This window comes from Alexandromys fortis, unplaced genomic scaffold (genome assembly GCF_014885135.2).
Source record: "Alexandromys fortis isolate MF-2015 unplaced genomic scaffold, M_Fortis_MF-2015_v1.1 scaffold_150, whole genome shotgun sequence".
NCBI lineage: Eukaryota > Metazoa > Chordata > Mammalia > Rodentia > Cricetidae > Alexandromys > Alexandromys fortis.
Genome location: NW_026068027.1, coordinates 3,361,502 through 3,431,286, shown reverse-complemented (window position 1 = coordinate 3,431,286; position 69,785 = coordinate 3,361,502). Strand labels below are relative to the sequence as shown.

Here is a 69,785-nt window from a genome sequence, read left to right as displayed (position 1 = left end):
CCAGGCTTCTACATGTGCATACATACACATGTGCCCCTCCCCCAAGCTTCTACATGTGCATCCATACACACGTGCCCCTCCCCCAAGCTTCTACATGTGCACACATACACACATGACCCCCCATCTCCCTGCCACACAAATGGAGGAATGATCTATTTTACTTTCAGTACGTGGTTAGTCATCCCTATTGCCTTTAGGCCTCTGGTAAAGCGGAATGTCATGGTAGACGTGTGTAAAAGAAAACTGCTCACCTCACAGTGGCCAAGAAACAAAGAAGTGGGTGGGTGGGGGGGCTATGTCTCCACTAGTGCCTTCAAAGTACATTGCTCTGTGCTGGCTAGTTTTATGTCAGTTTGACACACTGGGAACCTCAACTGAGAAAATGCCTTCTTAAGATCCAAGTATAAGGCATTTTCTTAATTAGTGATTGGTTGAGAAGGGCCCAGCCTATGGTGGGTGGTAGCATGCCTGGGCTGATGGTCCTGGGTTCTATAAAAAATCAGGGTGAGGAAGTCATGAGAAACAAGTCAATAAGCAGCACCCCTGCATCAGCTCCTGTCTCCAGGGTCCTGCCTGCTTAAGTTCCTGTCCTGACTTCCTTTGCTGAGAACTACAATGTGGAGACACAAGCTGAATAAACCCTTTCCTGCCCAAGTTGCATTGGTCATGGCATCTCATCACAGCAATAGTGACCCCGACTAAAACAATCTCCAAAGGCAGAACTTTCTCCAAGGAGAGTCCCCTTCTTGAAGATCCTGCTGTGCCCCAATAGTATCACAGATCTGTAAATATTTGGGTCTTTGGGGAACACCTCAGATCCAGAGTCTAACAGAAAGGTTCAAGAAAGTAGTCTAGGAAGCAGAGAAGTCTTCCAGGAAGAAGAAGAACTCATTCAGAGTCCTAGGTTCAGAGAAATCGGAGTGGTCCCTGGGGAAAACATAGTGAGCTTCAGGACTTGACCTTGGGTGTAAGGAGGAGGAGGCTTGGTAGCAAGAAATGAGGCCAGGAAGGCGCAGAAGTAAGATAGGCGAGCTGCTTTGAGAATAGTAATGAGACTGTGTCCTTGAAAGACTGTCACAGCTGTGCCCACCCATGAATAACTGGTGGCCGCCTTCCTTGATGGAAGTGTGTCACCTCCTAGAGCCCCAGCTCAGGACTAATGGTCTGGGAGGTCCTTCTGTCTATGTGTTGCTTTCATTGGTTAATGAATAAAGAAACTGCCTTGGCCTGTTGATAGGGCAGAACTTAAATAGGCAGGGGTTGGGGGGTAGGGTAATGGAACTGAATGCTGGGAGGAAGAAAGGTGGAGTCAGGTCGATGCTATGGAACCACCGCCAGAGTCAGACATGCCAAATCTTTGCTGGTAAGCCACTGCTATGTGGCCATACACAGATTAATGGAGATGGGTTAAATTAAGATGTAAGAATTAGCCAATAAGAAGTTAGAGCTAATGAGCCAAGTAGTGATTTAATTAGTACAGTTTCTGTGTGGTTGTTTTGGTTCTGGGCAGCCGGGACAAACAAGTGGCTCTCCTGCAACAGACTAAACTACAGGGTATGGCACCGGGGCTGGGAGAAGGCAGATGGGGAGAGGTGCTCAGCTCTCATGCGACATGGACACTGAATCCTCAGAAAGACCAGAAGACCAAGGACTATGTGTTTTTAGGGTTAGGAAGATGCTCACTGGTCTTAAAAAATAGCTATCTGCAGGATGGGGTAGGGCTTGCCTGTACGCCATTTGTATCCGGTGCATGAAGTGAAGGCAGCACATTATAAATGCAGTGCCTGCTCAGGCAGTAGAAGTGGTGATACTGGAGTCTGAATATTCACTGTTAAACATCATGACTCTCTTTGGAATCTGCTGGGTCTACCATGTTGGAGGGAATAGGGAACCTACATGGGATCGAGTTTGGTCATGAGTGTGTAAATGCCAGCTCTCCACCCCGTCTTTTCCTGGGGAGACATGCTACCTGTGCAGCATTCTGCTGTCCCCTGCTTGTGAATGCTCGCTTTTCAGCACGCCGAGGGCTGGGAGGCCAGGAAGGCAGAGAGAACACTGTCATTTACTTTGGACGTAGTCCACTTTGGCTTGTTGGAGTCGCACCGCTGTTTCCCAGAATTCAGATAAAAGGAAAAACAGTTCCAATGAAAGCACTGGGCAAAGCGCTTAATGTGCATGTCAGCTTATCCCCACCGCCAGGGCCCGGGTGGCCCTCGATAACTGTCCTTCTTTGGTTCAGGGTCATCATCTAACTCCGTAGCTCGCCATCACCCTTTCGCTAGTCTCTCACTCCATCGTGGGCCTGATTCTGCTTTGATGGCCCGTTGACTGGGCGTTAATCTGGGGATGAAGAAGAGGCTACTGAAAAGCAGTGTGCTTTACAAAATAAAGATTTACTATTTGTGTGGATGCGCGCCTACAGGAGTTTATGTGTGCCACTTGCATACAGGTGCCCGGGGAGGTCGGTCAGAGTATGTGTGATTTCCTGGCACTGGAGGTGTAGGTGGTTGTAAGATACCAGGTATGGGTGCTGGTACCCAACCCGGGTCCTCTGCAAGAGCAGTAAGCATTCTTAATCATGAGCCATCTCCTCATTCACACTGTGGGCTTCGACAGGAGTGATGCTTTGTCCCACATGGTGGTGTCACTCGCCTTGTGGAGATAGCACGCACAGGAGCTGCCTTTCCTACGCCAAGCAAATGGTGCTCCCGGGAGCTGTGCAATGCAGACACCTTGGTTTCACTCTGAGACTCTAAAATAAAGCAATAAATCTGTTGGGGACAACGTCGACTCTGACTAGATATTTAAATTTATGTAACAAATGCCCCCGACCTTTCAAGTCTTATTGTTGGCCTGAGACCCAGGGTCTTTTAATATAAAGGCTTCAAAAAAGTTTCGTATCTTCTCTCTTTCAAGCTTAACACCATCTACTCCCCTCCCCCCCCCCCACAAGCACACCTGGAAATGCCTTGCCCCATCCTGACTCCGCCCCTTGTTTCAGAAGTTCCTCCCAATTGGAATGTCCCTATCTGGAGCAGTGGTTCTCAATCTATGGGCTTTTACAGGGGTTGCCTAAGACCACTGGAAATATCAGATATTTACATTACGATTCATTACAGTAGCAAAATTACAGTTATGAAGTAGCAATGAAAATAACTTTGTGGTTGGGGGTCACCACACATGAGGAACTGTAATAAAGGTTGCTGTGTTAGGAAGGTTGAATGTGAGATTCCCCTCTGTATGCTGTGAATATCATTGGTTAATAAAGGAACTGCTTTGGGCCTAGAGCAGAGCTATAGGGGAACAGAGCTAGGCAGGGAAAACGAAACTGAATGCTGGGAGAAAGGAGGCAGAGTCAGAGAGAAGCCATGGAGCCCCTGCCAGAGACAGATATCAGAACTTCAGCTGGTAAGCCACAGCCACGTAGCAATACTCAGATTAATAGAAATGGGTTAAATTAATATCTAAGAGTTAGCCAATAAGAAGCTAGAACTAATGGGCCAAGCAGTGATTTAATTAATGCAGTTTCTGTGTGATTATTTCGGGGCTGAGCTGTCGGGAACCAACAAGCAGCCTCCTGCAACAGTGAGAACCAGTGTTCTAAAGCACACAGTCAGTGGAGCTGCAGCTAGGCCTTCCTTGCCAGTCCAGCTCTGAGACTCCACATCCATTCTCTGAACTCCTTCAAAAGTCTCCTTCACTCAGCCAGCACAGGTGGCACCCCGTCGATGAATTCAGTGGGGGCCAGCACTGCACACGTCTGTAGTCCCAGGGTTGGTGAGGTGGAGGCAGGAGGATTGCAAATTTGAGGCCAGCCTAGGCTGAATACTGAGAAGCTGTCTGAAACACTCAAATTAAAGGTTGGCAATGAAGCCCGGTGATTGCCCGGCACATGCAAGGCCCTGGGTTTGGTCAGATACCACAAAACCAAAACCAAACCAAACCGAAACAACTATGGCTTCCTACAGCCCTCAGAGGAAAGGTTCCCGCCATTTTGCGGCCATGTGCCATTAGATCCCAAACTCCCTTTCAGCAGCATCAGGTTCTCCGTGTTCATCCTCACCCCAGGTTCTGTATTGCTAGCTGTTCCTTCTACTACAGAGCTCTTCCCAGACATCAGGATTACCAGGAGAAATCTAGAAAGATGGGAGCCTTTTCTTTAGATATATATGTAATATATATATATGTGTGTGTGTGTGTACATATATATGTGTATATATGTATTAGTACGTTGTATTATATATATAATACAATATACTAATATATAATATATATAATACTATGTTCCGAGTGGCTTAGATAATGCCTGGCTCATGGTAGCTGCTTGGTCGATACACAGTGGCTGAAGGCACACATGCCACATTGCCATGCACTGCCTTTTCCTTCCCTCCACCCCATCCATCCCTTTGTTTCAGTTTCTACTAAGCCTCCTGAAGACAGAGCTCTGATTTCTGCTTGCCACCTGCTGGTGGGCTCCAGCGCTGCCCACCCAGGTGAGTGTGTTCACTAGTGTTTGCCGACAGCATGAACCCAGGAGTGGTAGAAAGAGCGCCTTCACGCCTTTCCCACCAGGCAGGCGCCACAGTCTCCGAGGCAGTAACCCTTGCCCTCCTGGGATCTGTCTTTGCATTAGACAGGGTACCAGTCTGCCCAGACTCTGGAATTCTCCTGGGCAGCAGGCAGGTCTTCTGGTTTCCTCCTGCCGCTGCCATCACTTTCTGAGCTGCTCACATTGGGCATCTGATGTTCTGCAAGGGGCCCTTCCCTCACTCATCTCGGACTGCTTGACTCAGGAGAGATCTTCCCGAAAGATTTACAGCGTCGTGACTTCAGGCTGCTGCGTTCCAAACACTGGACAGACACTGAGGGATAGAGTTAAATATTCCAAACTTACCTCATCCTCCTCCCTCTCTTAAGGGTAATTGTGCAGCTCCTCGTCCAAAGCCCAGTCCTTCTCCATATTTGGGAATCTGAAATGGGCACTAGGGGCACAGCCCTGTATCCTCTCAGTGTCTGCTGGGAGCTGTAGTTCTTCTGGTCAATGAGTGGGCTGTCCTTTCTCAAGGCTCTCTACCAACAGGAACCCCATGTCCACAGGGGAGATGGGAGGGTACCTGTAGAAGGCCGGTTTGCTCTTTCAGCTCTTTCGTAGCTCAGTCTGCTAACCTGTAAGATGGGAATAATTACCCCTCTCCTTTCCTACTTTTTAAATTGTTTATTGGGTAGGGCAATTAACCAGCATCCATGAAACCCTTTGAGCTCATTCCAGCAAGGAGTACCTTATAAAGGAAAATTGTTATCTCTAGAGGGGAAAATATTAATTTTGATTGCCTAATGGCCTCCACAAACCAGCCCTGCCTACACATCAGGAAGACGCGGTTTGATCCCTCCTATGTCTTCTGCCCACCCTGTATTTAAATGGTTTTCTTGCATCTCATTCTATCTTCTTTCGTCATCTCCAGTTTCATGTCCTCGGGAATCAGATCTCCTTCCTCTCTGAAAAGAGAGAAGAGCAAGTCTACCCTGTGAGAAAAGCACAGGAAAGCCACGGTGCAGAAGGACTGGCATCTGCTTCGGGAACTGCTGGCTTCTGCTTCCTTCTTCCTACTAGTGATGACCAGCTCAGCAGTTGTGGGAGAGGAAGATGCTTCCACAGTCCGGGGGGGGGGGCTTCTGACGATCTGAGGAGAACCTGCCTATCTGGGGAACCTGAGAATTTTGGCTCCTGGCTCTGTAGAGGCTGGAGGCTGCCATGGTGTGGTGGGGCTGCAGTAGACAGCAGCCAAATGCTTAGAATCCTGGCTTCAAGACTTCAGGTCACCCATTTAACCCCTCTGGCCTGTTCTGTTCCTATAAGGGTTGAGGTCACTATATATAGTAAAATGTTCTGGAAGATGCAGCCCGAAGTGGTATAAGAGGTGGTATGGTTGGTAAGGTGCAGTGGTTAACAGAAGGGGCTTTTAAAATGTTAGCTCTCATGTAGCCCAGGCTAGCCTCAAACTCTTTACGGAGCTGAGGATGGCCTTGAACTCCTGGTCCTCCAGTGCCTCTATTTCCCCAGAGCTGGGGTTGCTGATGTGTATCACCATGCCTGGTTTATGCTATTGTAGAAGGAGCTGCGGGCTGCGTTCCTGCCACCCGGCTCCCGGCCACTTGGCTAGCTTATGCTCTGAAATAACAACACACAAACTGTATTCTTTTAAACACTGCTTGGCCCATTAGCTCTAGCCCTTACTGGCTAATTCTCATGTCTTGCCTAACCCATTTCTAATAATCTGTGTCTTACGGGGAAAGATTCAGTATGTAAGACCTGGTGGCTGGCTCCATCACGTCTGCCCTGGAGAGGAGAGGCATGGCGTCTGCCTCACTTCCTCTTCCTCCCAGAATTCTGTTCTGTTTACTCCACCCACCTATGTTCTAACCTATCAGGCCAAGCAGTTTCTTTATTAATTAACCAATGAAATCAAAAGATTGATATATGACACTCCCACATCATGCTATGCTGGAGATCAAGCCCAGGGCTTCATGTATGCTAGGGAAACAATACAAACTAAGCAACATCTCCCCCTCCAATAGCAGGTGCTTTATACACTGGATTGAAATTCCCTTTGGTTTATCCATGGAAATTTAGTCTGTAACTATAACTGAGACCAAGTGTGTAATGAGCCTAGCACAGACCTTAGTGCACACTCATGCCACGCTAACACAGCTATGATCCTGACTGTCATTGCAATGTTGATTATAAGCTTTACCTTTGGTCAGCTTTCTTGGTCAAGTGAAATAAGGTAAGGGGCTGGAGAGATGGCTCAGTGGTTAAGAGCATTGCCTGCTCTTCCAAAGGTCCTGAGTTCAATTTCCAGCAACCACAACCATCTATAATAGGATCTGATGCCCTCTTCTAGCCTACAGGTATACATGCAGATATACATAAACTATAAATAAATTTTAAAAATTAAAAAATATTCTTGTTAAAAAACGTGAAAGTGTTTCTTAATTTGGAAAGCACTGCACAACTGAGTGGGGCCATCAGCATGCAATAGAACAGGAGAAGTAGAGTTCTGGAATTTTCCTTCTAGCTTCATGGCCACAAGACCCAAGAGTCTCTGGCTATTACTTAGCTACAGAGAACTAGAAACACATACACCACAGTGTTAGCAGCAGCAGCAGTCTGGATTCCTTGTTTTAGATCGTGGGTCCTACTAGCATCCAACGGAGTGCTAACAAAGACTCCCATGACACACTGCGGGTGGGTAGATCAGGGTGGGGGCATAGGATAATTATACAGAATTTCACAGATAGACATGAGTCCATTAAAGGCTAAAGGTCACTTTGAATGGCGGGATCTCGTGTTATTCTCTTTGCACCCGAGAGATCCTGAGTTACTTTTACTTTGGGTACATTTCAACAAAGATGACGAAAGAATAAAGGACTGCGATTTCTGGCCAGCTGAGTCTCAGGTGGAAAGGATGGAGGGAAGGGTCCCGTGGGCTCCTTCAGGTCTACTGAACACTTCTCTAGGAAAGGAAAATGGTGTCTCTGGGTTCAAGGAGCAGCTGTAGGAGATTATAGTGACGGAAAGTCAGAGAGAGATGGGGGCCCTTCTAGACATCCCTGGAGCAGGGGTGGGGTGGCGTGTGTGCCCTTCCCCCTCCCTCCTGTTTGCTTCATGGGCCGTGATAACACGGTGGTTTCAGGCAGAGCCTGTGTACACACGCATTTCCTTGTTTGCTATGGTAACATGGGAGTCCTGTTTTTCTACCTCTATTCTTTGTGGTCCCTTGGATCCGGGCTGTCAGAGAAGAGGACGCTGAACTCGCCCACATGCTCACATGGCCCCCATAATCAACCTTTGTCCCGAGGGATTAGGGGAAGGGTGTGGCGAGTCTACCTGTAATAGGCCACCAGTGCCTGCAATGTTGGAGCCAGAAGCCCAGGAGCAAACACGCTCCTCAGCAGGATACAAAATGGAAGGGATGACAGCAATGTGCCTACTGTGCATGACACCGTACTCCCCAGAGAACTTTCCATAGACAAGTCCGTGTGTGCCTGGAGACAGCTTGCCTGTGGGATCCCATCCCCCATTGAGAACAAGAGATGTGGGGCCTGGGAAGGCTCTTTATTGTACACACACACACACACACACACACACACGCACGCACGCACGCACGCACACACACGCACGCACGTGCACACACACACACACCTTCAGGAAGAGCTCAGTACATTAGCACTTTAGCACCAAAAGCCCTTGTGGCTGTGCTCCCTCCACCCCCATGATCAAGCCGCACAACTCCAGTTGCCTTGACATGATGGCGCCTCCTAGAGGTGTGCCGAGAGGATCCTAGGTGGCTGATTTTCCTGTTGCCTTGGCTGTACAGAAATAAAACCAACAAGACTAGAGTTTAGCTGAGTAACCTGTAACTTTGAATTGAGCAGAACTATTATTGGAGATCTGTCTGTCTGTCTATCTGTCTAATATATACAGTCTTCAGACACCTGTGGTCTTCATCCTGTTAATCCCCAGTATTCCATCTTGTATCACCTTACTGAGCTCCATAAGCAGCTGCCCCAGCCTCAGTTTCCCTTACTATAGTACACCCAACCCCAAAGCTCTCCGGGTCAGAGCTACAGGCTTTATTAGGTATTTCCTAGAAAACAAGAAAAAAATTACTCCAGAAAGGACACTGAAAAATCCCTCGTAGGCAAGAAGGCAGGCTGGGGTAGCAACATTTGGGAACTATTAAAAAGTCCTTTCCTTGGGGACTGGAGATAGCTCAGTGGTTAAGAGCACTGACCTCTCTACCAAAGGACCTGGGTTCAATTCCCAGCACCCACATGGCAGCTCACAGCTGTTTGTAACTCCAGTTCCAGGGGACCAAACACCCTCACCCAGACATACATGCAGGCTAAACACCAATGTATATAAACTTTTTAAAAAACTCCCTGCCTGTCTTGCTACAGCCAGGTTGACTTGTGCGCCTGATGCTCCTGCCTCAGCCTCCTGAGGGTTGGGGTAGCTGGGCTGGGTGGGGCCCAATGCTTTTCCATTGCTCTCCAGCCAGGGTGCTCCGACATGAGGATGCAATGGTGAGAACCATTTGGAGAGGTCCCTCCAGGGCAGTGCACGCCTACTGTTTTGTACCATGTCGAGGAGCACGGGGATCCAGACGTGAGTGAGAGCCAACCTCTGTCGTTAGGCAGGACACAAATACGGGAATGATAGAATTAAAAGGCAACATGGAAATTGAGCAAGATGTACAGGAGAGGCGTGAAAAAGCCAAGCGCAGTGGGAGTTTGCGGGAAGTAAGGATGAATTTGAAGTCGGTGGAGAGGAGAGGATTTTACCCCTTTGGTTGCAGGGTCAGGCTGAACACCTGTCCCAAGAGCATCTATTCCATATTCCAAACAGCTATCTGTCTGTCTGTCTGTCTGTCTGTCTGTCTGTCTGTCTGTCGTGAGATCAGGTCACCTTTTCTGAATAGATTTTCTTGACTTATGGGTCAGCGAAGAAAGGCCTCCTGAGAAGGGTTCCCTGGTGAGCACCTCAGTATCTGCAAGGTAGATAAAGAGAATTATAAATAGCGTGTGTGTGTGTGTGTGTGTGTGTGTGTGTGTGACAGATTCTCATATATAACCTTGGCTGACCCAGAATTTACTATGTAGACCCAACTGGCCTCAAATTCAGAGATCTACCTGTCTCTGCCTCCTGAGTCTTTGGATTAAAGGTGTGTGCCACCGTACCTGGCTTATTAATGTCTCTTTGTATGTTTGTTTTTATTGGTGTTGGATATAGAATAGCCAAGGAAATGCTGGGAAACGTGTTAAGTTGGAGTATTGCCATCAAAGAGCAGGATTTGGAGCTGAGGCAGAGTCTAAGCTTTAGCAGAAACAATAAGCAGGAACAACAACAATTGCAGCATTTTAAAACCAAAATATAATGGCATCCTTTCCCTTCATTCAGTAACAATGAGATTTGCCTTACATGGTTGCTGCCAAGCACAAATAATACAAGCATCTGGGTTTTAAAGAGCCGAGGTTACATCCTTGGTAAGAAGGAGACTCTGGGGCCCGAATGCCTGGCTTCTACCTTCTCTGCTGTGTGTCTATTCTAGGACCTTAGCAAGTTACTCAGCATTCTGTATCTCACTGTCTTTATCTACAGAATAAGGATGATACAGAACCCACGTCATAATGCTGATTGAGATAAGTAATTTTAATTGTCAGAGATGCCTTCAGTACTCTAAATAGCTCCCAGCATAGAGTCAGTGACATGCCACATAAACTGAGACATCATTATATTGACGTCCTCTGCAGGAGGATTATACAACTATGGTGATCACTTTCTGAGCACAGAGTTGAATTCCCCCTGCCTCTAAAAGGGGAGGAGAAAACAGGAGTATTGAGTTCTCTGAACCTTGAGTCTCAGTTTTATCAAAAAGTCATAAAAATACCTGGAAGGTCTAGAGCCAGGAGGCATGCCCTTGAAGTCTTGGGAAAGCCTTCTCTCCACCCTGCCCTTACTTACCTCTTCGGCTCTCACCAGGCCAAAAGTTCATGCCTAGTGGGATCTGTTGCCTGTGGAGCACTGGCACCGATGACCTAGCTAAGGCCCACTGGTTGACCGGCACTGGCTCGAGACAGCAGCTGTGGAGAGTTGACTGGCTTGGAAGGATGGGTCAGGCTGACCAGAGAGGTGAACGTTTCTGACCCCATGGAAGCCTCTAGCTAGAGCTGGACTCCAGGCTGTGGATGTGTCTCAGCTCATAGACGGCTCTCTTAGTGTGCATAGAGCCCTGAGTGCAATCTCTACTACTATATAAACTGGGTGTGGAGACGTAGTAATCCCAGCACTCAGGAGAAATTCAACGTCACCTTTGCTATGTAGTGAATTCAAGGACAGTTTGTTCCTAAAAGTGTGGTCACAAAGATTCCAGAGCCTGGAGGTGAGGAACAGTCTGTTCCATACTTGAGCCTGAATATATGACACCGGTCATTAGCTTGAAGGAAGGCACGGATTTGCAGGTTCAGTGGGCTATCCCAATCTCCCGACGCTCATAGTTGCTGTGTGTGGCATGTGCTAGCGTCCACATCCTCAGAGAAGTCCGAGGCACAGGGAAGTTGGATGGTTAAGTGGAGATCAGTCAGCTTTGTCACAGACAGAAGCAAGAATGTAACCAGTGCCTAACTTTTCTTCTGTCCCAGTAGGGGACCATTCTGAAGACACCTGCACTTGAAGAGGTGCCCCAAGTTGAGCCCTAAAGGTGTCACATAGAAAGGAGAACATCACATCCCAGGCAGGCACTGGGAGCTGGGATGTGAAGGGGAAACCTGTGTCTCATTCACTCTGCTGGTTTTTCCACAGTGAGATAATCCCACCAACATAGACACTAAACTGGACCAGGCCTTGCGGACTGGGAGAACTGTACTTCCTTCTTCTCCTAGCTTTATTTCAAGGATGATCCAATGAAAGGAAGACAGGTACTTTCCAAACGTCCTGTGTCAAGGGCTCTGAGTTAGGAAGAAATCTGGCTGGCCAGGTGTAGCCTGTCAGACATGTCAGAACTGCCTTCTGTTTAGAATTGCTCTATCTGCACTTGAGAAACTGGGTATACTCAGAAAGAGGGGACAGTGGATCATGACAGCGGTGTGTTGAGGGCTCTACTGGTGGACATAATTGCCAAAGGTTAGCTGTTAACATAGAGGCCACTAAGATAAAGTGAAACAAATAAATGAAATACAAGCTTCTTTTATTAACATTTATTATGTGTATTAAATGTACAAAATAATGGGTTTCATCGTGATGTTTTAACACACGCATTTAGCAAAAATTGACACAATTTTATTTTTATGTGAGTTTTAGCACATCCCACTCCGGCTTTAAATATCTTGACCTCATTCTGGTTACTGTACCACTAACTAGAGAAATTTCTGGTAAGGAAGATTTTTTTAAAGGCTCTTCTGCCATCTGCTGGACAAACCTGGAATAGTGAGAAATTTGTTAAGGAATTAAAGACTTTTCCTGGCCTCAATCACTTTGCCTATGTGTTTTTTTTTCTTTTCTTTTCTTTCTTTTTTTTAAATTAGGATTTGTGTGTGTGTGTGTGTGTGTGTGTGTGTGTGTTCTACCTTTTGTTGCTCTTTCAGTTTGATTGTTTTTGGTCTGTGAGTGTGTGCACACAGGCCAGGGGTTGACATTGGGTGTCTTTCTCTATCTTCCATGTATCTCTTGAGATTGGGTCTCTTGCTGAAACTGGAGCTCATTGGTTTGGCTATCTTGGGTAGCCAGTAAGTCCCAGAGATTTTCCTGTTTCCACTAGCAATGCCTGGATTATAGGCGTGTGCCTCTGCACCTGTTTGGGTTTTGTTTGTTTATTATTATTATTATTATTATTATTATTATTATTATTATTATTATTATTTAATATGGGTGTTGAGAACCCAGGATCAGGTCCTCATACTTGCAACTGATGATCAGCTGGGTCACTAACTGAACCATCTCCCAGTTCCTGCTTTTCCGAGTTTTCAGGACACACTTTTAAACTCAGTTTGAGGGTTTGAGGGGCTAGAGAGATGGCTCAGAGGTTAAGGGCACTTGCTGCTTAACTTCAGAAAGAACCCAGTACATTAGCACTTTAGCACCAAAAGCCCTTGTGGCTGTGCTCCCCCCACCCCATGGTCAAGCCACACAACTCCAGTTGCCTTGACATGATGGCGCCTCCTAGAGGTGTGCCGAGAGGATCCTAGGTGGCTGATTTTCCTGTTGCCTTGGCTGTACAGGATGGACTTGTTATAGAGGACCCAGGTTTGAGTTTCAGCACCCACATGACAGATAGTTCACAAACATCTGAAATTTCATATATTGAGGGATCCAAAATAGCCCCCTCTTCTGGCCTCTGCCAGCACCAGGCATGCACGTGATACACAGACATGCATGGAGCAAAACTCCCATCCATATTTAAAAAACCATTCTTTTAAAAATAACAACTCAGTTTGAGAAACAGATGAGCTGTTATGTTTTGCAACCCTGTAATTACGTTATTACTAATGATCTTTATCCTTTAATGCTCAATTGGAGCAGAGCTGACGGGACATTTTGACAGCTTCGGTTTATGCAACTCACACGGCAAGCATCTTTGCTTCGTTTTAGTGTTGGCTGCAGGGGAGTAAACGCTGTCTGTTTCTCCTCACAATGATACAGAAGATATGCTGATCCCAGATTTGATGCGCCCAAGTACTGACCCCCACTAACAAGGGCCAGTGCAGAGCAAGGCCACGGTTTCTGTGTGGTCTGTCCCTGTCTCTGGACTTGCTGTTAGAAAACAAAGACAAAGGCATCTACGGTGCTGGTCTCCCCACGGTCGCCCCCATTTTCCCATCTCTTTCTCTTTAGTCTTTTACCATCTGACAGAACTATCGACTGTATTTTGTTTGCTTACACACATGTGCGTGTGTATGTATATATTTAGAAACAGGGCTCTTGCTGTGTTGCCCAGGCTGGTCTCCAGTTCCTGGCCACAAAATAATCTCGGCATCAGCCTTAGGAGTAGCTGGGCTCACAGGCATGTATGCTCGTTTATTAGTAAGATTTGCCTATTTTTGTTGTTTGTTTCCTTCCATTATGGTATAAGCTCCCCAAGGCTCTGTCCTTGGTTTCTGTGGGACCCTCAGTGTCTAGAACAATGCCTGCCACCAGCTAGTATCAAAAAGTATTTGTGGGGTCAGTGAGAAGGCTCAGTGGGTAGAGGAGCTTACCACCAAGCCTGGTCACCTGAGGTTGATCTCGAAGACACAAATGGGGGCAGGAGAGAAGTGACTCCTGCAGGGTGGCCTCTGACCTCCACATGTGTGCTGTGGCATCTGTTTCTACAAGCAAATGTAGAAAATTAAAATATGTACATTTTAGGTCTATTTATCTTATTTTATGTGAGTGTTTTGCTTACATGTATGCGTGTGTGCCATGTGCAAGCCTGCTGCCCAAGGAAGTCCGAAGAGGGCATTGGATCCCCTGGAAATTAGAGTTACAGATGGTGGTGAGCACCTCTGTATGTGGGTGCTGGGAATTGAACCCAGGTCTTCTTCAAGAACAAGTGCTCTTAACTGCTGAGCTATCTCTCCAGTCCCTACGGGAAAAACAAATTAAACAGTTCTTTTAAAGACTGACATCGTCGTCTTTTCACCTTACACGGTCATAGTACCAGGGTCTGACGAACTTGACATTTCCGTCTCAGCTGTCTGAGGACTTTCTGCAGAGACTTAAAGGCTGCTGTGTCCGTGTTAGCAATAAGAGAAAGGCATGTATGGGGTGAGCAGGTCCTGGCTTGGTCCTAGCTGTCTTACCCAGTCACTAAGGAAGCAAACGATTCTAGGAAAGCGTGGAAGAGAAGAGTTCAGAAGCTAGAGAACTGGACGAAAGGAAAACCAAAAGGCTGAGTATAAATGCGGAAGAGTTAGGAAACCCTGCCTGAAGCACACAGACAATGAGTGATTTATGTGTCTGTGTAAAATTCTATAATAGCAAGCTGGCATGTAATAGCAAGTGGTAGCAGTCTAATCCCTGAGTTCAAGCCCAGCGTGGTCTAAAAAGCGAGTTCCAGGAAACCCAGGGCTACACAGAGAAACCCTGTTTCAAAAACAAACAAACAAACCAACCATATATAATAGTTGCAACTTAGCATTTCTTACTTTGGTCCCAGTACTGTATTACTGAAAAACTTCATTACATATGCATGGCTTTGTTTTTATGACATGTTTGTTTTACACAAACAATGCAGGCTCAGTTCTATCTCCGCCTTGATCTTCAACGCACCCCTTCGAAGGTTCAGAATAAAGGTGCAGGTAGCTCCACCTCCTTACTGGAATTCTTCCGTCCGGCCTCTTCCGGTTAGTTTGGGAAGGATCATATTTCACAGGACATAGGAGATTCACTAATGGTTCAGCTGAGCTGCCCCAACTTTTCCAACCCAAAGCTGGTGAACTGGTGCGTTCTCTCTGGAGGATGACCCCTCTGGGTGCCAAAGGTTTGAGGTTGTTGTCGGAACGCTCCCTCAAGTTTCGCAGCGCAGAGGCCAGGACTACAACTCCCAGAGTTCCGCGCTCCAGGGCGCGCGCGTGCACCGTAGTGGCGGAGGGAGGTGTCCACCTCTGTGGGTTCTCAGAGTAGGGCGCTGTTGGCGGCGCGCTTGCGACTTAGGGAGCTCTGGTCCTTCCGACACTTGTCGAGGGGAGGGAGGAGCAAGTACTTAGCTTTCGGCAGCACTTCGACTTCTGTGCAGGCCACTCCTCCAAGAGTTAGGCTGTCGGTGAGCGCAGGCTGTGACTCGGGTCCCGGTCTTCACGGTCCCTTCCTAGGAACTGACCTGGAGAGGTGTGGAGGAGGAGAGCGCGAGGCCTGCCGGTCATCTACCGGGCCCACTCCGGATTTCCAGGAGGCTCCGGAGAAGCTGTCCTCCTGACGGGTAACGACCCCAACGCTGGCTATGAAGAGCGACGCCTCGACTTCTGCAGCCCCCTTGAAAGGGCTTGGGGGCCCTTTGCGGAGCAGCGAGCCTGCGCGTGCCCTTCCGGCTGTGTTACCCGCGGTGCACCTGCTGGAGGAGGCGTCCGACCTGCTGGTGGTGCATCTGGACTTCCCTGCCGCACTAGAGACTTGCGAACGGGCTTGGGAGAGCCTGGCCGAGGAGCCCGCAAGTGGCACGTACGTGCTGGGCTGCGTTCCTTTCTGATCCTTTTGGGGGAGGAACTCGGTCTGCTTTTCTGGCATGGCCAGATTGTACCAACCTTATACCTTGCTTTCACTAGAAGATCCTCTCTGAGAGAGGCTGGTTGCTTATTCTGCACCCGTGCTACTGAGGAAGAAAAGGTTGCTGTACGATGAAGAAGTCAAATCATTCAACAGTTTGGGGAAAGCCGCAGCAAGTTCGTTGCTCACTCTTTCAGTGCAGGAGGACAGGGTGACTGTCTATTAAGGGTTCAGTCCTAAGGGGATCAGTAAGCAGGTAGCAGGAGGCCTCCTTGGGGAACCCATCCCCCATTCACTCCTGGCCTTGTTGGATCGTGGAAAATGGGGGTCAAGGCAGAAGTGTGGTCTGGTCCTGTTGAAGGATTGGATGAATTACGATGCATAGGCCTCCTCTGGCAGCTGGGGGCACCATTTCTCTGTGGAGTGTAAACCTTCCTTAGAGCTGTGTGAGCATACCAGGGAGGGAGTAGGCAGAATGAATAGCCAAAGTTGATGTCAGAGAAGCAAAAACTGGGGAGATCGGCTGTGGTTTTTAGGGGGGTGGATGTTGCACAGTTGATACAGATGATTCTAATGGCCAGTTGAGTTCCTGTATGAACCCCCAGCCGGACCCCTCCCTCCAAGCCCACTTGGCACTAAGCAAACTGTTGATGCCCTCTCCCCTTCAAGGCACACCTCTTGGCTGCATGCTTGCCCGGTGCCATTCCCAGAGGGATTACCTGGCTCATTCAGTTCTGATTCCACCTGAGTGCCAAGATGTATGTTGGGCAATAGCTCATTTGCTTCGGAGAAGTTTCCAGAACCTAACTCCAGGGGGGATGGGCAGCCCAAGAGCCAAGAGCCCATGGTGAGGCCTGGTCCAATCAATTACAGAAGAGGCAAGGGTGGTAACCTCTGAGTTGGAAGCCGGAGAGCAGTCCAGTCAGAGTGGAAGAGGGAATGGAGAGAGGGGGTGCCGTGCTCAGCCTGACTCCTGTCTTTCTGTTGACAGCGTTGTGGAGGTGAAATGCTCCCTGTGTGTTGTGGGGATCCAGGCTCTGGCAGAAATGGATCGGTGGAGAGAAGTCCTGTCCTGGGTCCTCCACTATTACCAGGATCCTCAAAAGCTTCCTCCCAAAGTCCTGGAGCTGTGGTAGGTTCTGGTTGCTGACACCGGGTCAGTGTAGGAACCTAAGTCCTGTCTTGAGCCAGGGTCTCATGGTTCATTTCATTTCTCCTCTTTCTGTATCAGTTCTCCCCACTTGGTTCAGACCTCAGCCCACAGCAGCTAAGGATGGGGAAGGCAGCATTTGGGAGTAAAAGAAAAGAGAGCACACGTAGGACAGTAGTGAACCCAGGCTAATGAGTGGACAGGGCCAGTCAAGCTTCCTGCTCCCTCCTGGGGGCTTCTAATTCTTAACAAAAGTTTTTGGCGTGTGTGTGTGTGTGTGTGTGTTTTGTGTGTGTGTGGGTATGTGTATAAGTGGGATGTGTGTGTGTGTGGTTGCATGTGCACATGCATGTGCACATGGAGATGAGAGAGGGGTACTTGTAGTCATCTGACATTTGGTGATGGATGCTTAAAAGAAATTCCATACTAGCTCAGAATTGAGTATAATAAAGGGTTATTTATTTAGGGGTAGACTCACAGATCACAATCCTCTGGACGAACAGAAAATAGGAACCAAATAACACTGCCGGGTGAGAGAGCAAATGCATGCTTTACATGGGCATATATAGTATAAGAGGCCACGCCCAAGTGGGTGGGTAATGTAAAGGCTACTGGCTGTAGGAATTCCTACAGCAGTCGTTCTCTGCTGTATTCTGCTGAGGCAGGGTCTCTCCCTGAATCTGAAGCTCACATTCTTTTCTTGGCTAGGCTTTTAGCCAGCAAGTCCTACTAGGTCCTCTTGTCTTTTCCCTCTCCATGCTAGGGTTATAGATGTGGGCGGAGCCACATCCTGCTTATTATGTGGGTGCTAGGCCCCCAACTCTGATCCTCAGGATTGTACAGCTAATACTCATTTAAAAAAATATTTTACAGCCGGGCGGTGGTGGCACACGCCTTTAATCCAGCACTCGGGAGGCAGAGGCAGGCAGATCTCTGTGAGTTCAAGGCCAGCCTGGTCTACAAGAGCTAGTTCCAGGACAGGAACTGATGTGGGAGTGTCATATCAATCTGTTGATTTCATTGGTTAAGCAATAAAGCTTGGTTAAGCTTGGCCCTGATAGGTTAAAACATAGGTGGGAGGAGTAAACAGAACAGAATGCTGGGAGGAAGAGGAAGTGAGCTCAGACTCAACAGCTCTGCTCTCTGGAGCAGAGAAACCATGCAGCTCCTCTCAGAGGCAGACACGATGGAGCAAGCCGCCAGGTCAGACATGCTGAATCTTTCCTGGTAAGACCGGTGCCACACAGAATATTAGAGATGGGTTGATCGGGATATGAGAATTAGCCAGTAAGGGCTAAAGCTAATGGGCCAGGCAGTGTTTAAATGAATACTATTTGTATGTTGTTATTTCGGGGCATAAGCTAGCCAGGCGGCTGGGGTGCTGGGGACGCAGCCCTGCCACTCCTATTACAACAAGGAACCAAAAAGCTATGGAGAAACCCTGTCTTGAAAGTCAGAAAAAAAAATTACAGCTGGGCAGTGGTGGCATATACCTTTAATTCTAGCACTCGGGAGGCAGAGGCAGGCGGATCTCTGTGAGTTCGAGGCCAGCATGGTCGACAAGAGCTAGTTCCAGGACAGGCTTGATAGCTACAGCAAAACCCTGTCTTGAAAAACCAAAAAAATTACTTTTTATTTTATTACATGAATGGGTGTTGTGCCTGAGTGTATTACATGCATTGTACTACATGTACTGTATAGCTGCACTACATGAGTGCCTGATGCCCACAGATGCCAGAAGAGGGTGCTGGATCCCCTGGAACTGCAGTTACAGACAGTTATGAGCCTCCGTGTAGATCCTCAAACTTGAACATGGGTCCTCTGGAGGAACAGCCAGTGCTGAGCCATCTCTCAAGCCCTCAATCTCTATTTTTATTTATTTATTTAATTATTTAATTAATTAATTAATTAATTTTGTTTTTTCGAGACAGGGTTTCTCTGTGGCTTTGGAGCCTGTCCTGGAACTAGCTCTTGTAGACCAGGCTGGTCTGGAACTCATAGAGATCTGCCTGCCTCTGTCTCCTGAGTGCTGGGATTAAAGGCATGTGCTACCACCGCCTGGCTGCAATCTCTAATTCTTAAACATTTATTATTATTTTTAAAAAATTGTGTGTGTGTGTGTGTGAATCAGATATTCCAGAACTAGAGTTACAGGTGTTTGTGAGCTCTCCAGTATGGGTGCCATGAATCAGACTCCAGTCCTCTGCAAGAGCGGTGCATACTTAATCATTATCCCTCCAATCTTCCAATTTTTAATTCTTAGCAGTATTTTTGTCCCATAGGGAAGGGCTGGAGGACCTGGGTGGGTAGGGTTGCAGAAGTATGTGGTTCTGGGGGTGAGTCTCCTGTAGAGCACTGACTCTTCTCCTCTGGGGACGCAGCATCCTTCTGTACAGCAAAATGCAAGAGCCTGGAGCTGTGCTGGCTGCAGTTGATGCGTGGCTCCAAGACCCAGACAACCAGGGCCTTCCTGAGTACGGATCCCTGGCAGAACTCCATGTGCTCCGGGTGCTCCTACCCTTGGGTCGTTTGTCAGAGGCTGAGGGACTGGCAGTGGGCTCTGCAGCTTTCGGTGAGGAGCAGCGGGAAGAAGTGCTCCAGGCCATCCGCACAGCAAGGCAACAGTCCAAGCAGGAGCCCTTGAGTTCTCAGGAGCAACTGAAGCCGAGCCAGGAAGGTAGGACATCAGGGCTCCCTGGCCCCTGCAGAGGGGTTCCGTGGTACCCCTAAGCTTAGGAACTTAAGAGTTTAAGTCACAGGATGGAAAGTTGCTGCATTGCATTCCAAACCAGGCTACACTCGAGTCTGCATCTGGGGAGGTCGTGCTCGGTCCCCTGACCCTGATTTGTCTTCCAAGTACGGGATTAAAGACTGGTTGTGATAGTGTTCACCTTTAATCCCAGCACACAGGAGGTAGAGACAGGCAGATCTCTGTGAGTTCAAGGCCAGCCTGGCCTATGGAGTGAGTTCTAGGACAGCCAGGGCTACACAGAGAAACCCTATCTTGGAAAAACAAAACAAATCAAAAACAGAAAAGAAAGAAAGAAAAGTCGCCTTTCTTTGGTGTTTGATTAGTCATTTCCTTGAGACCCTCTCACTAGGCTTTATTCCTTCCGTCATGCTGACCTGGGAGCTGTCACTCCTTCAGATGTTAGCATGAATACACATAGCTTAACTCGGTAACTTAGGAAATAAAAATGACCTCCCTCAGCTTCGGGTCTTTGTGCGCAGCCTCCTGTCTGCTGACACTTAACTAGAGCTTTTGGGTGTTTTGCTTTTTCAGCTAAGGTGTGCCTTGTTCTTTAGCATGTGGTTGTGCTACCCCGTGGCTTCTGGTAGCATCCTTCCAAAGCAGTGGAGAGGAGCCGGGAGTCAGGTTTTCTGTTACAGGAACTTAGAGGCGCTTGGCCCCAAACTGTCTTTGCTCCTAAGTCTTTCCAGTTCCCTTTCCTTCATTCTGTGTGTGAACACGTCCAAGGTTAGAACATTGCCTGTCTCCTGGACCAGTGCCTGCCTTCTTTAATTTTTAAAGACTTATTTTTATTGTTTTAAATTATGTTCATGTAAGCATCTGTGTGTGGATATGTGATGTGAATGCAGGTGCCCATGGAGATTGGAGACATCAGAGCCCCCTGGAGCTGGAGTTACAGGCAGTTGTGAGCTCCACAGTGTGGGTGCCAGGAACTGAGCATATAATATGTGTGTGTGTGTGTGTGTGTGAACTTTATTATAGGAAAGGTTTATCCCTTTTATTTGGTATGATATCACTTTATTGTGTGGTAGAATAAATAATCTAAATAAAAATTTAGATGTGACAAAGAATGATCGTAAATTAAACAAAACAAAAAAACAAAACACCAAAATTAACCAAACCAAAAGACTATATATACAGTTCAGTGAACTTGTATACAATTTAAATAGCCATTCAGAACAGAAGCTGTGGAGTTTCATATTCGATCTTATACTTCCACATTGAATATATTTTTATGTACTTTGCCACCATCAGAAACAAAATATCCATTTCAGAGTAGAACTAGAAAAACAATTAGCTTTATACCTTCTTTCAGCATCTTCTGTGTTTTACAGCTTAGAGATTGTTAAATTTTCTCCTTTTTAAAATGTACGCGAAAGCCTGTCAGGAAATTATAATCCTTTCTCCAAAGTACTTTTCCCCATGGACCTGCTGGGATCGTAGCCCTTTTCTGCTAGCAGATTGCTGGTTTCAGGAGTGGCCTGTGGCTGCCGGGCCTCCCATCTTTGCCTTAGGTAGGTTTCTATTGCTGTGGTTCAGCACTATGGACCGAGCAATCTGAGGAGGAAAGGGTTTATTTCATCTCGCCCTTCCCTGTCACAGTCTGTCGTTAAAGGAAGCCAGGGCAGGAGCTGAGGACAGGAACCTGGAGACTGCCATGGAAGCCCTAGAGGGCCTGCCGCTGACTGGCTTGCTCCTCATGAAGTCTTCAGCCACTAGCCCAGGGACGGCCCTGCGCCCTGTGGAAAAGGCTCAGCCACATCAAGGCCAGGCTGGTAGGGGCGTTGTCTCAGCAGAGGTCCTCTCTTCCCGAGTGAGTCTTTGTCTGGGTCAAGGTGATGTGAAAATTGACAGAACAGCCGCAACCCCCGCGGCTGCTCCGGGGCCGTCTGTCAGAACTGCACCAGTAGTCTTGGTTTTATCCACAGTCCCCGTCTGGATTCTCTACTGCGTATGTTCAAGGCCTTCTTCTCTTCTCTGTGTTGGTGTGTCACTGGTACGGCTCTGAGTTATTGTACACGTGTCAATTCGTAACACGAAGAACGCTGTGAAATAAGGGGCCGGTGTTTTCAGACACACAGCTAGACAGCTGAGTAGGTCCTGTGTGCACTGACTGTGTCTTCAGACAGCCTGTCCTGAAACCCTCTCTGCACAGCTGTGAGCTGTGGGTGTAGCGCAGCCTGCACAGCTGTGGGTGTAGCTCAGCGGTAGGATACTGGCCAAGCGTCCGCAAGGTCATGGATCCGTCCCCAGCACTGCAAAAACCAAACGGAACCTCCGAACAAACAATGTTATTTTTAGAGCTCTCAGTGTTTTTCTTTTGAACTGTTTCTTGGGCTGTGCAAGGAAATCATTCTCATTCTATTTTGATTGACTCTTCAGATCTTAGCTCGAGGCTCAGCCAGGGAAGCTGATTCGCCTGACTCACCCTGCAATGCTCTGTCCCCTGGTCAGGTTCCTTCTCCCGTAAGTTGATGTCACTGCTGAGGTTGCTTCACCGGCTCTGGGGCTCTGTGGCGAGCCACCTCCTCTCTCAGCCCTTCAGAAAGAGCCTCCTGGCCGCCTTGATCCTCTGTCTCCTGGTTCTGCGGTTTGACCCAGGTGAGTCAAGGGCGCCTACAGCAGGGCCTGTGAGAGCAGGTGCTGCTGGGAGGGAGCCACCCCCTGTGACGTTGTTCTCTGAGCCTCTTCTGTAATAAGTGAGAGTCAACCTCACCTCAAGGAGAGACTGGGCTAGGAGAGCAGCTGGAGAACATTTTCCACCCTGCTGATGGAGTCACCTAGGCCTCTGCTCCATCCAGGGACAGCTGCTAGTCAGAATGCAAGCTAAGGGAGCCTTCCCCATCGTGGCACTGGAAACAGAGTCTGTTGATCCAAGTGTCTCCTGGCTAGTGTGACCTTGAAAACGTAGATGAAATTCTGATGCACTCTAGGCGAGGTGGGAAAATAGCTGGAAACAGCTTCTTTTGGTTACAGAACGTTCCCTGCTGATGTGTGCTGAGCCTCAGGTGGTTTGTCTCTTTGGCTTCACTATGACAGAGGTGAGCTTTCCAAGTGAGATTTGGGAACACACCTGGGAGTTTCCTGAGGAGTACTCACCCAGATGTGCAGACACTGGGCCACAGTTAAGGGACCACTTTTTGAGAAACACCATCCTTCACCTTTGAAAAACAAACAACAACAAAAAAAAAAAGACAAGGTCTTGCTGCATAGTACAGAATGTCCTCAACTTCTTTGTTTCAGCCTCTGAAACCCTGGGATTGTGGGTGTGCATTCTGAAACCCTGGGATTGTGGTTGTGCATTCTGAAACCCTGGGATTGTGGTTGTGCATCCCAAGCCCTGGGATTGTGGGTGTGCATTCTGAAAACCTGGGATTGCGGGTGTGCATCCCAAGCCAGGTTTTCTGCCTTCTCCTTGCTCTGTGAATTGCAGCCTAATCTCTGCTTTTCTCAAGAATTTAGATGTAGGGTAGGATTATGCAGCTTTCAAAACCAAGGGGAAATGAAAATCCTTTGTTTTGATCCGTTCACTTTCTTTCATTTTTGGTTGAGAAATCTAATAGCCAGAGTGGCACCGTGACTAGGCTAGAGTCCCACGGTCCGCCTATTTCTAAAGCTGCCGTCTTTTGACTTTAGGTCCCTGTCTTCCTTACTTCCCCTTTTCCTTAGTCAGTCAGAGTTTTTTTGACCCCTTAGCTGGACTCTGAGCAGGAATGTCCCCTCTGGACAGGTGGAAACTCACCTGCAGCTTCCAGAAACTCTGAAAAAGACGGGCGAGCAGCCACACCTGACGTGGGAAGCACATTCTCATGCTGGAAAAATACATGTAAAACAGGGAGGTGTAGTCTGTGATTTCCATCTGTCCCCGACTGCCTACTTCGTAGATGTAATAAGAATTTAGAAATGCCTTATTACTTCCCTAAACTCTTCTGTGTCATCAACGCTGATCTCCTAAATGGTGGCGCAGAAGCCATTTGAACTTGGATGTGTCCCGAGCTGCCCAGCTTCCTCAGCTGTGTCCTGGCCCTCAGGAGAGGAGGACCTGGGGGTGGGATACAAAGAATTGGGAAGAAATAGGTCAGTTGCTTTAAAGAAAAATAGCATGTAGGGAGGGTTAGGGGTTGGTCTCCCCCGTTTTTGTTTTTCGAGACGGGGTTTCTCTGTGTAGCTTTGGAGCCTGTCCTGGAACTCGCTCTGTAGACGAAGCTGGCCTTGAACTCACCACTGCCTGGCTTAGGGGTAGCTTTTGGTGGTAGATGGCAGATATAGCATCCCCAGCCTTAGAGGAATAAATGCCCCCCCATCATGTGTGTGTGCATATGTGCACACAAGCATGGACACTCGAGGTTGACGTTGGTGCTTTCTTCTCTTACGCTCCACGTTATTATTATTATTGCTATGATGATAATGATGATGGCTGGGGTTAAGTCTAGGGCTTCATACTTGGGGGCAGGTGTTCCATCACTGAGCTACAGCCCCAGCCCTTCTGCTTCAGGTTTTGAGAGCGTGTCTTCGCTGAACCTGGAGCCTGCTGTGGGATTACAGGTTTGTGCTGCCACAGTGCCTGACTTTCACATGGGTGTTCAGGATTCAAACCCAGGTCTTCACACTTGTTCTACAAGTGCTTTACCCACTGAGCCCTCTCCTTAGCCCTAAACACTACTGTTCCCCATTTGAGGGGCAGGGCTGTGAGTGTCTCATTGTGTTACCCAGCCTGGTCTCAACCTCTAGACCCAGCTGAGGCTCCTGCCTCAGCCATCTAAGGACCTGGGGTGGTTTTTCTGTTTAAGAAAGAAGTATGTATTCCTTATTTGAAGGCCAGAGGTGGGCTGAGATACCATGCTTGCCTGGTATGTCCTGAGGCCTGGGCTCTGTCCCCAGCACCATGTGAGACCTGGTGCGGTGGCATTTAGGAGATAAAGGCAGAAAGATCAGAGGGCCAGTTATCCTTGCCTGTATAAGTCCCAGGCCATCTTGGGCTACATAAGACCTGTCTCAAACAAATAAACAACCTTCCCAAATCAAACCAAAACAAAGGTAGAAATAGTTATTGTTTGCTTTTTAAATCTGTGATCCAAACAAGGAAAATAAACAAGTGGTGGATTTTTAAAATTTATTTTCAGTGTAGTCAGTTTGTGGTGTAATAGGCAATACTGTCATAAGGCTCCAAACTGAAAAGGTATATAAAGGTACAAAATGCAGTGAAAGTCTCCCCAAATGACCCTCCCCAGTGGCAGTCATTGCTATCAGGGTGTTTATTTTTTTCATGAATTAGGGTTGGGGCTTAATAACCATTTTTTTAAGACTTTAAAAAATATGTATGAGTCTGCATGTATGTCTGTGCACCACATGTCTGCCTGGTGCTCTTGGAGGCAAAGGAAGTGCTGGATCCCCTGGACCTGTGTTACAGATGGTTGTGAGCCTCCAGGTGGGTGCTGGGAACTGAGCCCAGGCCTTCGCGAGAACAGCAAGTGCTCTTAACCACTGAGCCATCCCTCCAACCCCAATAAAAATATTTTAATATAGGCTTAAGCCTGGGAGTAAAGAGAGGCACTCAGAAGGAAGCGAGACACACTTGGAAGCACGAGTGGGGGCTTCTCTGAGAGCTCTGTGTGTATATCAGAAAGATGCAATAAATCTGGATTATTTTCCTAGAATATTCAAGGTTATTGTAATTCTAGTAGAGAAAACCTATCTCAGAGAAAGAGAAGTTGGGGAGGCTTCCAATAGCAGGAAGCCCAGATGTGTCTCCTAGCCACCATGGTGGGGCTGAAGGACAAGCACTCACAGCTGTGTTTCCCTTCCCCACAGCAAGTCCTTCTTCACTGCCCTTCATCTACCAGCTGGCCCAGCTCTTCCGCCGGATCCAGAAGGCCACACTCTCTCGGCTCTACCCACTTGCCTTCCGTGACTGAGTGGTCCTACCTGGCTGCCTTGTCTCTTACTGTTCACATCTACAGAAGCAGAAGAGTCGAGTCCAGTGACCGAGCCCCAGATGGCACTGTGGGAGTAGGGCCACCTCTTTCTAGAAAGAGTGAGGAGGCAGGTGAGCTGTGGCTTACCGCCTCTGAGCCCTCCCTTTGGCATCCCACCGCGCTGGCCTCAAAGGGAGTGTGGAAATAGTGGCGCCTGAGGCCCAGCTACAGAACAGAGGTCTGGCTGCCCGGAACAGTTCTCTTACTTCTTCCTGCAACTGCTCCTCAGAAAGAAGGGGTCCCGGAGCAGGGAACATTCTGTCTTATTGACAGAGGCAGAGGATGACTTTCCAGGTTAGGGTACTAAGGGAGTTCAGAGTTCACAGGCATCTGGTGGAAAAGCCTTCTGCTTCTGAAAAACGTAGCTCTGAGAATTGCTCGCCAGAGCAGTGAAACCAGAGATGTATCTTCTCTCCCATGCTCCTCCCACAGATCCACCCCCACCTCCCACCCCTTCCTCCCCCACTGGTCCTGCAGTCCGGTGAGAGAGGCTTCTAGAAGCTTGAGGCTTTTTGCCCATCAGGCAGAATGTGGCTTTTGACCCACCCGGGTGACCACTGGGAGCAAAGTGAGCCTGCCCGACCTTATCTCCGGGGAATGTGATCTTTCTTGGTGCCTCATAGTCTTAGCTCAGTTTTCCAGTGTGCCAGGGCCCAAGCCTAGCTCTCTTGTGGACCCACTGGCTTCCCACTGTACCCCATCACCTTCGGCCTGTCTAGCTCACTTCGTCTCTTCACTATTTCCCCTCGGGGCACAGGGTGGCAGGTCCCCTCTCTGTGCCCTGTTGTCCTAGCTGTGGTCTGTTGTTTGTGTTGTGCCCAAGTTTCTTTGCTCGTGTGGCATGAAAAGTAGGCCAGGCTCAGAGCTGAGCGCTGAAAATGGAACTGGGTAATCAGGTGAGCTGGAAGAGCTATGGGGGCCGGGCCAGGGGGCTGGTGGGGGCCGAAGGGACAAACCTCGGGTAGGAGGCATTTCTTTGATGACCACAGAGGTCTCATGTGTTCCTGTGTGAGTACATGCAGCCACCCACACCGGATCTCTGTTGAGTGGATGACGAGAATGCAGGGAGGGTTGCTAGCTCATTGCTGGTTGATTTTTTTTTTTTAGGAATCACGAGTCAACAGCTTTTCCTTAGAAGAAGAAACTTCACAGTTAGAATTCATCTGCATCCTGATGTCTTGGGAACCATGATAGCCTTTCCCTGTCATTTTGTGGATGACTCTTAAGTAGACCCTAGATCGCTGGGGAGAGAAAAGGATTCAGAAGAGTTGAAAGCCCTTGGCAATGATTCCTCTCTTATGGCTTTTGAGATGTGAGTTTCACTATTATTGCCCAACTTGGCCCAGAACCCCAGGGCTTGAGCAGTGGACTCCACCCACCATCTTCTTGAATATCTGTGACTCATGAGCCTTATGAGAATGATTTTGAAATGAGAATCTGGACATTGACTGCCCTAGAAAAACCTCCTTAATGGCTTCCATGGCCCACAGGATACAAATCCATATTCTTCTTAAATGGAAACTTAGGCCCCATGTTAGTGGATTTGGCGGCACCTCCTTTGCTGTGTTACTTTGATTCCTGGGTATGCTGCATCCTAGCTGCCAGGTCCCCCTCAGGCCTCGCCACTGTGGCTTTGCTGATACTGCTGGAGGGTCTTATAGCAGCTCTGCCGCAGGAGACCCTTGGCTTTTCAGGCCTGCTCAGTTCCCAGCCCCATCTCATGCCCCTCCTGCCGTGGTGACTTTGATAGTGGTGGGGTTGTTCGCCTCTATCAGTGCTGTGAGCTCTGGAAGCTGCAGAGCAAGGCTCGCATTCCTGCTCCGCTGTGTGGGTGACTGTTAGGCAGAGGTCAGCCGTCTCATCTCTTAGGGGCTCACACATGACTCAACGGGCATGTTAGAAGCTTTTGGCACTTCTTTTGTCTCGAGGAAGCGTTCTTGCCAGAGGTGGCTGAGCTGAGGCCCAGGTGGCATGCTCAGAGGGGTGGATGAGCGGGCGTCCGAAGAGGGCATGTGCACCTGGCACAGGTGCTGTCCTGTGCTGTGAAACCCTGGGCACACAGGCTTGATTGTGCCCCCCTGTCCGTCTGCTCTCCCTGGTGTTCCTCACTGTTCTGCTGGGGGCCTGTGGGGCTCTGGCTATTGTCCTGATTGCTACAGGCCTGTCTGTATCCAGCCCTAACCAGCTGCCTGTCAGGTGAGGAACTTGCAACCCAAAGCACTGCTGTTACTTTGGCCTTTCCAAGGATGTGGGCTGGGCCTCAGCTCTGGGCTGAACGAGGTCAAAGTGAAGGGCGAGCTTTCTTGGTAGACCAGTACAGTAGCCATCAGCCAAAGGTGGCTTTTGAGCATGAAATGTGGTTCATTTTGTGGACACATTCTGTAATTATAAAACATACACATTAGATTTCAAAGACCAACTACTAAAACAAAAATAAAAGCTAAAATAAAAAAATGGAAATACAAAGATTTTTATATTGACTGAATGTTGAAATGAAAATGTTTTTGATATATTGGCTCAAATAAAATCTGTCGAAACTAATTTTGGCTGTTTCTATGTTTTGTAGTAAGGCTTCTAGAATGTTTAAAAATTATGCTGCTTGCATTTGAATAGTGCCATTCAAGACGCCACGCATACTGGCCAGTTTCAGAGGGGGGATTGATGTCTGAGAAGAGCAGTGCATGCTGGGATTGGGAGATGTGTCTCAGTTGCAGATGGTATCTTGCAACCACCTTCTTTTTCAGTTAATGAAACCGAGCCGCAGAAAGGTGAAACCGTTTGTCCTAAGTCACAGGCTGAATAAGACCCAGGCCTCCTGAGCCTCCTAGAGTTCTTCCCCTGCTCCTCCCACCCAGGCTCCTCTGTCACTCCGGCTGGAGTTCATTGTTAATAGGCAGCTGTATCAGAGAGGGAAGACTAGGCTCAGTCAGCTCCCAGGTGTGTAGTGTGTGATGTAGAACAGACATTGTGATCAAAGGGGTGCTTGAGACAGCTGGAACAGGCGTCCCCAGCTTAGACAGGAGGCTGGGCTGGCATGGGGGCTGGGATCAGACGGAGGTGGGCAGGCAGCAGGAGAGCTAATCCCTGCAGGGGGGCATGAAGCTCTGAGAAGACAAGATGCCCGTAATGTCGCCTGCTCTTGGCATGTATATGTACTTACGTGTACATTTTCATGTGCATATGCACATATGTATGTGAAGACATAAATATATTAGGGCTTGCATTTACAAAGCAATGCATAAGATATAAAAGGGTCATTATGGGAAAGAAAGCCTGTCCCTTCAACGCATCCATTTCTGTGCCTCATTTTCTGCCCCACGGCAACTGCTGTTGGCATCATCAGATATGTTCACCCACCCTTCAAGTTTTCCTTCCTCTTACACAATAACTGCACGCTACTGCCTTTACACACCCTTACCACTTAAAAAAAAAAAACCAACTTCATTAATCAAGGGAACTTTGCTCCCTGTGAGTACAGGGAGATCTGTCTCAGTTTTCATAGTTGTATATAACAAGATCACTTTTTCATTTAAACACAAAAACAGGCTGGGAAGATGGCTTAGTGGTTAAGATCACCCATTATTATTGCAGAGGGCCTTGGTTTACTTCCCAGCATCCACACGGTGGCTCAGCCATCAGCAACTCCAGTTCCGGGGATCTGACATCCTCCTCTGACCTCCTCGGGTACCAGGCACAGAAGGGTATACATACATACATACATAAATCTAAGAGTTAAAAACAAAGAGCAAGTGGCTGGAGAGATGGCTCAACGTTTAAGAGCACTGACTGCTCTTCTAGAGGACCTGGGTTCAATTCCCAGCACCCACATGGTGGCTCACAACTGTCTGCAACTCCAGTTCCACGGATTCTGACACCCTCACACAGACATGCATGCAAACAAAACACCAATGCATGTGAGATAAAATAAATAAATTGTTAAAAAACGAAAAACCAGAACCAACCAACTTTTAAGATGGTGTCTGACCGCATTTCTGGATTGGGCTTGAACTTTCGGCTCAAGTGACCGTCCTGCTTCAGCCTCTCCTGAGTGCTGGCACCCCAGACTCCTTTTCTTATCACATTGCTGAAATCTGCCCCCCTCTGCCCGGTTTAAGATCCGCAGAAGATGGTCAGAGCTCTTCACTGTTGCTTCCCACAGAGCCGCTGCCAGAGTAGTCCCCGTGGTCACCGCCTCGGCAGCAGCATCTGTGTCGGGGTGGAGGGTGGCCTGTGTACGCTCCGTCTAACTTCCGGGTTTTCCCTAGGTTCGTAGTCTGCCTCCAGAGCTGCCAGAAGAAATGACTGAAAGAGAAGGTTTGGTGTGAACTGCCTGGGAGGAACTGTCAGGGATTTTGGCCTGCGTGGAAACGCCACAGGATTAGTGAACTTCGACCTCTGCCCCCGTTTGGGGGTGTGGCGAGTTTCCCTCTGCCTTAGTTGGGCAAGACACTATGTCCCAGCCCTGGCTGACCTCACTCTGCTCGTTGGCAGTTCGGTGAGATATGCTTAAGTGCAGGCCCCCAATGCTCTCCCTCTGCATTTTATTTCCCTCCCTTAGTATGTCGAGCTAGAAGTCAGATGCTGTGGGCGCCATGCCCTACTCTGGATTAAGTAGATCAGGTGTTAGCCTCCAGCCTTTTGACAAAGCGCATGCTCCCCGTCTTTGATGGGCATGGGGCTGGATGCCATTCAGGGTCGCACACATGCTCAGCATCACCTCTGCCACCCAGCTGTGCCCGGCTCTGCTTTCCCTGACTTAGAAGCATTGCTTCAACCTGTCCACTTACTTAAGGTCACAATTTTCACATTTTCAGGGTCCCAAACAGATTTGGTACGGTACAGTGAGATTCTGAGAGGGTGAAACATGCTTATCACTTATTACAGCATTGCTGTGACCATTCTCATTATTGTCAAGTGATTAATTTCATACTGTATCCAACTTATAAACTTAAAATTTTCTTTAATCATTGTGTGTGTGTGTGTGTGTGCGTGCGTGCGTGCACTTTGGAATGCTGAGTCTGGAGCATGCTAAGCACAAACTGCTGCCAAGCTGCAGGGATAAGTGATCCCTTTACGGCCTCTTTTTCTGTTTTTAAGGCATACACTCCATGGAGTACTTTTGCTATATAAGGAGTGGGCATTGTGGATGGAATTTAGGGGTGCACTTCCTGAGGCCATAATTTGTGAACTGATATCTCGGCTTCCCTTTCTTTGACAAATATCTTTCCTGTGCCACAGTTTCTTTAAAATAAGCAGGTGGTTACCTGGGTTGACATTACTTTAGTTGTCCTGAGGGGTCTAAGCTTTAGGCGCTGGCCTCTAGGGTGCCTGAAGCAATTGGTGAAGGAGATGGTAAGGTTTTCTTTATCCCTTGATCTTAAGGGCCTCTGCATCTGTTTGCTGTCCTTGCCTTTCAGCTCCAGGCACTCACTGCCTCTGAGTTCCCTGTGTGTGACACAAGTGTCTACTGGTGTCTTTACCCTGAGAGTTAGCATTTGTGAAGTCAGCCCACCAGCAGGCGTGGGCGTGGGGAAGAAGCAGGGACAATTGGTGATGATGTCTTCTCCAACTTAAGACCAAAGCGACCCAGTCACCCTAATGTTGATTTTTTGGAAGAATTACCCGGGAGAAGAGCTGGTGGGACTGGGTGCTCTTACAGCTGTCCTGAGACTTGCTTTTTCCCGGTGGTAACCTGATGACAGATGGAGACTTGAAAAGGGAGGCCACTGTGTCTGTGACACTATGGCCAAAATGCTCATGCTCCCTGTTCCAAATGCCCTCAGACTCTGAGATAACAACACTGGAATATCCACACTTAAACAAGGTGGTAGGGATACACAGCACTCACTACCAATGTCAAGCATTTGAATCCAGGTTATCTCATGGTAAGATACTGCTTGCTGTCTGTCACAGGCTTGGGCACCTGGACATGGACACTTCTTTCTAGTTCTTTCCACAAGGTAAACTCCATCTTTGGCACTCCTCATCTGGCAGCACCGTCCTGGGTATCTGGACCCTCAAGCCGATAGAGCGTGGACAAGCCTCTTCATGTAAGGTTTGGCTTCCCAGTTTGGGTTCACAGCCAACGATCACACTGGAGCTCAGGCCTCTGGCATCAGACTCCTGGATGTGAAGCTCTTTTACCAGTCGCTTAATGAGGGCTAAGAGTCAACTTCTGTAGGTTTCAGAGTCTTTATCTGCACAGTGAAAATGATAAGTTTATTTTCTGTAGTCTATTAGAGAAGTAAATGAAATAATGTAAGAAAGCCCTTAACACAGTGTTTACCCAATGTCAGGAAATACGGCACAAATAAATAGAAATATCACCAGTAGGCCTGGATCCTCACTCCTCAGGAGGCTGAGACTCATGGATCGAAATTCTACACAGTAAGTTCAAGGTTAACCCAGGTAACATAGTAAGACTATCTCAAGAAATAAAAGCTAAAAAAGAAGCTGGGCAGTGGTGGCCCATGCCTTTAATCTCGGGGAAGTAGAGGCAGGTGGATCTCTGAGTTGGAGGTCAGCCTGGTCTATAGAGTGTGTTAGTTCCAGGATAGACAGAGCTACACAGAGAGACCTGTCTGAAACAAACAAACAAATGGCTAAAGACAAATAAACAAAAACCTGAGGATACATCAGTTATGGGACTTGTCTAGCACATATGAAGCTCTAGGTTCAATCCTCACTACGGCAAACACAAATATCCATATACATAATCATTCCTGTGAAGACCAGCTTTTCCTGTATCTGTAGACATTATCTCCTCTTCAAATGAGTATGGCTCAACTTTGAGGTCATCGTAATTATTCTAGCAACCGTTAACTCACTGCACGAAAATGCACCCCAGAAGTAGTCTCACACCTGCTAAGCAGAATGTGGAGGAGGTAGAGATAATTCCTTTAGAAGGCTTTTCAAACACAATGTGGGTGGTTGCTTTCTCATCAACAGCCTGGATTTGACATAGTTTCTCTACTGGCAGAAAGGGGATTGTATTAGATTCCTCTAAGGATTGGAAATGCCTTTTTATTTACTGATCTACCTAGATATAGATGAAAGAGATTCATTTCATTTGCATGTGCAGCGCTGGGAATCAAACCCAGAACCTTGACCTGCTAGGATGATGCTCTACCATTGAGCCACCAGTTCAACTCCAACAAGATTGGTCATGAAGGTTGTTCATGCTGTTACAGTGACTGAAACGTGTGAAGATGTGCAGGCTGCAGACCTGGGAGGGCCACTGGTGTCTAGTCTATCTCAAATTGCAACAAGGCACAGAAGATCCCCCGGAATGAAGCCTTGCGCTCTGTTCCGTTCTTCATTTGGGTGAGTCCATCCACGTTTAGGAAGGCATCTGATTAACTTGATGTTGATTTCCTTCAGAAATGCTCTCACAGATACAGCCAGATGTTCGACACTCTGTGGCCCGGTTAACACTACACCACACACACATACACACACACACACAGACACACACACACAGTCAGTTAGACGCACATATACACACAGGATGGTAAAACGTCCTTTTGTCTTTCAAATCCACTCAGGAAGGGCCACATGGGGTAGGCAGGGGTGGACTGGGAGAGTATCAGTAAGCATTCTGGGATTGAGCTATTATTGCTCAAATAATTTTAAGAATGAGGAATTAAAAATGAAAAAGAAGCACACACCTCTTTCTTTTTAAAAAATTTCATATTTATGAGGTCCAATATGATGAGATGTGTGTGTGGCCTGCTCGTGTTTGGGTACCACAAGCATAAAGTGCCCGTGGAGGCTTGAAGAGAGCAGTCAATCCTCTTGGACTGGAGTTACAGACAATTGTGAGCTGCCATGTAGCTGATGGGAATGGGACCCTGCAAAAGCAACAAGTGGTCTTGAGAGTCGAACCATCTCTTCAGCCCTAGGGTCTTCTCTTTAATTCTAAAGGTCTTACCTCCAAATACATTCCCCTGGGGATTAGGGCTTCAGAAACTGGGGGCAGATGCCAACAGTTCCATGAATGACAGTCAACATTCTTTTTATTACTCTGGAACCAAAAGACTTAGCATTTGTAGTGTAGTCATGGCTCCATCAAATCCCATAGAGACGAGATGTCCAAGGGTATCACCATTGTAGAATACAATTGGACGCCATCACTGCTACGAGTATCGTCAACTTTATCCCGAGACAGTAAGAGCCGCTCATAACATACTTAATGGCTTATGAAAAAAGGCTTGAAAATTTAACTTATTCAGGTACATTCTCTGAGTCCTGATGGGGCAGGCATGAAGCTGAACACAACACAGGTGTTACAATTTAATGGGAGTGTCAAAACACATGTACACATAACCTGCAATCCAAAGCATATAAAATATTAAGTAATAAGTAAGTGGAAGAAGTAATAGGATACGCCATAGGAATTTGGGAGAGAAATAAATTGTGGAATTAATAATAACCATTCTTTATTGAGCATTTGCCACGAGTTTGACACAATTTAATTATAGGTCTCCGTTTTTATTAATATTTTAATTTTTTGGTTTTTTCGAGACAGAGTTTTTCCCTGTGTAGACCAGGCTAGCCTTGAACTTACAGAGATCTGACCTGCCTCTGCTTCTTGAATACTGGAATTAAAGGCGTGCACCACCCTCCCCTCGCTGTCTCCATTTTTAAGCTATTACATTATAAGACTGTGACCGGCCTGGGTCCTTCCTCTCTGTGGGCACAGCTGCAGGGAAGCCGCTGGCCCAGCATGTCTCTCTCCACAGTGTGTCACAGCCATGCAAGTGACTTATCCGGAGCAGTCAGAGCCGGCAGTACCAGCTTGGAGGCTGGGTATCAGTGGGAAGTGTGTTCAATGCTTTCTCACACACAATAGGCAATACAGGAATGGTGGCCGACAGGATAGGCCACCCCACAGGGTTCTCTGCCCTGTTCCTTAGAGCAGAGGGGAGGCGTGTCTTCATCTGTGTTTGGAAACAGAGACACAACATCTGGCCACAGCAGTCCAAATACATCCTGAAGAACTCCTGATTCTCCCCGCCCCCCCTCCCCGGACCTGTGTGGTGGGCAGTTGCCAGAGAAAAGAGGGAGAGAAGAAAGACTTCAGGTTACATCTTTAAGTATGAAGTGGCCCTGGGTGGGGAAGTCTGTGTTGAGCTCAAGGCATGGGAACCCTCCGCCCCCCCCCCGCCCCCCCCCCGACCTGGAGACAAAGGGTAGAGCCAGTTAGTGATGTGGGCAACTAAGGAGTAGAGGCTCCTAATAGGGACAGCTCCCGCCCCCAGTCGTCCCGTCCCCCCCCCCCCCATGGATGAGAGGAAATCACTTGCTCTTCAATGTCGCCGGTGGCCCCAAAGAGGAGGTCTTAGTACAGGACAGAGGCAATGAGAACCCTGATGTTCTGTAGTGCTTGAGGTGACACTCCACATTTGGGGATTAAGTAGGAAGGGTCAGGAGACCCTTGAGAATGGTGGAGCGGGAGCTACTCTGACTGTATTTAAAACATCACTCAATTCCTGAACCCTCTTATGGAGTGCTTGCTGTAGACAAGGGCCCTGTGTATACGGAATTCTCCAGTAACCGGGCAGGCGGTGGTAGAAGCAGAAGCTTGGGCTCTGACCCGGGGAGGTCAGATCCTGCCTGCTCTCCTGGGCTGAGATGACGCTAATAGACCAGTTAGCTGCCTTCCCAGGATGCCAGCCAGTGCTGGCAGCAGGGAGTCTATGAACATTTGGAGAGAAATGAGCATTTTGTTTTGAAGTATTTTTCCACTGCTTTCCAATGCAGATCTCGTGGTGGGTGCGGGGTATGTGTGCACACGTGTGTCGCGCTCACAGGACTGCTTTTCCGACTCACTAGGCGCAGGAGCTCAGCCGCCACCGCTCTGCTCCGGGCGTGGGAAGCAGCGGGGCTGGAACAGCGAGCCACCGGTAGGAGGGGAAGTGCCATTGTGACCTACCCAGATCCCTCCCCTCCGCGGGCACTGTGATGCTGCAGGGCAACTGCTGGCCCAGCATGTCTGTCTCAGGCCCCCTCCCTCGCAGTGTGTCACAACCGCGGAGGCGGCCGTATCTGGAGCAGTTGGGGTGGGCAGGCCCAGCTGGGAGGCGAGCGGGCGAGGAGAGCTGCCACGATGGTGAGACTTCCCGGGCCCCGGCTTGCCAGGGACGCGCGCAGGTGCCCGGGTACAGAGCTCCGGGGCTACAGAGTAGCTGCCCGATGGCTTTGGATCCACTGGGCTCCAAGTCTCTTATTGGGGGGGGGGTGTTGTGGGTCAGTTCAGGATCAAGGGTCATATAGCCAGGGGTGGGAAACATCTAGTTGTCAGGTACCTTTAATTTTGCAAAGAAAGTAGAGAGCGGGGCCGTTTGCCCTTTAAAGGGACCTAAGGGAGATTTGCGCTCGCGAATGAGAGGGGGGCGGACCTGGAGAGATGGGCAGAGAGGCGAGTGAGAATCTGGGGGACTGCCACTCGTGGACCAGAGAAGTGGGATGCCGAGGGATTCTGGGCAGGTGGTCTGGACCTGGGTGTCTGGGATGTAGATAGAGTTAAGTCTCCAAACGCAATCAAAAGTGACAGACTCCAGGTTGGGGTCATTCCCCACTCTTATCATCTGGCCACCGTCTTGGGTTTGGGGCACTCTCGATTCAAGCTGGGTCCTTTGGACCCAACCAGCTTCGCAGGCGCCTGGCACTGGTGCCGGCTTCTCACCCTTCCCAGCGGTCAAAGTCAGAAAAGAAGTTTTCCTCCCTGGAGACCAGGGGACTTCAGCCGTTTAATTTTATTTCCTTTCCTGGCTTTGAGGCAGGGACTCTTCACTGGCGGCTGTCTTCACTAGCGGCTGCTACCTTTATAGCTAGAGAGACCCCCTCCTGAGCGCTTCAACAGCTTCCTCAGCTGCGCCAAAAGCTCCTGGGACGCCCAGCTACCCGGCCCTAAGGTTGGCCTCAATCACCTTCCCCCGACGCCTGGAAGGGCGGTTAGGGTGGTGGGGGTGGGGTGGGCGGGGAGGCAGTATAAGAGTATCTCACAGACCAAGGTCAGGTTCTCTGAGGAGCGCACTTGCTCGGGTGTCAGTGACAGGCTGCGGCGCCAGAACCTCCCTTCTCTCCTCCTCTCCCCCCCTCCCCTCCCCTTTCCACCTCCTCTCTCTCCTTCCCCCTTCTCCTGTTCCACGCCGCCTCCCGCCACCCCTCCTCCACTCTGGCTGTTCATTTGGGAGAGTGTCCAAGACTTGCTGGCGCTGGCCCTTCTGCTAGTCCTACCTCCAAGCCTGTCCATCATTCCTCACTCCCCAGAATGCTCCTCGACACACCTGGGAGCGCGAAGAATTTGGGAACACAGGAGAGAGTGGCCAGAGGAAATTATTCTCTTCAGGTCACTGGTGTGGGATCTTAGGAGTGCAGAGTTGAAGTTCAGATTTTGGCGCTTGGCTCCGCAGCTAGCTGTGTGCCTTCAGGAAGGTCATCAAACTTCTCTGGACTGGTTTTTCTCATCTACAAAATGAAGAGAGTTTAGTACAAATATTCAAAGCTCTTGCATATAGTTTATTATTTTTAAGCTTTTAGCTAGAAAGTGATTTAAATGTGCATGTTATATGTACATATATAAAGAGTAAACGAGCTTATTCTGTGTATCGCCCAGCTTTGCGTATTTGCTATGATTGGCCATTAATTTTTTATTCAAGACAGGCTTTCTCTGTGTAGCCCTGGCTGTCCTGGAACTTCTTCAATAGACCAGGCTGACCTCAAATTCAGGGATCCATTTACCTCTGCCTCCTGAGTGCATACTATCACACCCAGAAAAGATCAAAATATCTACTAGCATGTTTTCATGTGTATGTGTGTGAGTGACACACACACACACACACACACACACAGAGCGTGTGTCTCTATGTATTAGTTTTCATTTCACCATGGAATTTGGTGCTCAAACTCCAGTCACCAGGCTTGCTTAGCAAGTGCTTTCACCTGCTGACCCGTCTCTGTGGCCTCAATTATCAGACTTGCTTTGTTTGTTTATTTGGTCACATGATGTAGAACTGATTTTTTTTTTTTTTTTGAGACAAAGTTTCACTGTAGCTTTGGGAGTCTGCCCTGGAACTAGCTCTTGTAGACCAGGCTGGCCTCAAACTCACAGAGATCTGCCTGCCTCTGCCTCCCGAGTGCTGGGATTAAAGGTGTGTGCCACCACCGTCTGGCTTGTAGAAGTGATATTTAACATTTACAGCTTCCAGTGCATAGCAATTGCTTTAAGATTTTCCAGGTGCATTCACATCTATACTTCAATTCTGATCTGAACGTCTGCAGACTCTGAGTAGAGCCTAAAAGATGTTAAGAGGGCAAAGACAGCAATCCAACCCTTGAACAGATATCAATGTGTTCGGAATATACCTGGGAAACAGCAAGACAAGTGAAAAGCAGTGAGGTTTAAGAGGTTTGAACACCTGCATGGCCAACTGTCTTGAAAAGAGCCCATCATTTTATTGTGAAACCCTGAGCTTCGTGTACTGAGAACATTCCTTATATGCTCAGCCCTGTCTTGATGGGCAACATTTCCCACTCCAGAACCTCACAGTGAATTTTTTCCTGTTTACCTCCTTCCACCCTCTATTTTTCATTTTGACAGGGATCCCATTATGATGCCCAGGCTTCCCTTAAACTTGTGCTGTTTCTGTTCCCTCGGCCTCCTGAGCAGTAGGGAGACCCGGATCCTTTTCTTCTTCTCCTTTCTTGCTATGTTGTGGAGGGAGCGGTGGTGGCGGTGGCGTGGCGGGAGTGATGGAATCCCGAGGCCAAGCCTTATATGCTTGGCAACTGCACTACCCGTGAGCCACATCCCCAGACCCTGCCTCATTCCTGGAAGACTAGAATGATCAGTTTGTAAGCCTTCATCTCAAGAATCCCACTCTTTTTTTTTTTTTTAAGATTTATTTATTTATTATGTATACAACATCCTGCCTCCATGTATGCCCACACGCCAGAGGAGGGCGCCAGATCTCATTACAGATGGTTGTGAGCCACCATGTGGTTGCTGGGAATTGAACTCAGAACCTTTGGAAGAGCAGCCAGTGCTCTTAACCACTGAGTCATCTCTCCAGCCCTAAGAATCCCACTCTTTCAAGAATGTCCTCACTTCCACTAGTGGGTCAAGTTTCAGGCAGCTGGCCTCCGTGTTCCCATTTCCGACGCTGTCATGGAGGTCTTCTTGGGAGGTAAGCAGAATTAGCTTTGCCATTTCAAGTTTTTTTTGGGGGTGGGGTAAGAAATATGTAACTGTTTCCCACAATATTTTCAGTGTGGTCATTCTTCAGGTGCTGGGCAGGTGAGCATTCTTCTTGAGACTTGCTGGCTTTCTTCCCTGGTGCCTAGTGCTCCATCCACCAGTGTCTTTTACTGGTCCCACACCAGATACTCAAGTCACACAGCTGATCAAATCCACTCTCTAAAGCCTTCCTTCTTAACCATCAGCTCAGCAGGTCGACAGCATACCCCAGCATCCCATCTGCTGCCTGTATTTATCCAGCAAGCAGCCCCGGGGAATGTGACAATGACGTTTATTTTTGGAAAGTAGTATGGAGACTCCTGGCCAGGTACCTAAAGCTGAACCCATGTCCATGGTAGCAGGAGAGGTTTTATAACCAGAGAGAGCTTTTATAAAGGCCACAGGGAAATGGGCACGCCTATATGACCTTCGAAATACCTTCACGCCATTTCTTTAGCTTTGAGGAACACTGCCTGCATTGTATGGAAATTGACATCAAATGGTGTCGAAGATCCTATACACTTGTAAAAATATTGGCAGTTGGGGGGAGAGCAGTGTGTCTGGGTGGGGTGGAGTCACTGCCATGTCTGGTATCCCTGTCATCACTCAGCGGTACCATTGGCTGTGCTGTGCAAAGCCGAGGAGCATTGTGACCCAGAGCACTGTGGGGTTACAGCCACCTCCCCTTTCCTCCACTGTGGGAGGTTTTTCCTCCTAGGTATTTGGGTATCTGCTTCCGAGTCATGGTCCTTGGTTAAAGTGACGGGGTGAAGCTGTTGAGTAAGTCTTGCTAGAACTCTTTTAGGCTCAGTTGAGGGAGGGGTGGGGACTTGAATGCTGTCACCAAGTGTTGCTGTGTGTCCTTGCTGAGGCGGCTCCTAGGTGACCTTGCTGACCTTGCTGATGCCCAGGCTTCTAGGATAAAAGGTTAACTTTGAGAAAGTGGCTGGTGACTAGGTCAGTGACTGGGAAGAGTGGGAGGATGTGGTATTGTTTGAGGAAGGAAGGGGACCAACTGTGCACTTTTTCTCGGACTACTTGGGGAGCTGACAATACTGTGGCCTTTGTGGTACGCATTTCCTGTCTCCTGGAAGATCGTGAAAAAGGACAGCAGGCAGTGTGTGCGTCACACTGAACCCTGAGTCCTGTCTCAATGCCAGCTGGGAGCCCGTAGGCTTTGCCATCCCAGGGGCTCTTGTGCCAGAATCTTCTTACCGAGCACCCCATCACTTGCTTCTCATCCACACTATTGCTGCCCACATCATCCGAGCCCCTCTCCTGAGCTGCCGACTCCCTCGCGGATGCTCATTGAGGTCAGCTCTGTTCTGGCTGTTGCTCATTTGCCATCCTTTCTCTCTTGTCAGTGATCCCAAATCCACTGTAATTGAAGGGTCTGAGCAGAGATAACACACGCTTTGATGAGTCACGTTTGTTCCTGCTTTAATTATCCCTGTGGAACACTATGGATCTACTTTTCACTTGCCAGCTTTGTGACCTAGCTCCTAAAATACATGCGATTTTTTTTTATTCTAGCCTAACAACTAGAAAGAATGCGGTGATAATAGGTTCCCTGAGAGTAACTGCATGGCAACTGTGCACACAGGTGGCCCAGGGACAATGGCCCTGTCTGAGTCCTTCACACGGCTCCTGATGCTGGTCTGAGTCACTGGCTTTCCTAGAGAAATACGCCACTTTTTTTTTTTTTTTTTTTTTTTTTTTTTTTGTGAAACCTTGAACTGACATCCCCCCTCCCCCGCAAGTCCAGGGTCTTAAACACACTTGAAATTGCTCTACCATATTGAGCCGTGCCTCTGGCCTCAAAATGATGTTGAAAGATTCAAACCATTCTTCCACTGAGGAGAGCGTTTGTTTCTGAGAGCAAAGCGAGAGGAACCAACAATGCTGAAGCAGAGGGAATGTATTAGATTGGATCAGCACAAGGAAGGGTTTCTCAGAGTAGGCCCTGAAAGGCTGCAGAGTTCTAGAATATGATTTCCCGTGACATACCCTCTCCATGGAGGATGGGCAGAGGGGGCACAGCTGTCCCACTGGCTCTGCCCTTCATGAGCTCTTGCTCCATAGAATCTGGCAGTTGTGGGACATGTCCTGAATTCTCCCGTCTCCTGTGGTCACTATTCCTAACATGTCCCCAGGCCTGTCTAAACGCATCAGGGACCTGTCCATTTTCCTTCTTCAGCAGACCAAGTCAGCAGTGGGGGTCCCTTGGCCGAACTCCCCTGAGCTGTGTCTGTGTTCTTCCGCTCAGCCCGCTCTTGGTGTTAACCGGTCCTGTAAAGCCACGGAGGGCTCTAATTCTGCTCACCTCTGCTATGTCCAAGCACTGTGCTTGGTGCTGGAGTTTCAGTCGCTTGCCCATGGAGTTTAGTCTCTGTATCAGGAAAAGCCAGACGCTTGAAGAAGCAACCATCGTGAGTGTTGTACGATAAACAGAAAGACAATCATGAACAAACACAGCTGGGACCCTGCGATGCTCCGTGGTTATCCTGACTTCCTGCCAGTAGGCAGTGACATTTAACTGGAGTCCTGAAAAGTGGTGTCAGCACACTGCCATTTAGAACCTTCTTGCGGATGACAGCCCTCATCATACTGGGATGAACTTTTGTAGTGACAGTTGACATGTCAGGCCTATTGAGGGACGCCGCTTTTCTTGAGAGGGGTGTATGCATCTCTTTATCTTCCTTAACTCCCCCCCCCCCCCGCATTGTTGAGTTCAGGGGCTCTGGCAGCATACAGCGCCTTCCTTCCCTTACAAGGTACCCAAGAGAACAGAGCGCCACAGGCCCAGATTCAAAATAGAATCAAGAGGGGGAGGGCCAGGAACTCTGACTACCAAGGGGAACCTGAGATAGGAGTTTGGAGCAACATATGACTGAAATGTCCTTGCTAACTCAGCTTACCTTTGCCTGCCCCCATCTTTGGCCACACAGTTTATCCCGAGGAACAGTCTCCAGATAGCAAGAAAGGAAGATTAAAAGAGACCGATTTCTGATTGGCTCGCAGCATTTCTGTGTGAGAGCATTTTCTGGTGGGCATTTTGCATGGCTAGCTTGGTACTGATGTCCACCACCAGGCTGGTACTGAGGTAGATGCAGCCACACCGCAAGGCCCTGGAAATTCAGAGTGAGGGTGAGCCAGGGGATGGCAGGGTGCAAAGGACCAGCTCGGGCTGGGTTCTAGGTCAGGCTTTCTTGCTGCACTGTGTGTACCATCAGTCTAACCTTTGCCTCCCTGTGCCTCAGTTTGATCTGCCAGCAATGGAGAAGGAATTATTAGGTGACCCATAGGACCAGCCCACCTACGTGCCACGTGTTTGGCTCTTATGTCCATCCTCAGCGTGGCAGATTGATGACCCTTACTGGGTGTGAAGATTGATTTCCCAAGGGTGACCCACTCAACTCCCGTGCTCATCTGTGTGGAACTTCGCGGGGGGGGGAAAGAGGGGTGACTGAGTGACGACAGTGTAGAGAAAGCTGCCCCTGTGCCAGCCTCTGCCAGGGCAACAGACCTTGAGGTTGTGGACTTGTGAAGCGTAGGGTTTATTTTGGCTCAGTTTTGGAGGTTTCAGTGTGCGCTTGAAACCCTGTCGGTTCTGGGTTTGAGGCGAAGTGGCACAAGGTATAAACTAGTAACAAACCACACACCTGATGGCTAAGGAGCAAAAGAGACAGAGGGAGAAACTGGGGTTCCACAGTCCCATGAGGGTGTGCCCCTGAGAACTGAGACACACACTGCTGGGCTCCACCTCTTAGCCTCCTCCCCTTTTGCATTCCGGATGCACACTATAGTACCATGAGCAAAGTGTCCAGTGGAATTCTGAGGATTTTCATAGAGCACAGAGTTCCCAGAAACTTCATAGAAGTTGTAGTTTTACTTGCATCTGAACGCTACCCTCTGCACTCCAAACCTCTTAGCTCCCTCTTACTCTGAACTTCCTGTGCCTTGAGCAGATGGTGGCTGCACCTACTTTAGCACCAGCCTGGTCGTGGGCATCCAGGCCAAGCTAGCCATGCAAAATTCCAAACAGGAATCAGAGACCAAGCCCAGGCCCTGGCTTGTGGTAGGCAAGTTCTCCTTATGTAGCTTTGAAAGTTTTGCTTGTTCTCTTAGGGTGCGCCCTTAGTGCCAGCTGGTCAGGTGGCTCTGTGAGATGAGAAGAACCAGGCTAACGTGGATGGAGTCTCTGTTCTGACTCCTACTTTTCATCTATTTCTTTTTTTTTAAATTAATTTATTTATTATGTGTACAGCATTCTGCTTCCATGTATGCCCGCACACCAGAAGAGGGCGCCAGTTCTCATTACAGATGTTTGTGAGCCCTCATGTGGTTGCTGGGGAATTGAACTCAGGACCTCTGGAAGAGCAGTCAGTGCTCTTAACCTCTGAGCCATCTCTCCAGCCCTTTATTTCTTTTAGTTTGTTATTAACATCTTGATTTTTTACTATGGAAAAATTTAAACTTCCCGAAGAGTAGATGAGTATAAAGCCACCCATATATTTATTGCTTAGGTGTAAAAGTTATCATTTTTGGTTGTATCTACTTATCTCCTGTGTTTATTAATGTGTTTTAGAAGCTGGGAGTGTAGCTCACTTGCCTAACATTTGAAGGCTCTGGGTTTGATCTCCGATACTGTTAAAAATCAAAAAATAGCACTTTAAATACTATTAAAGTTTATTGCTAGGTGCTTCAGACGTAATTCTAGACACTGAAAGCATTTTCATACTTAACCTTATTTTTATCATTAAAATTAATGAGCTTTTCTATTTTGATTTGTTAAAGTTATAATTCAGATTCCGTGTGGTCCATGTAGCCGTTCTGCTTCTAATGTGGTTTTGGTATGGCACAGTTTCTGCTGCCGCTCTTCTTTCTCATGAATTGGGAGAGAGTGTGTGGCTCAGCAGTGGATCGCTTGCCTGGTTTTCCAGAGGGGGGGGGGGAAGAAGAGAGAGAGAAAGGAGAGGAGGGAGAGAGAGAGAGGCTGTTAGTAGTAGGGAGGAGGAGGAGAGAGACTGTCAGGAGGAGGTGGAGAGAGAGAGAGAGACTATATCAGGAGGAGAGATATTTATTCATTCAAGTAAGATTGAGGAGGGCATCAAAGAGACCAAAAACCCTGGGTCATGTGTTGGTGGCTGCAGGACACTCTGCTCTCTTTTGCTTTTGTTTCTTTTTCTTCCTGTAATAACCCTTCATCTTCCCTGGGAAGACCTAGAGTGTTCTGGAAGGAAGTCAGAAGCCTGGAAACCATACAGCACCCTCAATAAGTGGGGGTGGTTGGCATATGATGGTGACACGAAGGGACAAACTCAGAAAGCTGAAGTTTGGGGCTACAGATGAGACCGGAATTTAAAGGAGGTGATCCAGAATCAGGTTCCACATGGGCCTGCGCTGTGTTCCCACAATGTCAGGTCCTTCCTGAGAAACCATGGCTTCTTGCTGAATGTGTGCTGTAGCTTTGGGTCAATAATAACATATGTGTGGGACTGTTGCTTTGTGTAGGGTGTGCTTTCCTTAGTTCTAAAATGGAAGTAGAAGACAGCCCCACAGCAAAGCGAGCCTGCCTGTGAGCTCTGACTCCCTGCCTGCGCTCGCAGCAGGTGGAGGAGGAGCTAGATCATGCCATCTGATGATAATGGTAAAGCCAATGACAATCACGGCTAAATGCTTCTTTTCAGATGAGGAGAGTTTAAGTGATTCAGCCAAAGTCGCACAAGACAACAAATGAATTGAGATGGCTAGCTGTGAAGCCTGGGTGTGGGCAAGCCGGGAGTGAAGCCTTTCACTGGGTGTTGGGAAGTATTGCTGGGCTGTAGTCTGCAGCTCTGTGCTCCGTATTGGTGGCTTCGAATGCCTGCACACATTCCTCTTAGTGGCAAGGGCTAGCAGAGTGATGGGGAGAGTAAGGGACTCAGTTGCAAAACCAAACCAGGGAGCAACTGGTCCTGAAGTCTCTGGCCCTTGGAGATGGTCAGGGCGTCGGCTCCATTCCTGTGCCCGGAGAGGCTTCTGGGTTCTGAATTTTGATGCACACATGCCTGTTTCCTCAACCAGCTGTGCTCTCTGGAGCTTCTGCTCCTGGCTTGGGCTACCCAGAGCTGGAGAGTGCCACATCAGGTCATGGATAAGAATAGAAACCTACAGACTAGGCACATGCTTCCCTGCTGGGCTCTGCCAGGTATCACAGGACAGAGTTACCCCGTGTGGACCACTGCTTCCCCACAGATGGGCAAGAGGTGGAGGATGAGTCCATTTTTCCAAGAAATTTCCTTGGAAGGGTTCTTCATACACACACACACACACACACACACACACACACACACACACACACACACAGATATACAGACACACACACACAGCCCTTATTCTTAGGTGATAATGCTAGAATCAGTTAGACAATTGAGGTTTTAAATCAGAACAACTAAGTTAGAGGAGCACTCAAAAGCTGAGATTTACTTAATACTTGGGCTAACCTAAACAGCAAGGTAGATAGTGAGTGGTGTCTCTGAAAATGTTCATTTCTCAACATTCAGGAAGAGCCTAACTTGGCCTTGATAGTAAATAACTCATTTATTGTTTCCACATTTATAGCCATCATACTGACGGTGTCTATGGTGGCTCCCCTGTGACAGTCCTGGGCTCTGTATGCACACCCTGTGTGTGATATCTCAGAAGGTCGGTGCTTAGGAATGAATGTGAATGCTGGCGCCATGTGTTGTAAGGTCAAGGTTAGTCTGTTGCTATCTTTGACTTGTTTGGAACAATGTCCTGTGCCAGATATTGTGGTGCCAGGCACCTGGGACCCCAGACACACCCTGGTTGTGGGGTGGTGCGGCTGTAGGCTCGAGCATCCCGATGGTTGAATGTGCGGAAGAGACAGCCTTTAGATGTGGGGCCTCGACCCATGGTCAGGGACTCGGGTCCTCTGACTTTGATGTGCCCTGTTTCCACAGCGGGAATGCATATCAGTCCACGTGGGTCAAGCTGGAGTTCAGATTGGCAATGCCTGCTGGGAGCTCTTCTGCTTGGAACATGGCATCCAGGCAGATGGGACCTTTGGCACTCAGGCCAGCAAGGTCAACGATGACGACTCCTTCACCACCTTCTTCAGTGAGACTGGCAATGGCAAGCATGTGCCCCGGGCTGTCATGGTCGACCTGGAACCTACGGTAGTAGGTGAGTACCGGCCAAGGGCTCTGCTGCAACAGCAAAGCGCAGGGATTGGGCTTATGAGAGGGAAAGGAGTTGAAAGGTGTGAGTGAGCCACGTGACTTCCCTCGGGTCCTTGGGGATTTGTAATAGGGGCCAACAGATCCCGCTAATCTGTGCAGAACAAAATGCTTCTTAAACCTGCTGAGACACGAAATGGCCACGATTGTTACTGATGGTACAGGGTAAAAGACACAAAAAGCTCTAGAAATTGTTAGAAACCTTTCAGTCAGGTGGTGGTGGTGTACACTTTTAATTCCAGCACTTGTGTTGCAGAGAGGGCCGCTTGTTTGTCCTGGCAGCCCAGCTAGCTTACACCCAAAATAACCACACAGAAACTGTATTAACTAAAACACTGCTTGGCCATTAGCTCTAACTTCTTATTGGCTAACTCTTACATTTCAGTTTAACCCATCTCTATTAATCTGTGTATCACCACGTGGCAGTGGCTTACTGGGAAAGATTCTAACCAGCGTCTGTCTCAGGTAGAGGATCCATGGCTTCTCTCTTCTGATTCTGCCCTTCTTCCTCCCAGCATTCAGTTCTGTTTTCTCTGCCTACCTAAGTTCCACCCTATCAACTAGGCCAAGGCAGTTTCTTTATTCATTTACCAATGAAAGCAACACACAAACGGAAAAAACTTCTACACCACACTTGGGTGGCAAAGACAGGCGGATCTCAGTGAGTTTGAGGCCAGGCTGCTCTAGAGAGTGAGTTCCAGGACAGTTAGGGCTACAACAAAATAACAGTCTCAAAAAACCTCTCCAATGGTCCATTTCCTAAAGCGTAGGTTTCTGACCATCGCTGAAGTCTGGCTTCGGGGGTATGGTCTAACCTTGCAGCACTTGACAGTCAAGGTGGGGTGAGGGTAGCCACATTCACAGGAAGAGCTGCTGCGTTTGCAGAACACTGCACCTTCTGAGTTAGAACCATACAGGTTGGAGTCTGGCTTTCTCAGGCCAGGGCTCCTGAGGATCCATATCCAGGTGGAGGGAAGGAGAGAAGGGGAGGAAATGGTTTTGGTGTTTGGTGGTCTGCTCCTTCAAGTCTCTTCCTCCTTTCTAGTTCTGCTCAGGGGCCCGGGCTTGGTTAGTGTGCCCTTGTCCCTCTGGATCTCTGAGTCATTGTTCTAGGGTAGACCCGGTCACTCCAGCTGAGTCTCATACTCAGATGAGTGGGACAGAGCGTGTCTCTTGGAAATGGGGATCTGAGGGTCCTGTCTCTTGACAGATGAGGTGCGGGCAGGAACCTACCGCCAGCTCTTCCATCCCGAGCAGCTGATCACGGGGAAGGAGGATGCGGCTAACAATTATGCCCGTGGGCACTATACGGTGGGCAAGGAGAGTATTGACCTGGTGCTGGACCGCATCCGTAAGCTGGTAAGCACAATTGGGCAGGGCAGAGCCCGTCTGGTCAGGCTTGGACTCAGGTGGGTTAGAGGCGAGCGTCAGCTGGCTGTAGGAATAGCTACTAGAGTTCTTGGGGGAGGTTCGTTGGTTGGTTGCTTGGTTGGTGCTCGGGTTCAGATCCAGGGCCTCATCATGTCAGGCACATGCTGTACTGCTGGCTGTACCATGGGCCTCTGGTCATGTTTCAGAAGGAACATTCACAAGGATGTACAACTTCCCCTGCTTGGGTATACTGGCCTACCCTGTAGATGGAGTTAGAGTCAGAAACATAGGTTAGTAAAGCATTGGCTTGGAAGAACCGAGGGAGAGATTTATTACACATTTGAGTAGTTTGTTTACACTATAAGTGCTAATTTCACACCTCCATTTGCTTTCTAATAAACAAGGGAGGCATTTCCCTTGTATTAAATGCAGGAGTTTTGGGCTGGGACAGTTGGTGTCTTAAGTTGGGTCACACTACTCAAGAGTGCTAGAGGCTGCCAAGTTAGGATTTGAATCAGGCTGGCTTGACTACTGCTGCATTGTGGGTTATATCACTTTGTCTTTATAAGCTCTCATTTCCATGTGATGGAAAAAAATAACAGACTCGTGGTGCCTAAAAGTTCAGAACCACTGGATCGGATGACCATAGCTCACATCCTCTGTGAGTCTATAAATTCTCTTAGGTCCGCCAGGAGTCAACATGGAGTGCTTACTATAGTTCTGCCAGGAGTCAACATGGAGTGCTTACTACAGTTCTGCCAGCTCACTAACCATCACTAAACCTCACAAGATGAGGATGTAGCCATGGGGGAGGAGGCCTTTGGAAAGGTTAATGACTGGCTGGAGTGTTTACAAGTTGGGAATTCATGGACGTGTTGCTCATTTTGGTGTGGCCATTCCACAGTGCACACAAGAGCCACAGCAGCACAGTGGCCCCTATAAGTACACACAGTTATGATTTGTCAACCTAAAAACATGTTGTTGTTTTTTTTAATCTCGAAATTTCAAAATCTTAAAAGAAAACATCCATAGCTCCTTTTACATTTCTCAGACCGGCAGGCACCCCGAGCCCTTTCCACGTTTGAGTGTGCCCATAGAACATATGGGCATGTTTCAGCCATGCCCATAGAAGCATATGTCAAGGACAAGGGTAGTCGACAAGATTTGAGCTCTCGGAAGGCAAGGCCCACCACAAAGGCAACTCTGAGACTTTCTATTCCTGCTTTGGCCAGCTCCAAGTCAGAGCCTTATGCACGCATGTGTAGTTTGCCAGTCTAGACATTAACCACTCCTCCCAAGACCAAAACAACCTCTTTTGTGTCTTATTCCTTATATGTTATTATGATTTTTTATGAGGATAGGATATGCAGACAAAAGGGGTTTGTCTGGATTTGTCTCCACGTGGGGTCTCAGGACTCCTCTGATTTCTCCTTGTTTCTGGCTCTCCCCAGACAGATGCCTGCTCCGGCTTGCAGGGCTTCCTCATCTTCCACAGCTTCGGAGGCGGCACAGGCTCTGGCTTCACTTCTCTCTTGATGGAACGCCTTTCCCTTGACTATGGCAAGAAATCCAAGCTGGAATTCTCCATCTACCCAGCTCCACAAGTGTCCACAGCTGTGGTAGAGCCCTATAACTCCATCCTGACGACCCACACCACCCTGGAGCACTCGGACTGTGCTTTCATGGTGGACAATGAAGCCATCTATGACATCTGTCGCCGGAACCTGGACATCGAGCGCCCCACCTACACCAACCTCAACCGCCTCATCAGCCAGATTGTGTCCTCAATCACTGCCTCTCTCCGCTTCGACGGAGCCCTCAATGTGGACCTCACAGAGTTCCAAACCAACCTAGTACCCTATCCCAGAATCCATTTCCCGCTGGTCACTTACGCACCCATCATTTCCGCAGAGAAAGCCTACCATGAGCAGCTGTCTGTGGCAGAGATAACTAGTTCCTGCTTTGAGCCCAACAGCCAGATGGTGAAGTGTGACCCGCGTCACGGCAAATACATGGCCTGCTGTATGCTCTACCGTGGGGATGTGGTACCCAAGGACGTGAATGTCGCCATTGCTGCCATCAAGACCAAGAGAACCATCCAGTTTGTTGACTGGTGTCCCACGGGTTTCAAGGTGAGAATTGAGGACTTGGGGTGGGGGACAACTGGGGATGCAGAGGGGATTCCTCGAGAGAATGAACCTTGGGAACGTGTGGTCTTTATGATAATTCTGGGAGATGATGTAACCGGATGCAACATTAACCTCATTCAACTTTGACCGAGACATTCAGCCCTCGAAGGCTGGTCTGCTTAAGCCATCTTAGCAAGTGCGTGTCTCTGTTGCTATTTAAGGTTAACCATCTTTGACTTTTTCCTTTTTTAAACTGAGGGACCCGAATCACAATGCCTTGAGGACTTGCAATTCATTTCAATTTGCCGAAAAGAAAGCTCAATGGGTGTTTTACCCTTCTAGGTACATTTTAATTTTAGAGTTCACTAAATGATTCAATTTTAGAGTTAACTAAATGGTTCAAATTGCTAGAGAGGCACAGTTCTTTCTTCTAACAGAAGATGCGTTTCCCCAACATATGTTCAGAGTTAACTATGCACCTGTAAGCCTTACTCAGCTTAGAGCAACACCGAGGCAGTGCCTGTCTTTGGGATTGACTCCTGCTTGTCATGAAGTCTCACTTCTCCCCTCCTATTAGTGTTATTCCTGTAGGCCAAGGGCACACAGTCTTCCTGCTCACCGCCCTTCTCCTTGTGACACACATCATCTTTCCTTCCTGGACACAACCTATTTTTGTTTGTCATTCTGGCCAAAGTAGTCAAGGTTATCAAAAAACTGTGTTTCCGTTTTTTAGTTGAAACAAGAACATAAGCTAATAAGGCAGTTAATGGGAAAAAGGAAAAATGAAAGAATTGTGGAGATAGTGGGGTGACAAACACAGAGGGGATGCCACCCCCTCTAGTTTAAGCTTGTTCTGAGGCCCTGTATGGAACTATGAGTAAGATGGTGTTAGCATTGGTAGCTGCTTCTCAGAAAACTACATTCTGGCAGAATGCATATTGCTAAGCCTCACTGGCTGTCATTCTCCCCAGGGGTATTAGTCCCCAGTTTGACTAGGGTCTACAATGTCACTGTTGAGAAGGGAAGAGAGGCCTATGCTGGCCAGAGCCACAGCAGCATGATGCAAGATGTGGTAAAATATATATCTCTTTCACATCTGTGGCCACCTGCTTGTTTAGTGGCCGTGTGTCTTGCACTAGCACTATCTGAAGATGTGTATTCCTAAGCAACACATCTAAGAGGTTGGTAACGTAAACACAACGGCCTTAGTTCTAGGCACTGCCATGGCTCTCAGTGTCCTACTGGTGATACCACACTTTGCCATCTTGATGCCTTCCAGTTTCCTATAATTCTCGATCTGCCTTGGCTTGAGGCCTTTGTGGGGAGATTTCTAGGGTAGAAGCCCCACTGGGAAACTCCCCCTTCCCAGTGCACTAGCAGATCTCGGGAGGTTGGCTTGCCTGTGTGTGACTTTTGACTTCTGTGCTTGCTGTTTCTGCCTTTCTTCTAAGAGAACTGTTTACTAGAGATCTGGCCATGTGAACAGTAACAGTGTCCCCAAAGACCTTTTAAATTTATTTCTCTGGATTCTCCCTGGAACCTCTTTAAAAGCCCTTCACCTCGACAGAGGAACTTCCCTAAATTTATTGCAAAAAAAAAATTAAAAAGAGCACCAGATAAACATCGAGAAAACAATAAACTTTATGATAATAATGTCAATTCTAGAAATTGATTTGCCTTTAACAGGGAAGGTATTTCCTGCCCCTTGCTCCTGAGGTAAACACTTGAGACCCCTCTTTCATGCCACGATTTCACTTAACTACATTCATCAACTTATTTCCTCTATTTAACAGCCTGGCTGTTTCTTTTCCAGCCCCTGTGATCCTCCTGCCTCAGACTCCACGGTATTGAAGTTACCATGTGCCACCATGCCTCTCCCTTATTTTTTATTTCCTCCCCAGCACACACCCATTTGCTCTGCCCATGTTCCCAACTTCCTTGTTCCTCCTCCTGCTCCATCACACCATTCCACCCCACGCCCATGTCTAGATCTTGCCAACAAAGCTTATTACCAACAGATTGCCCAACGCTGTCCTTGACCAACTTGCATGTCTTTCTGTTGCCCGTCTTCTTTCTTTGTTCCCCAGGTGGGCATCAACTACCAGCCTCCCACTGTTGTGCCAGGAGGGGACCTGGCTAAAGTCCAGCGAGCCGTGTGCATGCTGAGCAACACCACAGCCATCGCAGAGGCCTGGGCCCGCCTGGACCACAAGTTTGATCTCATGTACGCCAAGCGGGCCTTCGTACATTGGTATGTTGGAGAGGGAATGGAGGAAGGAGAGTTTTCCGAGGCCAGGGAGGACCTGGCTGCTCTGGAGAAGGATTATGAAGAAGTGGGGACTGATTCATTTGAAGAAGAAAATGAGGGGGAGGAATTTTAAATATACACCTGCCCCATGACTGCGTCTTGTTGTTTGTGTTGCTCCACTCTAACCATGGTGGGTTCATCTCCTAGCACTGTTCACGGACAGACAGACAGACAGGGCAGTAGCAGTTGTGCCTGCTCACTCCCCTTTTCTCTTCTTAGTATGCTGTACTCATGGTTGCATGGGAAAAAGAAACCACAGAAAGAGAAAGTAAAAGACTGGCCTGTCGGTACCAGCCCAGTTCCTGTCCTACATAGATTAGGGTTCTTGACTCCAGCACAAGGGTACCGAGCACACAGGGAACCTCCTCCCTCCCCTGGAATGAGAACAGCTTCATTCCTAAAGAATGAAGTTAAGGTGGACAAGTCACACACGCACAGGGTGGGTGGGGTAAGGAGGAATCTTTATTCTAGGTGGGTTAGTTTGCTTACCCCTAAGACAGTCCTTCTGGGGGAGGAATGGGGAAATACCAGGATCCCACTCTTGGAAGATGCCGTGGAGAGAGCAAATAGGAACTCGTGAAACGGATCTGTGGCACAGCTCTGAGCTCATCTGGATCCATCATGATCCCCCGAAGGGGGGAGGTATCCCAAGACCCTCATTAGGTGTTGACAGCCACCGAGAGTCCTGGCTCTGTATGTATGTTTATATGTATGTATGTGTGTGTTTGTGTGTATTTTAATACTTACATTATGAAATACAATTTATATATCAGCACAGTGAAAGATTAATAGTCGCCATCAATGAAATAAACAACTACAACAGAACTCTATAATAAAAATAATTCAAAGACTTGGGGTGTAGTTCTGTGGTGAGCAGGTCCTTAGCCTGTGTGAAACCCTGGGTTCATTTTCTCCCACTGTACTCAGACAGACAGACAGACACAGAGCAGATGTGCCTGCTTGTTCCTGTTTTCTTATCTGAAGATGCTGTACTTTCTCTTCTATGGGAAAAGGAAACCACAGGAACAGAAAGTGAAATTGTGGTGCCTACAGTCTGTCCTCGGCCCTAGGCACTGTCCCCAGAGCTAGAGAATCATGAACGTGACAGCTTCCTGTCTTCCTGAATACATGTTTAGATAATGAGGTCACTTTAGATGGCATTTCAAGATTTCAGACAGCAGTGACAGTATCTGGAGTGTCATTGTGTCATTGTGGAGCCCAGAGAGCACGAGTCCACAGATCCTGGGCTTAGAGGGAGCAAGTGTGGGTCTGACGGCAAAAGAGGCGCTCGCTAGGAGGGTGGGAAGATGGGCAGGTGCCGGGTCAGTCCATCCTCAGCATCATGGATCCTTACACGTCTCCTAATTGAAACACAAGCACTCGAAGGCTTGAAGAAGCTTCACTGTCCTGAGCTCCAGTGCTCCCAACAATCTCAGGATGAAGTTTTGGGTCATTCTGGAGGGGACACTGAGGTATGCAGAAGCAACTGCTTGAGACCGCACGGTTCCAACACCAGGCCTCTCTCCACTGTTTCTGACTCTCGTGCTTCTGGGTTCCTCATGAAATAGCCCACAGCAGAAACAAGTCTGCCATTTGCCAAGGAGAGGATGGGGGCGCAGTGCCTCCCTGCAGCCAGCACTCAGGATTTCAGGCGATTGGAAGGCTGTTATTGTTTAGATACCCGTAAGACTTCCAGGGTCAAGCCCCTTGTGCTATGGGTCCTTGCGTATCAAGTGCATAGCTCTTCACGTGTGTTCCCAGAAACTTTCTAGTCTATTGCTTGGGAACCCCGAGAGAAGTAGAATGTCCTTGTCCAAGAAAAGGAAGGCTAGGCAAGGTGTGTAACAGGCAAGGTGTGTAACAACCTGCTTTCTGGCCCTTCTGTGCAGATCATGGTGCCAAGAAAGCAAGTCCAGGACTCGCTTTAGGAGGTGGAGGAGGGTTGTTTTAGAACTGGAGACTCGTGTCCCCATGTGAGGGTGGCTAGGGAAGCAAGTACCTGCCATTCCCAGGGCCGGTAGCTCCTAGCCTATCACACCAGCTGGAGGCTTCTTAGGAAGGTGAAGTAGAGAGCTGGAGAGATGGCTCAGTGGTTAAGAACACTTCTGCTCTTCCAGAGAACCCGAGTTTGGTTCCCAGTACCCACTCCAACAGCTCACAGTCTGTAACTTCATTCCCAGAGGAGATGACATGTTCTTTTGGCACCTGTACGCATGATATGAGCACACACACACAACACACATATGTATTTGGGATTTATTAGAATGGCTTACAGGCTGTTACCCAGCTAATCCAACAATGACTGTCTACCAGTAGAAGGTCCAAGAATGCAGTAGCTGCTGGTAACAAGGCTAGATGTCTCAGCTGGTCTTTAGAAGAAGTAGGCCAGGGAAGAAATGGGTTTGCCAGAGAGAGCGAGAACAAACAGACAAAGAGAACAAGCTTCCTTCTTCCATGTCCTTTACATAGGCTGCCAACAGAAGGGATGACCTAGATTAAAGGTGGATCTTCCTACCTCAAAAGACCCAGATTAAAAGTGGGTCTTTCCATAGAGCAAAGAAAGCCAGCCTACAATTCACAGTCCCAGAGAACCTAGACAAGAAAAAGAACCCTAAGAGCAACATACATAGATCTAATCTAAATGGGAAGTAGAAAAAGACAAGATCTCCTGAATAAATTGGGGGCATGGGGACCATGGGAGAGGTTTGAAGGGGAGTGGGGAGGAAGAGAGGAGAGCAGAGAAAAATGGATAGCTCAATAAAAACAATTCAAAAATTACTCTATCACTTCAGACAAGTTAAAAAAAAGTGGGTCTACCCACTTCAATGATTTAATTAAGAAAAAAAAAACAAAGCCTTGTGGGTCTTAGTTAATTACAGCCCTAGTCAAGCTGACAACAAGAATGGGCATTAGGTTCTCATAGTCTGGCTTGCCTCTCATGCAGTCTAACAGATTTGCCATCGCTCTCCTGTCCTGTCCTCTCCCCTCTTCCCTCCTTTCCCCTGCTCTGCCTCCTTCCCGCTTCTCTCTGTGTTGCAAGACCCAACTCTCCACACTAAGAAATAACATAAAACAAACCACCCCAGCACAGTAGCGTAAGTCCAGGATGGTAGGCACCTGGACCTTCTACGTCCAGCGATTTGGCTCACGCTGAAAGTATTGACTAGAGCAGTTGGATAAGGAGACGCCAGAGAATAATCTCTATAGATGGTAATGGAACAACCGATAGAGTACTATGTAATCAATGGGAATCAGAAGGGCTGTGGAATTTGTGTATATTATTGTTTATGGATTCCTGTTTGATGCTTTGTGTCTCTATGTCTTTAGTATTAATTTCTTCTCATCCTCCATATTGAAAATTTATGTCTTCCCTGTTTCTTTGTTAGTCATGCCTGTTGGAGATTTTTTTTTAAAGAATAGACTTCCTGTTTTATAATTTTTCACTGTTGTGTGTTTTTCCAATTTTATTTACCTGTGCTCATACTTTTTAATATTTATTCATTCGTTTGTTAGAGCCCGTGAACCCCAACATAGATAACTATCTTCCCTAACTGGACTGGTACGGAGCCACAAGGAATAATCAGACACAGCTTACACGGTCATCACGGAAGGGCATCTCAGGCTTCTTCTCTCCTGAAGATCTCCCCGTGTTTATTATCCAAACAGCTTTTATACCAACACATAAACTGAGCGGGAAAATACCTGTCTCCTAGGTAACCAGGTGAATGGCATTTTGTCACGTCCGCATCTACCTGTCTGCTGTGTATGCTAGCTGTCACGTAGGCTTGAATCAGCTTCTCTATAAGGCATCCTCCAAATTACAAAGAAAGGAGCAACAACATCCTTACCTTTTGTTAGGCAGAGACAGCTTGTCTGCAGAGCTATGTGACCACCTCGGATGGGGCCTATGACTTTAGAGCCTGGCTGCCACACCATATAAAAATATGGGCCTACATTCGTTGCTATAAATCTCTAGCTAGCTTAGACCTCACTGTATAGACCAGGCTGGCCTTGAAGTTGTGGTGATCCTCCTGCCTTTGCCTCTTGCATGCTGGGTTTAATGGCATGCACCACCATGCCTGGCTTAATTTCTGTTAGTGGAATCTTAAATGACTAAGACTTAGCTTTTCCCCTAATATGAACACTTAGTGCTGTGCAGTTACTCACAGCAGTAGCTGTGCTCCCTAAGTTTCATCATGAGTTTCATCTTAGGAAATATTACATGCACTTGACAGAACGTGTGTTGCTAAATAAGGTGTTCAGTAAGAATCAGTTAGACTGGGGCTGGGAGGTAGATGACTCAGAGGTGAAGAGCAGTCACTGCTTCTGAGGGCCTGAGTTCAATTCCCAGCTTCCTGAGTTCAATTCCCAGCAACCACATGGTGGCTCACAACCATCTATAATGAGATCTGGTGCCCTCTTCTGGTGTGCAGGTAGAACACTGTATACATAATGAATAAATCTTTAAAAAAATCAGTTAGATCCCATTGGCACTGAATTATTCTGTTGTTCTTGCTGATTTTCTGTCCAACTGTTCTGTTGATCACCGAGATTTCTTCTAGTAAAAAATTTTTGCCTCATGTATTTGGAATCTAAATGTCTGTTCTATTGGTAAGGGTAATGTCCTTTTCTTTTCTTCTTTTCTCTTTCTTTCTTTCTTTCTTTCTTTCTTTCTTTCTTTCTTTCTTTCTTTCTTTCCTTCTTTTTCTTTCTTTCTTCAATTTTCGCCACTCTGAAACCTTTATGATACTAAATGTAGCCCGTAATCATTATTTGTGTCTGATGTATGCATGGTAAATTATTCCCCCACCTGTGGGGAGAGATGAAATCCTTAGCGGATGTGTGCTGTTGATGGTGAGCATGGCCCTGTCAAGGATGCCAAAACCTCAGACCCATGGGAAAAGCGAGGCCTTCCCCAGGTTTGAGTACAGATGTTGGCAGTGCGTGCACGGAGTACGACCACAGTTTCCTGTACAGACCATGGCTTCCTCTCCCAGGTTGGGGTACCTGCAATGAGAGACTGCTCCCCTACAGAGATCCTTTACTAGGATTAGCTCACCTGCCCCCCCTCCTGCTGTGTAGAAGACCATCTGAGTTTCTGGCTGCTGCATCTCCATTGGAGTGCACCGCTCTCAGGACCCCGGCTTTTCTGCACGTGTGTCTGTTATTTCTTCATTTCCCGTTACCTCAACTAGGTCAAAGCCAAAATTGTGCATGTCTTGGCTCCCACCTAAATTACTGTCTTGTTCCTGTGACTAAAATACCCAGCAGAAACAGTTTGAAGACAGACAGACCTGCTTTGGTTCCTGGTTCCAGAAGAGTTCGGCTCATGGCAGCAGTAGAGTGTGATGGTGGTGTGTCATGTCACAGTGGACCAGGGGACAGAACAATCTGCAGCCAGAGGTCACGTTTTAAATGCCCACTGCTTCTATTAGCTAGCCTCCTCTTCCTAAAGGTTCCACAGCACTCCACTCAGAACGTGAGCTTGTGGAAGCTATTTCAGAGTCAAATCATAACACAACCTATTCCGTGTGTATATGTATTGTTTTTAACTCTTACGAACAGGTGTAGAGTAATTATAAAACCACTAGGTTTCATAATTGTGGCCATTTTAGACAGGCATGTAGCAACCTTAATTTTTGCCCTATTTCTCCCAGTTTTCTTTACATTTCCCAGCAGACTTTTTTGTTTTTTGTTTTTTGTTTTTTTTCGAGACAGGGTTTCTCTGTAGCTTTGGAGCCTGTCCTGGCACTAGCTCTTGTAGACCAGGCTGGCCTCGAACTCACAGAGATCCGCCTGCCTCTGCCTCCCAAGTGCTGGGATTAAAGGCGTGCGCCACCACCGCCCGGCTTTCCCAGCAGACTTTCGTGCCATCTTTATCATTTTCTCTAGATTGTACTCATAAGAGAATCTGTGTGATATTATTCTTTGTGAGGATGTCTTATTTTGTTCAACATGATGCTTTCCAGTGCCGCCCATTTTCCTGTAAATGATACATTTGTTCTTCATTATGGCTAATACGCCACTGTGTACATGTTTTACATTTTCCGTATTCCTTCCTATGTTGCTGGGCACCCAGGCTTATCCTACATCTTGGCTGTAGTGAACAATGATGAAATAAACAAGGGTACGGAAGTTTCATTATTACTTATTTCATTAAATTTGCTCTTTGACAATTTCATGCATGCATGCATGGCTGCTCTCGCCCCCAGCCCTCTCCCATCTTCCTACTACCTACAAAACCTGCTCTCTCTCACATTCATGCTTGGTTTGTGAACCACGGATTTTTTTAATTGATTTTATTGAGCTCTACATTTTTCTCTGCTCCTCTCCCTTCCTCTCCTCTCCCCTCCCCTTCAACTCTCTCCCATGGTTCCCATGCTCCCAATTTATTCAGGAGGTCTTGTCTTTTTCTATTTCCCACGTAGATTAGATCTGCATGTGTCTTTCTTAGGGTCCTCATTGTTGTCTAGGTTCTCTGGGATTGTGATTTGTAGGCTGATTTTCTTTGTTTTATGTCTAAAAGCCACTCATGAGTGAGTACATGTGATAATTGTCTTTCTGGGTCTGGGTTACCTCACTAAATATGATGTTTTCCAGCTCTACCCATCTGTAGATTTCAAGATGCCATTATTTTTTTTCTGCTGTGTAGTACTCCATTGTATAAATGTACCACATTTTCCTTATCCATTCTTCAGTCGAGGGGCATTTAGGTTGTTTCCAGGTTCTGGCTATGACCAACAATGCTGCTATGAACATAGTTGAGCACATGTCCTTGTGGTACGATTGAGCATCCTTTGTGTATATACCCAAAAGTAGTATTGCTAGTGACCCACACTGATCTTAACCACGGTTGTCTGTGTGCCTGTGGTTTGGAGCTATCCTCTGCAGCCTGGGGGGGGGGGGTCAATAGTGGGAAGCCAACTACAGTTAATGACTGTCCCCCTCCCAGAATTTGTTAATAGCTAGTGGTTTAGCTGTCAGAGGTGGGCCAGATGAGCCTTCCCGTCATTTCATGATTGGCTGTTGACAGGTCCAATCCAGTCAGACAGCGCCGAGAGCTGTGAGTTCAGGTTCGTAAGTGTTGTGTGCAGTCGAGAGGCGTGCTTTTCATAGCCCTTCACCTCGGGTTTTCTTCCAGGCTTCCTGTTCTTTCTTCTGCAGCGTTTCTCAGGCTCCAATGGGGGTTGTAAACGTCTTGTTTAGGGCTGAGCCCTCCCTTTCCACTTGCACTCCGTGCCCTGGGCAGCCAGGAATCTCTGTATGCACTAATGTTCACTGCAGAGAGAAGCTTCTCTCGTTAAGACTGAGTACAGCTTTCATCTGTGGTATAAACTGAGGTTTAGAAGGCGGGTGCTGCTGTGTCATCTTAGTTAAACAACAGTCATAAGAGCCCTACTTGACCTACGATCTCCCAGGTGAGGTTGTTAGCCAGGCTACAGTACCAGCTCCTGCCGATCCAGTCAGAGGGTGGCGTAGCCTCCACAACATCTGTGCCCGCTTTCTCTACACAGGGAAAGAAGATGTTTGGTGCAATAAGGACTTATCTTCTGGTTTTGGTGGATAACAAAAAAGACTGATGGTAGCTGGACAGTGGTGGCGCACGCCTTTAACCCCAGCACTTGGGAGACAGAGGCAGGCGGATCTCTGTGAGTTCGAGGCCAGCCTGTTCTACAGAGTGAGTTCCAGGAGGCCAGGGCTACACAGAGAGACCCTGACTCAAAACCAAAATAGAACAAACAAAAACGGAGCCAAATTAATAATGAAAAACAGAAAAAGATTTATTCAAGGGGGACAGTTGAGAAGAGGGACAAAGAGAGTCAGAATTTTCCCCAAGAATCCCAAGTCCATCTTTGACTTCTTAACATGGGGTATAGATTTTAAATAGAAGCCAAGAGGACCACACATTTAAGTAGCCCTGGTTAAATGTGGTTCCATCACTGACCTGCGGCTCAGTTCCAGTCTCTCCTATAGGTGATCGGGCATGTTGTCGGACTGTGAAAATCCCCCTCCTCTTCGTTGGCTGGCACCAGGCTCCAGCCTTTTCCTTCTCTAGTCTGGGAGTCCTGGGGCAGGGGAAATTTCAGTTCCCTGGGGTCCTTTATTTCAAGATGTCAGCTAGCCAGAGAGAAAGGCTCCATTGGACGTCCTCATTCCTTTAGGAATGCCTGGTTCAGTGTTTGGTAGGAATGCACAAGTCTGGCCCTTGATGCTGACCCCCAGAAAAAAAAATACAAAAGACTTCTATTATCTGTTCATTAGAGGATTGGACTTATGGACTACAAACTCTGCCAGACTTGGGATGGGTGGAAACTGTCTGTCTCCAAAACTCAATTCTCTTTGCTTTTAAAATGGTAGATTTTAAGGACTCCATTTTCTTCTTCCTGGACTTATGTATAAAGCTGTCCAAAAGATCTAAGACCTTAAGGTCCCCTTCCTCAGAAGCAAGGAGCAGTTTGCCTACAAAACAGTTGAATGTTCATCCATTGTAGCCATTGTCTCGCAGTTTTCTATAAACTGGATGGAGGTCACAGGCACGGAGAGGAGAGAATGGTATCTCCTCCAGCACTTTGCCCTAACTCTAAATCGGTATGTATGTATTGTGTGTGCTCATGTTTTATGCTGGGGTACGTGTATGAATTTGGGAATCTTGTATCCTTATCTTGGGTATATGTGATCTCTCTCTCTCTCCCATTCCTCCTATTTCTTCTCTCCCTCCCTTCCTTCCCTCCTTTCCTCCCTCCCTCCCTCCCTCCCTCCCTCCCTCCCTCCCTCCCTCCCTCCCTCCCTCCCTTCTTTCTGTCCTTCCTTTGTCTTTTTCATGTTTTGAGACAGGATCTCAGGTAGCCCAGGCAACCTTGAACTTGCTTTGGTTTTTGAAGGGACTCTGGCCAGCTTGAGCGTGGTGGGCGTGGCTCTGGCAGACGTTGGCCTTCTCCCCATTCCCTCTGCCTTGCTAAACCATTAGATTACATTCCTAAAAGCCAGCCACCAAGAACTATTTATTCCCTTATGTGGCAACTTCCTCCTCCAGCTACCAAAGTATTAAAGTCCAGTAATCAAAATCCCCCTATGGCTTACCTAATCCACATGCCCAAATAAAATTAAACACCTCATCCTAACACCGGGTTTCCCCTTGTACCTTTATAAACTGCCGTTTTCCTATGCGACACGCCTGTGTCCTCTCTATTCAGAGGCAGTCCTTTGTCCCCTGGAACAAATACCCCTTCCCCCTCGCCCTTGCCCCTTTCTCCTTTCTCATTCTCTCCCTTCCTCTTACCCCTCTTCCTCTGTCTCCTGCCTTTGTCCCTTGTCCCTTGCCCTCTGTCCCTGTTGGGGCAAGTAAATCTCCTTTGGTCTCGGTAGGGTCCTTTCAGTTTTGAGACAGGGTCTCACGTAGCTCAGGCTGGCCTTGAACTTGCTTTGCAGCTGAGGCTGATCTCGAACTCCTGATCATTTTATGCCTTCAGGCCTAATCTCTCCAGGGTTAGGATTAAGAAGTACACTACCACGTCTAGTTCTATGTTAACCTCAAAGATGGGAGGAGAGAAACCATCGACCTAAATCATCATGGCCAAATTAATTAGAGCAAGCTTTTTTTTTTTTAAATTTGTGTACACGGACTGCCTCCCCCTAAGGCAGGGTTCTACAGGTCAGTATTATAGTCAGGGACCTCACCCCAGCCCTGGCACCCATCTTTGGAATACTGGCCAGGAAGCAAGAAATATTCCTAACGGTCAGCACTGGATGTGAGGAAGAAAAGGTTTTTATAAAGCTCAGGGGAGCGGGTTTCCAAATGGGTGATTTGATGGACACAGTGGGCGGGGCTAAAGCAGCAAAACAGAAGTGTAATGAGTTAGGCATAACAACCTCCTGAAACAAAGACATGGTCGCCAGGTGGGCACAACAGCAGGTAGTGATAACAGGGCAGTTCTAGGGGGTCTTCTAGCCTCTGGAAACAAAAATGGAGTGCCAGATAGCTATTAACTTTTTGAAACAAGGACACAGTTGCTGTTCCTGGAACAGGCAGAACAGAACCATTTGTATTAATGTCACAGATGGGACATAGCTTAATCCTTGAGAAACAGATTTAATCATAAACAAGAATGAGCCTAGTTTGTCTTTACTATAAGACGACCTTTAGGCCTAACATGGAGGCAGACTGGTTCTGCATTGTACTGTTCCTTTCTTAACAATCTTTCTGAATACTCATGCTTACTCAGATCATTTACTGAAGCATAATTCATAAAAACTCAGAGAGAGAAATTGGGGTTCAACCTGAAGATCTGAAAAGCAAAAACAGTCAGCCAATGGCTCTTACCTTGGCCTCAGTCTGAAATGGCAATCCTGCCTCCCAGAATCTCAGAATGAGTTAGTGTGTTGAGAGCTGTTTCCTCCTGTTTTATAATCCTCTCTAGGGCTGGGATTAAAGGCATGCACCACTGGAATTAAAGGCTGCAGTACCCGATTTCTGTGGCAACTAGGGTGGCTACTGGGATTAAAGGTGCATATCTGGTCTGTAAGGCTAATCCGTGGGAACTGTTTTACTTCAGGCAGTCTTTATTTATTAAAATACAATTGAATTTCCCCTTTTTGTCTAAAAAAATAAAAAAGCTATAACTAATATAAGAAAACTATATACAATAAGTACAACGACTATATACAATATATACAGGCAATAAACACATCAACAATGTCTAGTCCATTTGCATTTGACAAATTTATAGAAAATATTTCATATCTATCCTGTCTTGGTGAGATCAAAATCTTATATTTAATTTACTTTCTATCATAACTTGCTTTCTGTGTCTGGTAAGATATAACTACAGCTATCTAATCTTAGACTGCCTCAGAGACCCAAGAAGGAAATAATACTAACTGAGTAAGCAGGAAGTGCAAGCAAATGACTTCCAGAACATGTGAGTAATGACAGAAACAGCTGGCTGCCTGAACAGCCAGCCATCCAAAGGTCCTCTGCAATGTTAGAGCATCCATCTTCGGCACACAGGCCTAATGTTTTTGACAGACTTTTCTGTGAAGCAGGATATTTTGTGTCCTGCTTGTCTAATTAGTACAGTATGACGTCAGCAGTCAAGGCAGGGGCATTTTCTTGCCCAGTGGCTTACTTTTGGAGTTTCTCTGATGCTCATTATCTTCTCTGAAGTAGATTGGTGCTACCAGGAACAGACATGTTTCATTGTCATAAAAAAAGAAGAACCTAGGTTATTAAAACACCTTAAATGTCATATTCTATAGATCTCTGAAGTGTTTGAAGATAACCTGTCTATCTAAAATATATCGTTGTTTGACCTTGAAAACATACCTAAGGTGGCTATAACTTCAATTATATTAGGTGATTAACTACTAACCAATATTTATTTATTATCCTAAACAGTTGATAATAAAAATTTTCAAGGGCTAGAAATTTACATTGCATTCTTAAATGAGCTCTATAGGTACAGTACCTTGAAGAAGATTAGAAATGTATGTACAATATGTTTTAAAAAATTAATCTCAGGGCTGGAGTGATGGCTTGAAGGTTAAGAACACTGGTTGCTCTTCCAGAGGTTCTGAGTTCAATTCCCAGCAACCATATGGTGGCTCACAACCATCTGTAATGAGATCTGGTGTTCTCTTCTGGCCTGCAGACATACCTGCAAGCAGCCCACTGTATATATAATAAATAAAAATCTAAAAAAAGAAAATTAATCTCAAATTTGTATCAATATACAAAGTTTTTATACAATATATAAAAGTTCAATCCAATGTAAAACATTTAAAACTAATAGGTACTTTTAAAAGTAGATTCAATAATCTACCTTTCTATCTTATCCTATTTATATTGCCTTTTTTCTTTTTCTTTCTTTTTTCCCTTCCTTCCTTCCTTCCTTCCTTCCTTCCTTCCTTCCTTCTTTCTTTCCTTCCTTTTTTCCTTTCTTTCTCTTTTTTTGGTTTTTCAAGACAGACAGAGTTTCTGTAGACCAGGCTGACCTTGAACTCTTAGAGATCCACCTGCTTCTGCCTCCAGAGTGCTAGGATTAAGGGTACACACCACCACCGCCTGGCCTTTTTTTTTTTTTCCCAAAACAAGAACCTTGAATCTAATTTTCTTTGTTTAGCTTTCTTTCCTGACCATTATCCATAACAACTTGTAACCAACACATTAAACAAAAACAAACATCCATAATCCATTTTTTGGGGGAATGTGGGTATAGTTCTTTAGGCTACTTACTGCTGATTGGGGGCACTGATAATCTTATGGGGACCCAAAGAAAATTTAAGATTATGGCCAGGTCCTTACTGGAGTATTCTGTGAGGCTGGATCATTTCAGTCAGCAGTCTTGAAGCTTTTCTGGATGTGGAACACAGAGGAAACTGTGACAACTGTTCTCTGAAACGTTGGATCATCTGGGTCATCTGTTCCCACTGGAGATTTTTCTGCTTAATAAACTTAATAAACTCACCCGTGGAGTAGTGGAAAGCAGTTGGGTAGGAAGGGGGCAGGAAAAAAAAGGCAAAACAAAACTGTAGAACTTTAAGACAATTCTGAAGCCATTTCTGACAACTCTCAGTCTCAGCAGTAATGCTCCCCTCTTCCCTGGGAACCAAGGACCTAACAATTGCCCACACATGTACTGAAATGTTGGGAATGTTCCATCATCTCCCTGAGTCCTTGTGAATGTTCTCCAAATAGAACTCAGTTATTGAATAGGGGTGAGATAACCTTTAGGTATTGACTCAGTGACTGATGTTTTGACTCAGGCCCTGGGAAAGGGGCAAAGTGACCCTCAGATGTTTTCCCTTACCTCATCTGATCTGGCAACCACTCTCCAGCCAATTATTAGTAATAGCCCTTTTGAATAAGCCAATCATAATAGTTAAAGAACAACCCCCCCACACCCCTTCCTTCTGTGGTTTTTTCCCTTTAAGAATAGCCTATATCAGCCATTCGGGGTCTTCTAGCCTCCCGACTGCTGGAAGACCCTGTCATGACAGAATTAATAAAATCCTCATGCTTGTACATCAGCTGTGATGAGAGATGGTCTCTTGGGGCGACTCCTTCTCCTCGGTGATTGGATGCTAGGGTCCAACAAAAACAAAAACAAACAAACAAAAACAGCTCGGGAGTGGTGGTGGCTGCAGTGGCGGGGCACACCTTTAATCCCAGTACTCAGGAGGCAGAGGCAGGCCGATTTCTGAGTTTGGAGCCAGCCTGGTCCACAGAGGGAGTTTCAGGAGAGCCAGGGCTACTCAGAGAAACCCTGTCTCGAGAAACACAAACAAACACCACCCTCCCTCACCCAAAACCCCCCAACTCAATCCAAAACATTATTGACCTTGCTGTCCTGTGACTTGTTCAACTCTTTTCTGTGGCACAGAAGTACCTGGCCTTTACCTGTCCCTAAGAGAGGACCACCTCAGGCTACTCAGAGAGAGAGGCACTTGGTGCATCTTGCTGACCTGTAAGCCGGCTGGATTTTAAGCTCACAGCACCTTGAAAATGCACACTTGTAATGTACTTTTTGCATCTTCTTAGACTTTCCTGAGGTCAAAGGTGACTTCACAGTTACAATCCAGGCTCGCTGGTTCTCAGGCAGGGGGCAGGGAGGAGGTAAGGAGCAGGATGTGTTCCTGCCAGTCCCCACTTTGATGCATACCCACTTTTCCACTTGAGAGGTCCTAGCACTCGGAAGTCTCTTCTCTAGAGAGTCACAGATGTTTGTGGGAGGGAAGAGCTGCTTCAGGTGCAGTGGCCTGAGCAGCAGCCGTGGGGTTCTAACATTGCTTTTTCATACATACCCTGGTCCTGGGCCAGATGAAACAGAACGTGGCTTGTTTGGGGAGATACCATTTTACTAGCCGCTCCTGTCTTCAAAACACTTAAGATACAGCTGAGAAGAACTATCCCTAGGATGGCACCCGAGGAGATAATATCTTTAATCAGCACATTTCTGGTTCCCAAACACATTTAGCCGGCCGGTTCTTTGCTTGATAAGGCTCTTATCTTCTCTCTATGGAAACTGAGACTTTCCAGTTGATTCCTCACCCCCTCCTTCTCCCGCAGGAACCAACGGCCTCTTGTAAAGTCTGCAATTGCATACACAAGAAACGTGGACACCACCCTCCGAAGACAATGTGTTTGCTACTTCCCCGAATCTCTAAAGGGGTACTCTAGGGACTTTGAAAAATCCAGGGTTTTTCCTAGTTCTTCATTTTCTTTTTCCTTCCAAACCTACAACTGAACACAGGGGCCTCAATATAAAACTAAAAAAAAAAAAACAAAAAACAAAAAAAAAAAAACCAAAGCAAAACAACAAAAATAGCCATGTTGGCCCGAACCCCCTGAGTTAATGTGATTGTATTATGTCCCTTTAGCTCTGTGTTACTCTGTGGGCTGTGTTCACAACAAGTGTTGGTTTCTCTCATGACTGTTTATGTGCCATTTTGGCTGTTGGTTTAGCTGTTAACCCGCACCTATGAGTTGGCATCCTTGTTTTGTGTGTGAGGCTGCAATATGGAGGTTTTTTCTTTCTTCTTTTCTTTCACCCTAATTACTTGATTTCCCGCCCTTCTGTGCCTCTACGAAAACTGGCTAGTCGATGGGTGTGGTGGTGCGTGTCTTTAATCCCAGCATCAGCACGCAGATCTCTGAGTTAAAGGTCATCCTAGTCTACAGAGTGAGTTCCAGGACAGCTACAGAGCCACACAGCCAGAGAAACACTGTGTTAAAAACAGAAATAAATAAAGAGAGAGAGAGAGAGAGAGAGAGAGAGAGAAAGGACAGAAGGAAAAAAGGAAGGAAGGAGGGAGGGAGGGAGGGAAGGAGGGAGGCAAGGAAGGAAGAAAGAAGGAGGGAAAACTGGCTATTTAAAGTTGATTCAGTCCTAGCTAATTAATTATCCTAGCTAATTTCAAGGATTAATTATCAAACTGGCTTGGGACTAAGGATTTAGGAGGCAGAGGCAGGAGTATCAGAAGGCAAAGGTCATCCTCGGTTACCTAGTGACTTTTGAGGCCACCCTGGGCTGCATGGTCCCATGTCAAAGAGCAGCAACCCCAGTCACAGAAGAAGACAGCCATAGCAACAGCAGAAAGCTGTAGAGGAAAAACTAAGGTGGCCCAGAAAGGCAGGGCAGCTCCTCATCGTGGAACCCAGAAAGGCAGGGGCAGCTCCTCATCGTGGAACCCAGTCTGCATTTCCCTCTGACTGAGTCACAAATGCAGCCAGTACCACTAAGCCTGACTCGGAGATGAGGCATGGTTTCTGCAAAAACTCTCAGACATGGCTGCTCACCACAAAGAACTGTGCTTTCTCGGGGCCTTGACCGTGGCTGCACCACCATTCCTTTCTTATGTTTTTGGTTGTGAGCCTAGCCTCTCATGGCTGGGCCATCTCTCCAGCCCACCATCCCTTTCTTGTCTCTAACAATGTCTCCCTTACAGAAATCTCATTTATAAAGGAAATTGAAGAACAATGAAACAGCCAGTGGTTAAGCTCGATTTTCACCTTGCTTAGTCTTTAAATGTTGTGAGCTACATCCTTTGAGGACAGTAACCTAAAAAGATATTAGGATTCTGTCATCATGCGCCAGTCATTGCAGAGATAGCGAGAGGGACACCTCTGTCTTGAGAAGCTTGTGCTCATCACGCCTCACAGGTATATTTTCTCCTTCCCTCCCTCCCTCCCTCCCTCCCTCCCTCCCTCCCTCCCTCCCTCCCTCCCTTCTTCTTTCTCTCTCTCCATGTTTAAGTCTGTAAATATACACTGTCCCTATTAACTCCCGAATAAGCTAGCTAACGTGTCACTTTGTCTTGTCCTAAAAGTACTCAAGGACCTGGCTTTATCTGAATGGAGGGTCCCAATGTCCCTATCTCCTTAGGTTACTGGCAACAGTGCTGGGTTTCATCTGCCAACTACTGTAGACACTATCAGATGGTTAAACTAAGAAACAGTGCCACCAGCAAATGCTGGAAGGGTGCTGGTGACCAGATCACATGCCCATGTGATCCCACATACCATGGGAAGGTAAAACAATGTTGTCAAGTGTGGAAAAGAATTCGACACTCCTAAGAAAATTTAAGCCTGTAGCTACCTAGCAATTGTGCTCTAGGTGTCTATCCCGGAAAAAAATAGATCCATGCAGAAAAATGACATATTTTTAAATATTCCTGTTTGTAATCAATAAAAAATGAAAATAACTCAAGAGACGGCTAGACAAATACATTCATTCTATGGAATACTACTCAGTAATAAAAGAAAACAAACTGTTGCTATTACTCTACAATCATAAGTGACCATGGCATGGGAAACACAGAGCTGGGTTACCCCATGGCCCATGTTCCATCATGAAAGCCATTTCCTAGTAGCAGGACAGAGTCATAAATCAAGGCAAATTTAAAATACAGTGGTGGGTACATCAGAGAGGTGACAAAAGATGGGGGAATCTCTCCTATAGGTCTGGACACTGTCTGACGACAGTCTCAGCTTTTGGGTTGGTAGAATGGTCTCTTACATTAATAAGTTCCAAAGGCTTTACCTGTCAATCACAGGACTTAAAGTCCTACACAGAGGTGGATGAGGAAATATGTTTACTTAGGAGGCTAAAGCTAGCCCTGGACCTGCAGCGTTTCAGCTTCTCTACCTACTGTGGTCCCCATCCGTTAGTCAGTCTCTGCACTATCTCTCTCGTTCACAAACACTTTTGAAGCGACGAAATTATGGATATGGAATCAGACAAGGGAACTAGGGAAGGGAGGTGGAGGAGCAAGGACATAGGAGCATTCTTCCGTAGAGGAAATGCTCCTCGCTGGCTTGTGTCAACACTCTGGGTGAAATTTGTTCTATAGTTTTGCAAGACGTTGTACTTGGAGCATAAGATGCTTCCAGGTTATTTTTCTTTTAACCGAGCACATGAGTCTATAAAGGTCTCTAAATTATGATGAAAACCCTAAAGAAATGAGATTATTCATCTCAACCAGTATTTATATTGGCCAGATTTTAGAAAATTTCCAAATTAGATGATAATTTTACCAGGGTTAGGTAATAAATGATCTTTGGTTCTAGGAGTTACACTGTGAATTATTCAGAGCTGAAGAACCTTGATTCTGGAATTCACCACTAAATAGTCCACAAAAAGGAAAAATCAATATGTAGATTTATAAGTGGTGCGCTTGTGTATGCATATGTTCAAGGTTGATAAACAATTAGACAGTTGTACCAAAATTAATGCTGAGTGAATGTCATGTTGGGGTCACTGGAATATTTCTGTTTTTCCTTACGTGTAAAATATATTTTTCAAAATAGGACATTTCGTACTGTGTTAGAAGGGCCCCCAGTGAGGCATCGTCAGGGCACAGGGGACGTCTGGGCAGGTGACAGGCGCTTTCCTTTCCTCACAGTCTCTGTTACTGTGTCTTCTGAACCTTTAGCTGGGAAAGTGAAACTTAAGTTCCTGTGTGGCTGCTTCAAGCCAGCACCGCCCTCCTTCTCAGGGCAGGACTCTGTTGAGGGAGATTCAGTTCTCAGCCTTAAAAAAGAAAAAAAGCTTACTATTTATTCTTGACCATATGCAGAATGCAGAGAAATTTAGAGTACAAAGACATCAAGATGCAAAGAGGGAACTAGAAAAGAGCTGTGGAGATGTAGCTACATCAGACAGCACACATTGTGTAGAAATGCGGTTGGTAAGGAATCACTAAAATTTTATTAGCCATGGCTTCCCTTAAAACAACAAGCTTTCTCACTGTGTGCACATGGTCTGTCCTTCTTATAAGCATCGCTGTTCTGGCCGCTGGTAGGACTTGTTTCTGAAGTAACTTTCCCCATCAGGGAGGGGACTGCCTCATCCTTCCAAGTCAACAATTTCTTCTGTGACCAAG

The 69,785-nt window shown here is 47.3% G+C and overlaps 2 protein-coding genes and 1 long non-coding RNA gene across 7 annotated transcripts; 2 read left to right on the top strand and 1 right to left on the bottom strand.

Annotated features, from left to right (window-relative positions):
- Positions 1–11,731: 11,731 nt before the first annotated feature.
- Positions 11,732–14,975, bottom strand: LOC126514875 (uncharacterized). Its single transcript, XR_007595695.1, has 4 exons — positions 14,683–14,975; positions 13,941–14,120; positions 13,753–13,863; positions 11,732–11,978 (listed from the first exon to the last, which is right to left on the bottom strand). It is a non-coding gene; the product is annotated as an uncharacterized lncRNA (long non-coding RNA).
- Positions 14,976–15,149: 174 nt separating this feature from the next.
- Positions 15,150–28,050, top strand: Pex26 (peroxisomal biogenesis factor 26). 4 transcript variants are annotated; one of them, XR_007595694.1, is made up of 6 exons: positions 15,161–15,694; positions 16,731–16,871; positions 19,271–19,566; positions 22,096–22,242; positions 25,453–25,687; positions 26,724–28,050. XR_007595694.1 is itself a non-coding variant. In XM_050164089.1 (5 exons), exons 1-5 carry the CDS (start codon positions 15,477–15,479, stop codon positions 22,806–22,808), a joined length of 993 nt encoding a protein of 330 aa, XP_050020046.1. In that variant the 5' UTR covers positions 15,150–15,476; the 3' UTR covers positions 22,809–22,821. The 4 variants fall into 4 exon arrangements, 3 of the variants coding, with proteins under 3 accessions (XP_050020046.1, XP_050020048.1, XP_050020049.1); XM_050164089.1 differs by lacking the exons at positions 25,453–25,687; positions 26,724–28,050 and adding an exon at positions 22,618–22,821 and having other exon boundaries at positions 15,150–15,694; XM_050164091.1 differs by having other exon boundaries at positions 25,453–28,050.
- Positions 28,051–35,571: 7,521 nt separating this feature from the next.
- Tuba8 (tubulin alpha 8) lies at positions 35,572–52,755 on the top strand. Of its 2 annotated transcripts, XM_050164123.1 has the most exons (6): positions 35,586–35,727; positions 45,460–45,596; positions 45,822–46,044; positions 47,308–47,456; positions 48,920–49,600; positions 51,685–52,755. In XM_050164123.1, exons 2-6 carry the CDS (start codon positions 45,558–45,560, stop codon positions 51,976–51,978), a joined length of 1,386 nt encoding a protein of 461 aa, XP_050020080.1. In that variant the 5' UTR covers positions 35,586–35,727; positions 45,460–45,557; the 3' UTR covers positions 51,979–52,755. The 2 variants fall into 2 exon arrangements, with proteins under 2 accessions (XP_050020081.1, XP_050020080.1); XM_050164124.1 differs by lacking the exon at positions 45,460–45,596 and having other exon boundaries at positions 35,572–35,727.
- Positions 52,756–69,785: the final 17,030 nt, after the last annotated feature.

Bases quoted from the DNA above. Each gene is read 5' to 3' on its own strand.
- Pex26 (XM_050164089.1), top strand. From the start codon at position 15,477: ATGAAGAGCGACGCCTCGACTTCTGCAGCCCCCTTGAAAGGGCTTGGG. The intron at 15,695-16,730 runs GTACGTGCTGGG...TTCTGTTGACAG, and splicing joins GAGGAGCCCGCAAGTGGCAC to CGTTGTGGAGGTGAAATGCT. The intron at 22,243-22,617 runs GTGAGTCAAGGG...TTTTGGTTACAG, and splicing joins GGTTCTGCGGTTTGACCCAG to AACGTTCCCTGCTGATGTGT.
- Tuba8 (XM_050164123.1), top strand. From the start codon at position 45,558: ATGAATGTGAATGCTGGCGCCATGTGTTGTAAGGTCAAG. The intron at 46,045-47,307 runs GTGAGTACCGGC...GTCTCTTGACAG, and splicing joins CCTGGAACCTACGGTAGTAG to ATGAGGTGCGGGCAGGAACC. The intron at 47,457-48,919 runs GTAAGCACAATT...GGCTCTCCCCAG, and splicing joins TGGACCGCATCCGTAAGCTG to ACAGATGCCTGCTCCGGCTT.